Source organism: Chionomys nivalis, chromosome 1 (genome assembly GCF_950005125.1).
Source record: "Chionomys nivalis chromosome 1, mChiNiv1.1, whole genome shotgun sequence".
NCBI classification, from domain to species: domain Eukaryota; kingdom Metazoa; phylum Chordata; class Mammalia; order Rodentia; family Cricetidae; genus Chionomys; species Chionomys nivalis.
Genome location: NC_080086.1, coordinates 82555405 through 82627493, shown reverse-complemented (window position 1 = coordinate 82627493; position 72089 = coordinate 82555405). Strand labels below are relative to the sequence as shown.

Sequence of the window (72089 nt, the reverse complement as noted above, 5' to 3'; positions counted from 1 at the left end):
CAGAGAACATCAAATAGACCAGAGAATCATCATTCAGCTACTAATTAAAAAAATTAGAGTCCCAAAGCCAAACAATAGGCAGAGCTCTGGTAGTCCTGCAAAGGAAGAAGAGGGAAGCTTAGAGGTTACAGAGGGTTCCCTGACACTATGAAAACATGGCTTGTAGAATCATCTGACCAGGATTTATGTGGACTCAGAGATCAGAGAGCCTATGTGCGTCTGACAGATTCTCTACATGTATGCTATGGCCGAGTAGTTTGATGTTCCTGTGAGATTCCTAACAGTGGGAGAGAGGGCTCTCTCTGACTCTTTTGTTTGCCTGTGAAATTCTTTCATGTATAATTTTAAAACTTAAAAAAAATTCTCTGTAAGCATTAGTGGGGTTTGATCTTGAGCACACGGAGACGGTGGGATTGTGCTTAGTTATGTAAGCCTTGAAGCTGTGCCCAGCACTAACTGGTTCCCAATGATTTGCATGCAGTCACTGTACAGCCTTGAAGACTTCCTCATATAGAAGTCAGACACTGTGCAGTTGTCATTGAAGTTAGAACTCAACATGGACATGAGTGCTGCTGTTCAGCTCCTTGGGCTCTTGTTGCTCTGGCTTCCAGGTAAAATAGGACTAAAATGGGATTTTTATTGTTACACAGTGGTTATTGACTGGAATTTGGCAGAAGTCCTTTATTATGATGCTTAATTACATGAATATTTATTATGTTTTTATTTCTAGGTGTCAGATGTGCCATCCAGTTAATCCAGTCTCCATCTTCCCTGTCTGTATTTCTGGGAGACACAATCACTATCAGTTGTCAGGCCAGTCAGGGTGTTAATAACTATTTAAACTGGTACCAGCAGAAACCAGGGGAAGCTCCTAAGCTCCTGATCTACAGTGCATCCAGCTTGGCAAATGGGGTGTCATCTAGGTTCAGTGGCAGTGGGTATGGGACAGATTTCACTCTCACCATCAGCAGCTTAGAACCTGAAGACATTGGAACTTTCTACTGTGAGCAGTATAAAAATTATCTTTCCACAGTGATACAAGTCATAACATAAACCCCTATAGAAGCAGAAGTGAGAGGCTGAACTGTCTTAGCTGTTCCATGTCATCTCTCACTCACTGAAACTTTTCTCACAAGTCACAGGTTTTTTTTACTCACAGAGAGACATTTGTTTTGTTGAAGACTCTAAACAGTCCATTCTGTACCATATCTTCCTTCCTCTTCTTTTCCAGAAATACAGCTTACCAATGCCTTGTTTGGCTTAACAGAATTGTTTCCCATGAGTAGTCTGAGTTACATCACCCACTGGAATTCATACAGAAAAGTGGACACTATTGTGGACATTCCAAGCCAAAAAAAAATTTAAATGTAATAATTTTTTTCATCACAAATAAGACTTTATTTGTCACTATTAAAAATCTGTATTTCACACAGATTCTTGGACTGGTGGTTCATATCCATCAGCTCATTCAACCTTAGCACTTGTCTCATCACCAGTAGTTTTTCCAGAACTACCACCTTCACCATGGAGCTCCATGAGTTTTCCCAATTAAAACTTGGGTTTCTTCAGCATTTTTACTTTCCTAACGAAGACATCATGAAGAGGATAAATGGACTGGCAAGCCTTTTCTATGTCTTTCCCAATGCTGTCTGGAATCAGTTTATTAAATACTTCAGCTTTAAGCACCAGCATTTAAATAAAATATTTTAAAGAAATTGATAGTAGAACGAATTACTGCTTTTACAAAATTGAGTGCACAAGTGACAGAGAAAGGAGAGGTTGCCTAAACATGATATTCTGTTGTGCCTTGAAATTGTCACTATGGACACTGATGTTTTCAACTCTCTGTAGGACACATAGGACTTTTCTGCCTCCTATGTCCACTGGTCTGTTTATAAGTATCAAGGAAAATTAAACCACTCTTATATGACTTTCAACCCCACTGTGTGAAGTGAAATGTAGATTTGTTTATATGAAATTATGCACAGTAAATGGCTGTTTTAATCATGCTTCCATAAGTGGTGTTATTGAAGAACTGATATGCCATAGCACAGTTTTAGAAATGAAACAAAATACCAAAATAACAATAGTGACCTAACTTTAATTTTGTTCATTTTTAAAAAAATGCATATGTATAAGATCTAGTTCTTGTTCATATTTTTATGATGTCTCATTCATATATGTGTCTATCTGTCATCTATTATATACACAGACATAATCACTATAATTTTGCACTAAAGTAAACAAGTCACAATATGTAATATCACGTTTCTGTAGTACACATTTTCTTAGTTTTACTGTCTTTGGATTTTATTTGTAAATTCTGGATGTAGTTATTCAATTTTAGAAACTTCTTCAGAGATATTAGCTGCACTATATTGAGCTTATGTGAAAACTGGAGAATATATATATATATATATATATATATATATATATATATATATATATATATATATTGAGCTGAAGAGACTAACCAGTGGTTCATAATACTCAATGCTCTTAATGAGGACCTAGATTTGATTCTAAGCACCCAGAGCTGCTTTCTATAACTTCAGTTACACAAGATCCAGACCCAGTTTTTGCCCATGAAAGCAGACAATGATCATATAAGCATACAATTAAAAACCCTCACACATGTAAAAATACTTTTAAAACATGGCTCATATTATGACACATAATATCTCTAGTCACTTGAATGCCTGTTTACACATAGGTGCAATGCCACTACACATTTTTCTATGTGTAGATTTTATTGTAATTACTTCTAAATATTGATATTGAGATCGCTTTTTATGAATGTGTATACTAATCAGCAAATGTTTACTTCATGCCTTTCATTGCTCATTTTTAATATAATTGGTGTATCTTTTTATTGTTTTAAACATAAGTGGTAACAGTAGACATTTTTTTTGTGTACTCTGAGATTAAAATGCCTAATGTTCTTTCACTCATTATGACTATGATATTTTCCTGAACTTTATAAAAAATACATGTAAGTTATTTTTGCGACTATGCTTTGCTTCCTTAGAAGTTTATCATAAATAGCTGTTTATTCCCATATAAATTATTTCAAGACACTATAGAGATAATTATATAGTTTTTCTTCTTAACTTCATAAGGATAAATATATTGATATATTGTTAAGATTAACTTTGTATTCTGGAATACATTCAAATATGCTACCATGTATCATGAGAGATGAAGATGAGGAGGAACTGACAGAAACTCAGAGGAGGAAGAGATATTAAAATAAAATTTTCTTTGTTTCTTTTCTGTCTCATCTAGGACATCTTTCAAAACAACTTTGTTAGAAAATACATTTTCAATAAAATATCAATATTTTTCTATGGTGTCCGAGGTTTTAGTACTGGCATTAGCTCATCTCTAAGGGTACACATGTTGTTCTCTGTTTACTCTGTGCTTTCCATGTTGTGTCTAACCATAACAAGAGCATCATTGGATAAGTCGTTCCTTCTTTCAATGTTTCCACTCTAGTGAATATGCATTGTTTTAATTCCTTAGTTATTATCAAACACTTTTGGTAGTTGTCACATAACTATGTTGTTCATAACAGAAAAAAAAATATTTTGAGAAAACAGAACTTTTTTGATTATAGGATTTTCTTTTTTTAGTGAAAATATATTTTTCTCACATGATAATTCCTGATTATCATTTTTCCATTCTTTACTTCTTGCAACTCCTCCTTTCCTACTGTTTCATCAGTTTCCATTCCTATCCACCTCTCAGTAGAAAACTAACAGGCTCTGGGATGAAGCCTTCTTGATCATGCTTTATAATTTTTGATGTGTTCTTAAATTTTGTTTGTATGAAACCTCAAGTAAAAACGGAATTATCCAAAAGTCTTGGGCTACTAAATAGCATTGCCAACAGTGTGACAAATGAGTGATGGAGACGACAGTATGAACTGGCCTTTGACAAATGGAAAACATAAAAAAAAGTAGTGGACGTTTTGCTCCTTTCTATGATATAAGACTAAATACAGACTGGACCCAAATAAATCAGTTGTCCAAAGAAATTCCATTGTGATGAATGTTTCACAGAGAGTCATTATTCTATGTCACTGTGCAGTGGGAAGATGGTAAGTACAGATTTGAGCATGTGGCTTTCCCTATGAGCTTCTGCTCTTATATCAGTAGAGGTAATCACATCAGATGTAATTATGTCATTTTATCACATTTTCAAGTGACTAAATTATTCAAGATAATATTTGCAGAGATAAAAGTTAATACTATAAAACTGACAAGTTGGTTGGTATTTTAGCTTTCCTACTCACTCAAATTGTTGAATCCTAACAAACATATGAAGAACCAATACAAATACTCCTCATTTTATTATACAACCTCATAGACAATGACTATACCTAAGTACATTCTACACTGTTAACATAACCTTGATAGAAAAACCTAGACATAACAATAATCAAATAATACAAAATAAAATAGCAAAAAGAAATGCTATACATCAATATCCAATATCTTCAATAAAACTGAACCATAATAACAAATTTAAAATTGTTCAACAGAATTAAATATTTCTTGAAAATTACAATTGGCTAATAAGTATGTGATAAAAATGTTCAATTCTACTAGTCATAAAGGGTATATCAATACTAGCATAATGAGTATATTTCTAAGGAGAGGTAAACCATCCATTCTAATAAAAGTCAGTATTACCATTAGGCAAATCATCATAAGGATTCTATTATGTGTTCCAGTGATCTTATTATTGAATCTATATATTAGTTAATATTGATTGTCACCTTAATGTCAGAACATGGTCAAAATAATGAAGTATGGAGGATAATCCATTTGGAAACTGAGAGATGTGACATAAAATGCAGAAGTTCTTTTATCTCAGGTGAATTTTGTTCCCTGGATGTTCATTTATGCAATTTCATTCCTCGCTCAACAAACATTCACATTCAATTTACATTACATTTTTAGTCTTGTTGAAATTCAGAACATAGCAACAGAAGCCAATTTGGCTAGTATTATATCCTTAATCTGGATATGACCTTCTGCCTTGTTTTATGCTTTCCCAAATGAAATTTATAGTATGTATCAGGAAATTGTGTTAAAATTGGCCTGTCCTGAGAAAGTTCTTGGAAAGGATTGTTGTGTTAATACCTATTATGTGCTTAATGATATTTATTTGCAGGTTTTCCTGATCATGCTTTCTCATTAACTCAAACAACCTTCCATGGAACATTGCTTTCTTTGTTTTATTTTTGTATATGAGTACACTGACACTGAAGTAAGATTGTCTACAACATTGGACTATAGTCTGCCCCATTCTTTCTGGTCCTGGATACCAAATGAAGCAGACAAGATCTACACAGTTCAATGAAAGCCTACGTTCATGGGATTGAGAAATTTCCAGGAAATTATTATTGCACACTTCTATGTGGGGGTGGGCGATTAGCATTTGATTAATCTTGAGTAGTGGAGGCTCTAATATAACACATATATTGATAGATTTAAATTAAATAAATTTTTAAGAAAGCATTGGAGGAGTTAAAAAAGCATTGGAGGGTAAAATATAGCCCAATATGAGGAAGTAGTCTACTGGAAGCATGTTCATGAGGACTAAATATTGTCCTAACAACATTCCAACCTGTCCATATCACTGAAGTTCTTATTAGTCAGTTTGTATTTATATACAAAGCTTCTTTTCCAGAAAGTTTTGTTTATACCTTGTTTAAACATTTGGAATGCAGACATATCAATTTAATGTCATTTTGTTATTACCATTCTTCTAATATTCTGCTTTGAATATATATTCATGGATATTTGTATATATATTCAAATTAATATGTACATTCAAGTATAATACACACACGCATATATATATGCGTGTGTGTGTGTGTGTGTATGTATTTGTATTCAAAGTGAAAAGTTCTGGAAGCCCTCCTAGAGGAGTTTGAGCAGAGTTTCCAGTGGTGTGGCTGCTATGTCAACAACAGACATAGTTCATTCAATAGCTTGGTGTAGTACTGTGAGACAGAACACAGCCTCATATTTCATACCTTGTTTGGCATAGCAATAGTGGTAATGAACATCATTCTGTAAAAATGGTGTACTGTGGTATATACTAAGAGTATGGTATTAGAAAAAGAGGGATTAAATTAAATATTTATTTCACCAAACATACTATATGTATTTTTTAACAATTTGGGTATATGTGACTGCATCTCTACCTTTTCTTTTCCCAGAATTTTTCTAGTCTGGTTGCCCTGCATATACTTACTGCCTGGCTATTCACCAATCAGCATTTTACTAAACATTTTATTAAATATGAGTGACAAATATTTACAGTACCTACGAGCATCATCCCACAGCATTTCCCTTTTTCCTTTCAAAACAAGAACTCTGAATCTAATTACCTTTGTTTATATTTTTTCTTGATCATTCTCAATAGCAACTGAAAACCAAGACTCTAAACAAAGGCAAAAATCCACAATCCATTTTTGGGAAATGTGGGAGTTGTTTTCTTGGCTATTTCTTGTTGACAGGGGTGATTTTAATTGTTTGGGACTCAAAGAAAATTTACGATTATGGTCATGTCCTGACTGGAGTAGTCTATGAGGCTAAATAATCTTAGCAGTCTTGAGACTAATCTGAATATAGAAGTCAGAGGTAACTGCAACAGAGATCTTTAGGAACATTGACTCATCTGGGCCCTCTGTTCTGATTGGAGATTTTTCAGGGGTTTTACACTTTCAAATTTTATTTTTGTTAACCCAGAATAAATCTGCCTCTCATTTCCTGTGGAAACTAAAGAAAAACCTCTTCTTCGAAATAATAAATCTTTCGACTTAAATTTTGAAGTCATTTTTTAAAAATATCTTGGTTGGGTCAGTCAAGCAGCTTTTATAAGCAAAAGTCTTTTCACAGTTTTTGCTTCTTCCTCAGCAGTCAAACAACTCAAAGATAAAATAATAGCACCTAGTATCCAAATTCTATGTTCAGTTTTCTTCTTTACATGGCTTTTTAAAAATCTGCAATTCTTTTATTTTTAATTTCTGTTTATTTGAAACAGGGATTGTATTTTTGGCTGTTTTGGATCTCACTTTGTAACATGACTGGCCTTGAATTCACAGAGATTTGTCTGTCTCTGCCTTCCCAATGATGGAATTAAAGGATGTACCACCATGCCCTACTACTCTACCTCTTTTATTTTAAAAGATTTTATCCTTTTTCTTTTCATTCCCAAATCAAAGTATATTTTTAAACATACTTTAAACTGTTTAGTGGTGTAATATGTTTGTATTAATCTCTCTTTACTGTATATATTTATCTTTTTTTGACCACATCAGTCTTCAGTCTGCTATGCAACATGACTAATACTAAAGTTGTAGCTTTGGTGACTGACTCCACCCTATTCCTTAGGTTTTGGAAAATCTAGCTTCATAATGTAGAAACTGGTGGGAGCCATGTTTAATGCCACAGCTCTGTGGAGTTTCAAGGTCCATGCCACCACCAAGAAGTTTGCGGCTAGCTGCTCATAAACACCATTTAAGTGTTTGGGGCCAGACACTCTTAAAAGAGCTGCAAGGTTTTTGGTGCTAATGATGAATTACAAAATCTCTCTTGTAGGCTTCTCTTTGCTGCCAGCAAACAATCTGATGGAAAAAAGACAGTTGCCAAGAAGCTGTGCTTGGCTCTGTTCTTGTCTTTCTACTGTCTAGAATCCTCTTTTAAAGCTTTCTCTGGCTTTATGTGAAAATTCTTTTCAAAGGTTTGGGTGCTATTTGTAGACAGAAGTTTCTGTTCCATTTGGTCCCCAGCCACAGCCATTCAGTTCCAAAGAAACACACAGAGGCTTATATTAAATATAAACTGTATGGCCTACTACTTCAGGCTTATATTTAGTAAACTATTAATACTTAAATCAACCAATAATTTTTATCAATATTTGTCACATGGCATGGTACCTTTTCTCAGTGTATCATTCTCTTCTAGCTCCCTCTGAATCTGGCTGATGACTGCATCTCTGCCTTTCTTCTTCCCAGATTTACCCTAATCTGGTTGCCTCACCTATACTTCCTTCCTGGCTTCTGGCAATTTATCATTTTATTACACTAATATGAGTGAAAAATATTTACAGTGTACAAGAGCATTGTCTCATCTTAGATTAAATTTTAAATATTTCTCTTATTTGACTTCTCAGAATTCCTAGAAATATATCTTTTATTTTTGTTGTTTTAATTTATTAGATTTCTAAAAAATAACAATCCAAGTCCCCACTCCCTTCTCCCCTTCCATTCACTCCACACACCCTTCCACCCCAATGCCATCTATTTCTCATAGGTGATAAAGCACATTGATTTGTAGAAGATGGAAGGCCCTCACTACTATATCTAGGCTGAACAAGGTATCATCCAAAGAGAAAAGGTTCCCCAAAAGCCAGTACATACAGTAGGGATAAATCCTGGTGCCACTGCCAGTGGCCTTTCAGTCTGTCCCAGCCAGGAAACTAACTGTAAATAGCATTCAGAGGGAATATTTGGTCCTATGCTTGTTCCTTCCCAGTTCAGCTGGAATTGGTGAGCTACCAATAGCTCAGCTAGAATGTTTTAGTGAGTGAACCCATCATGGTTTTGACCTCTTTGATTATATTCTCATTCCTTCCACTCTTCAACCAGACTTTGGCTCAGTTCAGTGCTCCAATGTGGGTCCCTGCCTCTGTTTCCATCATTTGTTGGATGAAGGTTCTATGATGATATTTAAGATATCCATTAGTCTTACTATGGGGCAAATCAAGATCAGCCCCCCTCTTCTCTATTGCTTAGGGTCTTAGCTGAAGTCAGGCTTGTATATTCCTTGAAATTTCGGTAGAGCCAGGTTTCTGCTAACCCTATAATGGTTCTCTCAATTGTTGTAATAGGAGCAGCAGGGCTGCATCCCCGGCACCCAGCCGCCCGCATGGTTAGCTTATACCCCGAAATAATTACACGGAAACTGTATTCTTTTAATCACTGCCTGGCCCATTAGCTACAGCCTCTTATTGGCTAGCTCCTACATATTGATCTAACCCATTTCTAATATTCTGTGTAGTACCACAAGCTGGCTTACCAGGAAAGATCTTAACCTGCGTCTGTCTGGAGTGGGAGAATCATGGTGACTCCCTGACTCGGCTTCTTTCTCCCAGCATTCCATTCTGTTTACTCCACCCACCTAAAGGCTGGCCAATCAAATGGGCCAAGGCAGTTTCTTTATTAGCCAATGACCTTCCTCCATCATTCAATCAAGGTAATTCTTTCCTCACTCTCATCTCAGTCCTTCCTCCATCTCAACTATCACATTTCCTCAAGATGTCCTCAACACTTCACCTCTTTCCTCCTCTTCCACTTCAAACCTCTATTTCCCTCCACCCCCATGCTCCCAATTTTTTAGGTGATTTTATCTGTTTCCAATTTCCATGTGGATCTATATATGTCTTTATTTTGCTTCACATTATTACTTAACTTCTCTAGGATCATGAACTATAGGCTCAATGTCCTTTATAGCTAATTTCCACTTATGAGTGAGTGCTTACCATATTTATCTTTTTGGGTCTGGGTTATAGACTACAGACCCTCAGACCCTAAATTTTCCATGACCCCTTGCTTGTTGGAGTAAACAATTTGTTTTCCAATGCTTGCAGATGCTCTGAGCACGAGACCCTCCCTGATGATGGGGGAGTGGTTTCCGACGGGCTTGCAACTGAAGGATCCTGAGACCTACGGCATGGCCATTAGTCAAGTAGGATCCTATATAGGCTGTCCTGGAACACAATAATGTTTTCATTCTTGGCATTCTTGTTTCAAGGATGATCTCTCTCTCTCTCTCTCTCTCTCTCTCTCTCTCTCTCTCCCCCCATGTGTGTATGTGTGTGTGTGTGTGTGTGTGGTGTTTCAATCTTCAGCCCCTTGCCCGACTCATGAACCATCATGTGGTGGACAGGCTGTATGGAAAAGGGGACTGTATAGGTGGAGTCCCAAGTGAGATAGGGAACTAGAGATCTCAGAGAGATCAACCTCAGGAAAGGTGAGACATCACGCTTCACCAAAGTTGAAGGGTGGGAGGAATGAGAATATGAGAAAAGGGGTCAAGACCATGATTTGTGTACCACTGAAACAGTCTACCTGAGCTAATGGGAGCTTACCAACTTCAGCCAGATTGGGAAGGAAAAAACATAGAACCAAATTAGTCCCTCTGAATGTGGTTGAAAGTTTCATGAAGGGGCAGACTGGGGGCCTCTAGCAGTGGCAGGAGGATTTATCCCTACTGCACATACTGGCTTTTTGGGAACCTATTCTCTTTGGATGATACCTTGCACATCCTATATATAGTAGGGAGGGACTTAGCCCTTCCCCAGAGTAATGTGCCTTACCCTCTCTGAGGATTGGATGGGTATGGGGTGGAAAGGTATGTGGAAGGAATAGGAGGAAAGAAGAGAGTAGGGACTTAGATTGGTATACATAATGAATAGAGTTTGTTTTCTTTTTGAAAAAAATAAAAATAAGAGTAAATGATTAAAAAATTAGTTATTCTCAATTCTTTTCATTACCAGTTTTTCCAATACTGCTTGTTCTCATACTCTGTTTTCTATAATGTCTTCAATTCACCATCTTACTATGTTATGAGTCAAATGTCAGCATCCACATAAATTATCTTTTTCTGTTAGTTTATGAGCTGGAAAAATAATAGTGTTCTGGTTCAGTGAACACAGAATATTAAGACCCAATCCTTTGTTTCCCTGGACATGTCTGGAGAGAGGTTCGTGCGAATCAATATACTGTAAATGAGCACTAAGATTTTCCAATTCCTAATATTGACTTCCTTGAAATAATAGACTTCTAATATCAGTGACCCTTGCATTGGAATGATTAAAATATATAAAATAGCTTGGTGGTAGTAACCTAAGTATTCAATACCATCTTTCTGGAGGAAGGTCAATCTAAGAATTTTAAGTCAGTCTTGTCTACAGAGTGAGTTCCAAGCCAGACAGAGTTACACAAATAAGCTCTCTGTCTCAAAACAAAACAAAAAAGAACAAAGAAAAAAACACAACAAAACCAAAAATACAAGCCAAACCACATACACACCAGGAAAAATCTCCAAAAGCTACAGGAACAAATAGCTAAAGGAAGCCAGATTAATTGTTGCCCATCTTGTTTTAGATGTCAGTATGTAACAATAGGGGAGATATTTGGAGTCACTCCATTAACCCCGCAGTGGGTATGGAAACAAGTTCTGCATTTGAAAAGTCCAGAGACAATATAATAAGAGTGATGCAACTCTTTTGAAGTATCTCCTTTAGCTTGGGAACACACAAATCATATTTCTAGAGTCTATCATTATTATATTCAAAGCTTCCTACTAATTATTTAAAATCAAAACTCTAGGAGAAACTGTATCACCACACCATAACAAGTCTCAGGCTGCAAATATTATATGTAGATAGCAATTTCTTGAATTTTTAAAGTCTTCCTTGTGTTATCTTAGAGCTGTTAGTTTTCTGAATTTATTACAAGAATAGCATAACTAGGATTGCTCAAACAAAAAAGCAACTGCTCTTAAGCAAACTATGTAGCAATTTGTATTATCTGTGCTCTTGGCCCAAAGAGGAGGAGAGTTAAAAGTACATCTGCTATATTGGCGATCTTGTCCTATTCTTCCAATGACCTTCAAAGTACAGCAGAACTGGAAAAAAGATAGTAGCAGGTGCAGTATCTAGTGGGGAACAGCTAGTACATTTTAGGTGTACTCCCTGTTCCATTGGGATATTTGGATTATGACTTGTATCACTGTGTCAACATCTTTGATGCTGTAGTCAGTACTATGTGAAAATATCTTCAGACTGCAGGTGCTCATGGTAAAAGTGAATCTTGTCCCAAATCTGCTGATACTGAAATTTGATGGAACTTCTGTTTGCAGTTAAATGGCTTATAGATCAATATTTTAGGAACATTTCCTGATTTCTGACTGGCATGACAACTGGTGGTGACTCTATCTTTAAGAAGAGCAGAAAGATTGGAAGGATACTATGTCATCTGGATATCATATCTCCTACAAAAGTTGGAAATATATACCAAACAATGGTAATCACATTATAAGATATTCTCCATGACAGTCTGTCATCACTTAGAATACAGGTTATAAATTTCTTCACTTCTGTCTTCTTTATCTGAAAATCAGAGTAGTGCCAGCCTCAGAATTTCAGCAAGAACCCTTATATCCATGTTGTATTCTAACTTAAAATGACTTGCATTTTTCATGAATACCTTTTGAATATACTGCTCAGAACAGATAAGTACGTTCTGGAGGCATGCAAATAAGCAAGGGTATACAGGGCTCAAGCCAATTGAAGAATTGGCTGGGTTCATCTCTGGGACAAATCGTAAGAACCAGAGTCTACTGGTACCGAAGACATAGAGTAACATAACAAATTTTCCTTTAGATAATGTGTACCTTCCTATGGGTCAAAGAACAATATAAGTTTTGGAACATTTAAGTGGTGTGTGTGTGTGTGTGTGTGTGTGCATGTGCATGTGTGTGTGTTTTCACTCTATTTCTCTTCATGTCCTTCTGGAGTACATTCCCATTAACAATGGTGACTTTCCTTCTAAAATAAGCTTTATTCAATTATTTTACTTTGTAAACATACACTTTATCATAAGAACTTCAAATAAATGACAGATCACATAAAAATTAAACACAACAAAATTTGTACAACTTAATGCACTTCTTTTCAGTTAGATTAGAAGCTGTAGGTCTTCACATTAGATTTATACTTTCATATGTATTTGATGCACTTATCAATTACACAAAAAATCTATCACAGAATTAGAAAAAGAATCTTCATATTCAAATTGGTAACTTTTGTCAGTTTTCTTTCTTTTCAATTTTGACTAGTAATAGCACTGATCATAAAATATATACTCTTTACTTTGATTCCCTTAACCTCTCAAAATGAACAAGAAGTGCAGAACATTTAAAATCATTATTGGTTAATCCTCTTCTAAACAATCTTGTGTCCCTCCATTCATTAGAATTATGCCAAGTTATATTAGTCTAAACCATCCGATATCAGGGCTCCTTTAATGAGAATGCACTGCATATATTATATGACATTTTTAGATGTCTTACAATACTATAGTTATCTTTTTGTTCTCACTTTGAATAATCCAATATTTTCAAAACCTTAAACTCTAACTAATACTCATTTGATTCTTGACAGTTCTTTGTTCTCTACCATATGGTACAAACACAAAATCCTTTCTAGTTCCAAGGAGAGAATACTTCTCTATGGCTACACATAGGTCAGTAGAGATCATTATGTAGAAGGACTGAATAATAGGAATGACTTTGAAAATTTTACATTTGGAAGCTGAGCCATATTGAATTCACTGACGTGAACACAGTTTTGTGATACTGAATGTTCAAGGCAAACAAAAAAGTTTTCAGGAGGAAAGCAGGGATTACATTCATAGAGGAACAAGAAAAAAAGAATCTATAGTACAATAAGCAGCCAAAGCCCATCTTTTTCTATTTACATACTGCAATCTTCTTAGCTTAGTTTCCTTTCTCGTTGCTGTGATAAAATACCCTTGCAAAAACAATGTAAAGAATTATTCTGGCTCACACTTCAAAAACATATTTCAGGCCCTGGAAAGATTGTTCATGAGTAAAATGCTTCAGCTACTCTTATGGAGGATTTATGTTCAATTCTCAGCAGCAACTCAGTATAAGCCATCCAAGAAATGTTAAAAAAAAAACAAAAAAGAAAAAGAAAAAAAAAAACATAATGGGATCCCATCCCAGCTTGTGGCCAGGCACCCTTCCCCTTTTCAGGGCCATAAGACCCCCCCCCCAGCTCAGCCTGTTTTGGGGCTGAGACAGGGTGGTGAATACAACCAGGTGGGAGTTCCTTTGTTTCACTAAGCCTGCAGGCAGCAAGCTAGGCCTTTTGTCTGCTAGGTCCCTGGCCAGCAAGGGGCCCTGATCCTGTACCAGAGGATCCATCAGAGAGCATTTGAAGAAAGAGATGGGCAGGCGCCAATGCAAGAATTCCTCCAACAATCCGAAAAACAACATGATAACACCAGAAACCAGAAAACATACAAGAGGAAGACTTGAACACCCTAATCCAAAAGAAATAGAAGAAATTGACCTTATGAAAGCAATAGAGTCCCTTAAACAGGATGTGAAAAACTCCCTTAAAGAAATGGATGAGAAGAATAACAAAAGTTTGAAGAAATGAGTAAATCCATAAAAGATACCCTAGGAAACCAAGAAAAAAAAAAAAACAGATAATGGAAACAGTTCAACACTTGAAAACTGAAATGGAGATATGCAGGATATTCATCAGGGTGGCTATAGTATAGGGCCAGTTCAGGTGCCCTCTCCTCAGTTGCTCAAAGAACAAGCTGGGGACATCTCCATGATCACCTGGGAACCCCTCTAGAGTCCAGTCTCTTGCCAAACCTCAAATCACTCCCTCAATTAAGATATGTACTTCCCTGCTCCCATATCCACACCTCCTACATCCCAACTGTCCCATTCCCCCAAGCTCCCCCCTTCCTCCCTTTCTCACTTCTCTCTCCCCATCTCCCCTTACCCCCGTCCCACCCCCACCCCCAAGCTCTCAATTTTTGCCTGGAAATCTTGTATACTTTCAATATCCAGGAGGATAACTACATATTTTTTCCCTTGGGGTTCACCTTTTTAATTAGCTTCTCTAGGATCACCAACTATAGGCTCAATGTCTTTTGTTTATGGCTAGAATCCACTAATGAGTGTGTACATACCATATTCATCTTTTTGGGTCTGGGTTACTTCACTCAGGGTAGTGTTCTCTATTTCCATTTGCATGCAAAATTCAAGATGTCATTGTTTTTTATCACTGAGTAGTACTCACCACAGAGCCTTCATCTGGCGATGGACAGAGATAGAGACAGAGACCCACATTGGAGTACTGCACTGAGCTTACAAGGTCCAAATGAGGAGCAGAGCAGAGAACATGAGCAAGGAAGTCAGGACCATGAGGGGTGCGCCCACCCACTGTGACGGTGGAGCTGATCTAATGGGAACTCACCAAGGCCAGCTGGACTGGGACTGATGGAGCATGTTATCAAACCGGACTCTCTGAACATGGCTGACAATGAGTGCTGACTAAGAAGCCAAGGACAGTGGCACTGGGTTTTGATTCTACTCCATGTACTGGCTTTGTGGGAACCTAGTCTGTTTGGATCCGCATCGTCCTAGACTTGGATGGAGTGGAGGGATCCTTGGACTTCCCACAGGGCAGGGAACCCTGACTTTTCTTTGGACTGGAGAGGGAGGGGGAGGGGAGTGGGGGGAGGGGGAGGAAAATGAGAGGAGGGGAGGACGCAAAAATTTGTAATAATAATAATAAAATAAAATAAAAAAAAGAAAACTGAAATGGAGGCAATGAAGAAAATACAAACCAAGGGCCGGCTGGATATGGTAAACAAACAGAGATGACAAAGACAAGCATAATAAACAGAATATAAGAGATAGAAGAAAGAATCTCAGATGCTGACGACACCATAGAGAAAATAAACGCAGTGATCAAAGAAAACAAAAAAATCCAACAAAATCTCATCAAGAAATATTCAGGAAATCTGGCAGACAATATTAAGACTAAATCTAAGAATAATAGAGGTAGAAGAAGGAGAAGAATTATAGCTCAAAGGCCCAGAAAATATATTCAACAAAATTATAGAAGAAAACTTTTCCAACCTAAAGAAAGATATTCCTAGGAAGGTTTAAGAAGCATACAGAACACTGAATAGACTGGATCAAGAAAAAAAAAAAACTCTCCATACAATAATCAAAAAACAAAACATACAGAATAAAGAAAGAATATTAAGAGCTTCAAAGGAAAAAGGTTAAGCAACTTATAAAGGTAAACCTATCAGACTTACACCTGACTTCTCTATGGAAACAATGAAAGCCAGAAGGTCCTGGATAATTGTGCTGCAGAAACTAAGAGACCATGGATGCAAGCCCAGACTACTATACCCAGCCAAGCTTTCGTTCACTATCAATGGAAAAAACAAAATATTCAAGGATAAAAAGAAATTTAAACAATACATAGCCACAAATCCAACCTTACAGAAAGTAATAGAAGAAAAATCACAATCCAAGGAATCCAATAATGCTCACAATTACACAGACCCTTCACCAGCACAACTCAAAGAAGGGAAACACCCAAACTCTACTACCAAAAAAAAAATAACAGGAGTTAACAACCAATGGTCATTAATATCACTTAATATCAATGGAATCAATTCACCTATAAAAAGGCACAGGGTAAGAGTTTGGATGCAAAAACAGGATAAAACATTCTGCTGTTTTCAAGAAACACACCTCAACCACAAAGAAAAATATCTACTCAGAGTAAAGGGTTGGGAAAAGGTTTTTCAATCAAATGGACATAAGAAGCAAGTGGGTGTAGCCATACTAATTTCTAACAAAATTGACTTCACTAAAATCAATCAGAAGAGATGGAGATGGACATTGTATACTCATAAAAGGAACAATTCATCAGGATGAAGTATCAATCCTGAATAAAAGCACCCACTTATGTAAAAGAAACATTACTAGAACTCAAGACAGCCATCAAACCACACACACTAATAGTAGGAAACTTGAATATTCATCTCTCACCAATGAACAGGTCAATCAGATAGAAACCTAACAGAGAAATAAAAGAATTAATGGAGGTAATGAATCAAATGGACATAACAGACATCTATAGAACATTCCATCCAAATAGAAAAGAATATACCTTCTTCTCAGCATCTCATGTAACCTTCTCAAAAATTGACCACATACTCAGTAACAAAGCAAACTTCCACAGATACAAAAAAAAAAATATTAGTAGCCACCTGTGTCTTATTGGATAACCATGGAATACAGTTAGAATTTAACAATAATTCTATCCCCTGAAAGCCTACAAACTCATGGAAGCTGAACAGTTAACTACTGAACCACCCCACGGTCAGGGAAGAAATAAAGAAAGAAATTAAAGTCTTCCTTGAATTCAACAAAAATAAAGACACAACATACCCAAACCTATGGGACACTATGAAAGCAGTGCTAAGAGGAAAGTTCAGAGCTCTAAGTGCCCACATTAAAAAAAACAAAGAAAGCTCACATTAGAGACTTAACAGCACAGCTGAAAGCCGTAGAAAAAAAGAAGACTCCCCCAGGAGGAGTAGAAAACTGGACATAATCAAACTGAGGGCTTAAATCAATGAAATAGAAACACAGAAAACAATGCAAAGAATCAATGAAACAAAGAGTTGGTTCTTTGAGAAAGTCAACAAAATTGACAAAACTTTATCTAAACTAATCAAAGGCAGAGAGAGAACATGCAAATTAACAAGATCAGAAATGAAAAAGCAGACATAACAACAGACACTGAGGAAATTCAGAAAATCATTAGGTCTTACTACAAAAGCTTATATGCCACAAAGTTGGGAAATGTAAAAGAAATGGACTTGTTTTTAGATAAGTACCATTTAACAAAATTAAATCAAGACCAGGTGAACAATTTAAATAGACCTATATGTCGTGAGGAAATAGAAGCTGTCAAAAAAAAAAAAAAAAAAAAAAAAGCCCAGGACCTGATATTTTAATGCGGAATTTTATCAGGACATCCAAGAAGAGCTGATACATATACTCCTTATTGCCAAACTCCTTTTATGAAGTGACAATCACCCTGACTCCAAAACAACACAAAGGCCCAAGCAAGAAAGAGAATTACAGACCAATCTCACTCATGAACATTGATGCAAAACTTCTCAATAAAATTCTGGCAAACAGAATCTAGGAACACATTAGAAAAATTATCCATTAGATCAAGTAAGCTTCATCCTAGAGATGCAGGGCTGGTTGAACATATGAAAATCTATCAATGTAATCCATCATATAAATAAACTGAAAGAAAAAGCCATTTGATCATTTCATTAGGTGCTGAAAAAGCATTTGACAAAATTCAACACCCCTTTATGATAAAGGTTTTGGAGAGGTTAGGGATACAAGAATCATACCTAAATATAATAAAAACAATATATAGCAAGCCAACAGCTAATATCAAATTAAATGGAGAGAAACTCAAAGCCATTTCACTAAAATCAGGAACAAGACAAGGCTGTCCACTCTCACCATATTTCTTCAACATAGTGCTCAAAGTTCTAGCAATAGCAATAAGACAACATAAGGAGATCAAGGGGATTTGAATTGGAAAGGAAGAAGTCAAACTTTCGTTATCTGCAGATAATATGGTAGTGTGCATTAGTGATGCCAAAAACTCTACCAAAGAACTCCTACAGCAGATAAATAACTTCAGTGATGTGGCAGGTTACAAGATAACTCAAAAAATCAGTAGCCCTCCTATACACAAAGGATAAAGAAGCAGAGAGGGAATCCAGAGAAATGTCACCTTTTACCAACAGCCACAAATAGCATAAAGTATCTTGGGGTAACTCTAATCAAGGAAGTGAAAAATCTATTTGACAAGAACTTTAAGACATTGAAGAAAGAAATTGAAGAGGATACCAAAAATGGAAGGATCTCCCATGCTCTTGGATGGGTAGGATCAACATACTAAAAATGGCTATCCTACCAAAGGCAATCTTTAAGTTCCCATTAAAATCCCTACAAAACTCTCCACAGACCTTGAGAGAACAATAATCAACTTTATATGGAAACACAAAAAACCCAGGATAGTCAAAACAATCTTAAACAATAAAGGAATTTCTGGAGGCTTTACCATCCCTGACTTCAAACTCTACTACAGAGCTGCAGTAATGAAAACAGCATGGTACTGGCAGAAAAACAGAGAATTTGACCAATGAAATTGAATTGAAGACCCGGATATTAACCCACAAACCTATTAATACCTTATTTTTGACAATGAAGCTAAAAGTATACAATGGAAAAAAGAAAGCATCTTCAACAAATGGTGCTGGCATAACTGGATGTCAACCTGTAGAAGAATGAAAATAGATCCATATCTTTCACCTTGCACAAAACTCAAGTGCAAATGGATTAAAGACCCCAATATTAATCTGAACACGTTGAACCTGATAGAAGAGAAAGTGGAAAGTAGTCTACAACACATGGGTAAAGGAGACTACTTTCTACGTATAACCGCAGTAGCACAGACAATAAGGGCAACATTGAATAAATGGGACCTCCTAGAACTGAGACACTTCTGGAAAGCAAAGGACAATGTCATTAAGACAAAAAGGCAACCTACTGAATGGGAGAAGGTTTTCACCAAACCTGCAACAGACAAATGTCTGATGTCCAATTTTTTTAAAGAACTCAGGAAACTAGACTTTAAAATGCTAATTAACCCAATGAAAAAATGGGGCATTGAACTTAAAAGAGTATTCTCAACAGAAGAAGTTCAAATGGCTAAAAGACACGTAAGGTCATGCTCAACCTCCTTAGCCATCAGGGAAATGCAAATCAAAACAAATTTGAGATACCATCTTACACCCGTCGGAATGGCTAAAATCAAAAACACCAATGATAGCCTTTGCTGGAGAGGATATGTAGTAAGGGGCACACACTCATCCATTGCTGGTGAGAATGCAAACTTGTGCAACCACTTTGGAAATCAGTGTGGTGGCTTCTCAGGAAATTTGGGATCAACCTACCCCAGGATCCAGCAATACCACTCTTGGGAATATACCCAAGAGATGCCCTATCATACTATAAAAGCATTTGTTCAACTATGTTCATAGCAGCATTATTTGTAATAGCCAGAACCTGGAAACAACCTAGATGCCCCTCAATGGAAGAATGGATAAACAAACTGTGGAATATAAATGCATTAGAGTACTACTCAGCGGTAAAAAACAATAACATTTTGAATTTTGCATGCAAATGGATGGAAATAGAGAACACTATCCTGAGTAACGTAACCCAGACCCAAAAAGGTGAATATGGTATGTACACACTCATTAGTGGGTTCTAGCCATAAATAAAGGACATTGAGCCTATAATTCATGATCCTAGAGAAGCTAAATAGAAAGGTGTACCCCCCCAAAAAAACATGTAGTTATCCTCCTGGATATTGGAAGTATACAAGATTTCCAGGCAAAAATTGAGAGCTTGCGGGTGGGGGTGGGATGGTGGTAAGGGGAGATGGGGAGAGAAAAGTGAGAAAGGGAAGATGGGGAGAGCTTGGTGGAATGGGACAGTTGGGATGTAGGAGGTGTGGATATGGGAGCAGGGAAGTATACATCTTAATTAAGGGAGCCATTTGAGGTTTGGCAAGAGACTGGACTCTAGAGGGGTTCCCAGGTGATCATGGAGATGTCCCCAGCTTGTTCCTTGAGCACCTGAGGAGAGGGCACCTGAACTGGCCCTATACTATAGCCACTCTGATGAATATCTTGCATATCACCATAGAACTTTCATCTGGCTATGGATGGAGATAGAGACAGAGACCCACATTAGAACACTGGAATGAGCTCCCAAGGTCCAAATGAGGAGGAGAAAAGAGAACCTGAGCAAGGAAGTCAGGGCCCTGAGGGGTGTGCCCATTCATTGTGAGGGTGGGGCCAGGGCCGATCTAATGGGAACTCACCAAGGCCAGCTGAACTGGGACTGATGGAGCATGTGATCAAATCGGACTCTCTGAATGTGGCTGACATGGAGGGCTGACTGAGAAGCAAAGGACAATGACACTGGGTTCTGGGTTTTTTTTTTTTTTTTTTTTTTAGTTGTTGAAAAAATTTCCGCCACCTCCCCGTTTCCCATTTCCCTCCCACACACCGCCCCCTCCCCCCACTCCCCTCCCCATTTCCTCACTCCTCTCCCCCTCCCCCCACTCCATTCCCCCTCCCTCTTGCGACTGAAGAGCAGTCCAGATTCCCTGCCCTGCAGGAAGTCCAAGGTCCTCCCACTTCTATCTAGGTCCAGGAAGATGTGCATCCAAACAGCCTAGGCTCCCACAAAGCCAGTCCATGCATTAGGATCGAAACCTAGTGCCATTGTCTTTGGCTTCTCATCAGCCTTCATTGCTGCCATGTTCAGAGAATCTGGTGTCATCCCATGCTTATGGTCTCATCCCATGCTTATTCAGTCCCAGTGGCACTAGGTTTTGATTCTACTCCATGTACTGGCTTTGTGTGAACCTAGTCTGTTTGGATCCTCACCTTCCTATACCTGGATGGAGGGGGGAGGACCTTGGACTTCCCACAGGGCAGGGAACCCTGACTGCTCTTTGGACTGGAGCGGGAGTGGGAGTTGGAATGGAAGGGAGTGGGAGGGAAATGGGAGGAGGGGAAAAGGTGAAAATTTGTAATAATAATAAATAACAATAATAATAATTAAAAAATTAACTCACAAATACCAATCTATTATGCCATCATCCAATTATCCCTCTTTTTTTGAAAAAGATCCCTGACCCTATAAAATTTCTCCCCCATTCTTCAACCATATACCAGTTATAATCAACTCTTAAATGATGTCCCTAAGTCTGAGGGTAAACTTTGCTGGGAGAGGGCATGTCATCCTCTAAAACTGCTTTTAGCTGTCATGTGAGCGATGTTCTTTCTAGGAGATTCTGTGCAAGTAAATGATGGTTAAATTCCAAGATTAATGTCTGGTAAAGTTGCAAATAGTCTCTGAGTATTTTGTGGAGGTCTGGCCAGAATGTTGTAACAGATGTGCACCATTTTAGCTAGTCAAGTTGGAACCGTCTTGTGCAGCTGGTACCCAAAACAGATCTTGTAATGGTATTATTAGTATCATGACATCATATCAACCAGGTGGAGTGTTGTTATGGGGCCCCATCTTCTTTCTGGAAACTTTAAAGATTGCTACAGGGAAATTTATTGTTCATTATGGAAAACTTAAGCATTATCTATACACACACACACACACACATATATATATTCAATGAAAGGTACGTTGAAGACAAAAATAGATATGAAGAAAGGCAAGGAAGTTTTTTAAATTAATTTTTCCTTTCATCCCATATCATGGCTCTTGACATGAGACAGAAACTCTGGGTTTTCTCTTAACAACAGGCTTGGAATCAGAGAGGAACTCAGTCAGAGTCCAACTCCAAAACCAGCTCTATATATTTATAAATGTAACAACATTCATATATATATGTGTGTGTGTGTGTGTGTGTGTTCAATATTTTCACTTACAAAATCTATTCTATTTTCTTGCTGATCCTTATTGGGTTGTAAATTGTTTCCATCTCTCAGTATACAAACATCCAGTGTTCCTTGAATTTTTTTGAAGATGAGTGTTTTCCTGCAGAGATAAGAACAGAACCCTGCCCCCATCCTATATGTTTTTCTTACCACCTGTATGATTATAATCATTGTGGATAAGCTGTCTATATCCTTTCCAAGAGGTTCCTCCTCTCCAAACCGAATCTTTATTAATTTTAATGGTATCTACAATTTTTCTTCTGCTGTGGAAACAAGAGAAAACCCCTTCCCCAATGCTGCACATCTCCTGGCTTCTATTGCGAGGTCAGCACATCCTTGACATAAACCGGTTGATATACTTAAGCAGACTTTTCCATTATCCAATATCTTTCTGCTACCGTCTTCCCTTTCTCATTAGCGTTAAGAAAATTTAAGGTTAATAAAGCATTATGTAATCTATTTCTGGGGGCATTTTTACCCCTTTTTGTTTGTTTAACATATCCTTCATAGTTCGATTTGATCTTTCTATAACTGCTTGACCTGTAGGATTGTGTTGTATACCTGCAACATGCTTAATATTATAATATTATAATAAGCTAAAAGCCGTTTCATTTTCCTAGAGACATTATCTGTATTTACCTTACCTGTGGTTCAATCAGCTGGAGTAATAACCGTTGCCTGCCAGTAGGTGTCGGGTTGCACCTGAATCCATGTGCTTGGTTTCAGATGGCTGAATTTAAAGGAAATACTGAAAAATACTCAAAACTCAAATCAGTAAGGTTTTTTTTTGTTTTGTTTTGTTTTTGTTTGTTTTTTTTTTTTGCATATAATACAGACCGCGTGTTCTGTGAATGTCTTTGACTGTTCAGTAGTCTCCCGCTCTAATGGCGAGGTGGCTGTGGCTGGATCCAAAGCCTGCAGCAGTACTGGGTGAGGGGAGTGTGCAGCGGTGGGGCTAGGGACACGGAGCTGAGGGAAGCCAAGGGGGTGATCTATGTCCAAATGAACCACTATTGGGCTCAGAGCTGGGGTGCCAAGCTGGGACAGTCTATGCCCAAAACATCGTGTGGCCATGAAGCTAGCCAGAGCTACCAGAGACTCTAGTGGCCTCTCGTTCTGGCTCCAGGTGTTTCAAAATAGGTCAGTGAGATAAATAACCAGGCCAGCTCAAAAATAACAATTATATTGTAATGGTTATAAGGGAAAACTCACACTACAAGAGTGGGAGTTCCAACTTCTTATCTGTCTCGTGGGAGCCACATAGAAGGTGAGAGAGAGAGAGAGAGAGAGAGAGAGAGAGAGAGAGAGAGAGAGAGAGAGAGAGAGCATCTGGGTCCTCCCAGTTTTTCTTCCTGGTCTCAGGGTAGCCTTGCCTTAACTAGATGTAATTGGTTGACAGAGCTTCCCCATCAGAAGTCCACCTTTATGATTCCCCAACATATTGCTATCAGTCAATGACCAAAATAAAAAATTTAAAAATATCAGAGAAAAGTACAAAAAGAAGTGTGAATAAGTATACAAATTTATATTTACATTTTGGGGTGTGGTATCTCCCTTTTACCAGGAAACAAAAATAAATTTTAAAATAAGGATAAATGATCAAGTATCTCTTGCAAGTATAAGTTAATGTCACAATGAGAAGGATGTATATTACAGAATATTGACATTTATATGCAAAGCAATCTATATTTAATGTACTATAGTAGGTTTCATTTTTTTCTTCTGGCATGGAGGCAGCTAAAATACACTCCTATGTTTTTTTCTAAAATAAATGTAAATATATGTTCATTTATAATGTAGGTGAAAAAATTCTTAGTACTTTTATTAACTTCTGAATGTAAAAAGTAAAACTGTCCTGATGGAAGAATAAATGTCATTACTAGAAGATTCAGCAATAGAGATATACTATTTATTTATTCACAGAACATGAGTGAAACTTTAAAGAAACACCTGTACCCTGAAAATGAAGGTAGGTTACTGAAGGATATATACTGAATGCTTTAATTCAAATGAGATTGAAGAATGAAAAAATACATAAATTTAATTGACAACAAAAGCCTAAATGTGATCTGATATATAATATAAAGAAAATTTGATCCAAAAGAGCTTTTCAATGTTATGAAAACATGTGACATATATAATAATGTTATATTTGTGCTTTTGTGCATTTGTTGGTGAATATATAGTATTTATGATTATGTATAACAAAACTTCTTGTATCTATTTCTGTTTGAGATACAGTGGTAACTTAACTGAGACACCTGTAATCAGAAGTCTATGTTCTAATACTGAATAAGAGTACAGTCAATAATTTGAAGAACTTGAATGATTTTCTTCTATTTTACACAGACTATGAGCAAAAAGTTTTGAGCGATTATTCCATCAAGAGAATAATTAGCTCTGTGTTTTAATCACATTAACTTTTCTGCAATTAAGTTGTTTTTGATAAAATTAAAGTGTATTTCAAACTAGACAATTAGACTACTTTCCTAATCCATATTTTTAACTGATTTGCTCTACATTGTCAGTTTTTAGCAACCTGTTAGTCTCTCACTTGTCAATATGTTTTGTTTTATTACTTTAATCCTATTATAAAGAATTGTAAGTTATTCTTCAATATTTAATAAACTGAAATAAATGTCTCCTCTATGTTCCCTGTTAGACAGACCATGGTATTTGCATATTGCTCCCTAGGGAGGACCTTGCTTTGCTGAGCTGAAATAAAAGCTCAACTGTGTTCTCACCATCATTAATAACCCTCCTTTGTTCATCTCCTCAAAATGATGTGTCTTGTCCATTCCCTGTTTCTGCTCATATTCTGGATTTGGGGTAAGGAGGGAGGGAGATAAAAGCAGAGAATGGGGAGAAAGGCTGAATCCTGGTTGACAATGAGTGTTGTCTATGTGTGATCAGGCAGGTCCTGTTCTCCATGCAGAACATATAAAGTTTAGTTATGTAACTATTAGAAATTAAAGAGAAAAGAACTGTGCTAAGATGAAGATTCTGACTTATATGGAATGGGGTGGTGAAAACTATGACTGTTAGGACCTCCAAATTGTGTGTGTGTGTCTGTGTGTGTGTGTGTGTGCATGTGTGCATGCTCACACTCCCACATTAAAATATTTATATATTTTTTTAAAAAAATCACAAAAGATACCAGGATCTCATTTGAAATGAATAGCATAATGTATTTCAGAAAGATTTCTCAGGAAATTTTCACATATTTTTTTGCTACTCTAATTTCAGAAACCAGTGGTGATGTTGTGATGACCCAGACTCCACTTTCATTGTCTGTTGCCATTGGACAATCAGCCTCCATCTCTTGCCGGTCCAGTCAGAGCATCTTATACAGTGATGGAAAAACCTATTTGAATTGGTTCCTACAAAGGGCAGGCCAACCTCCGCAGGAACTAATTTATCAGGTGTCCAAACTTAGCTCTGGAGTCCCAGAGAGATTCAGTGGTACTGGGTCAAATACAGATTTCACTCTTAAAATCAGCAAAGTGGAGCCTGAGGATTTGGGAGTTTATTACTGCATGCAACGTCTACATTATCCTCCCACAGTGATGTAGACCCTAACAAAAACCTACTTGCTTGGAGGGGCACAGCTGCAATATACTGCTTGATTTTACAGTAGCATTTCACTTGGATTCATTTTGAGAGGAAGACACAAGGGAACTGGGCCAATTTTTTGTAGCTCAGAAGTCTGGCTAGACTCACCTTGCTGAATAAGGGATTTGGCTGGACCTGAAATGACATCAGTTTCTGCTCCTTCAATCTGCAATAGCCAGGGTATTGCCTCTGCACCAGAATAATTTCATCTCATTATTTATTTTATTGTTGAAACTTTTAAGCATTTAAAATTTTCATTAATTTCTTGAGCTTTATTTTTAAAGCTTCCCTTTAATGATTTGTGTGTGTTTGCTAAATTCTCTTTCATCTTTTTAAATGCTGAAATGTCTATGTCATATTCTCTTTCATCTTTCTAAGTAGACTTGAGAGCATTATTTTAAGTACCTTTTAGAGGCACCGTATATATTTTATTATCATAGGGACACAAAACCAGAAAGTTGGTATATTCATCCAGAAATTTCATTTTACTGCCTTTGAAATTCTTATTAATACTTTAACATTTGTAAATCTGGCATGATTGTTGAGTGTAGAAATTTTGTTCATTTATCTGAAATTAAAGAGTTTCTCCAGGAATTTGCCTAGGAGTTACCTCAGATACTGTGGTTTGTGCTCATTTCACAATTTGCAAAGTTTGCAATCGACATAATTTTTCTTTTATTGTAATCAAGATCATGAAAGCCTGCAAGTGTCCCAGTTTTCTAAGTTTTGGAATCTCAGGTTGTATCTACCTTCTGGTATGTGATATTTGCTGGTGTGTTACTTGCTTTCCTTTGCAAACCAGGACTGAGACAGGATATCAGAGTTCCTACAGTTATCAGGTTTCTTCATTGTTTCTCAATGGGTTGAGGTTCCATATTCCTCTGTATCTTAGGGTGGGCAGTGTATTACTCATGTAATTGTCATTTTGGTGAATGAGAGCACATTACAAAGTAGGTACCTTCTAAGAAGAAGTAAAGTATGAGAACTCTGCAGTAGCACCCTACAGTACCTGAGAAGGAAGATTTATCAGCAACAAAGAATACTGGAGTAGATGAAGGGATTGACCCAGTCCTCACTTATATATTCTAACAGTTACAGAAGAGGCATTTGCTTTCAAATTTATCTCATATGGTTACATGGGTTAGTAGACACAAGATACTTCATATTCTTACAAGGTTATTCGATATCCTTAAGTACCTTAGTATCTTTATAATTTCTAATTTGTCTTTAGTGGTCTTTTCAAATACTCTGGTTGAATAATATTTATTCTTTGCCCTGGATTGAGTAGTGTAAGTAATAGTGGAGAAGGGAGCAAACATTGTAATAATGGAGATCGCCAGGAGCCTTTGAAGATGGTCTCTATGCTAACTTGAATCAATTCAACTTCTCTCTCTCTCTCTCTCTCTCTCTCTCTCTCTCTCTCTCTCTCTCTCTCTCTCCTCTGCTATCTATCTATCTATCTATCTATCTATCTATCTATCTATCTATCATCTATCTATCTATCTATCATCTATCTATCTATCTATCTATCTATCTATCTATCTATCTATCTATCATCTGTCTATCTCTTCTATCATCAATCATCTCTTTGCCTATTTATCATGTATCTTTCAGTCTGTAACCTATCTAATGTCTATGATCTCTGGCTCCCTGTCTCTGTCTTTCTCTTGACAATACACATGTATGCTAGTTTAGATTTTCCACTTTAGTCTCTTTTCTATAATGCAACTTCTACTTCCCAACTTGTCTTCCTCCTACTTTCATGTCTTTTCTTTTAGGCAGTTATTATTCAGAGAGTTGTGAACCCTTATTATTATGACCTCAGTGCATCATCAGGAAGTAATCTCTTTCAAAAAACCTGGCCCTGTCATTTATTTAAAGATATTTTTCTCTCTCTACCTGTCTCTATCCCTCCCTTTATTCTTCCCTCCTAACAATCATGAATTTTGAATAATAATTCTCTTCCCCTGATGTATGAGGTTCTTCTGTGTAGTGTTGCTTTCGTTGGTTGAATAAAGAAACTGCTTTGGCCTTTTGATAGGGCAGTACTTAATTAGACAGGGAAGACAGAACTGAATGATGGGAAGAAGAGAGTCAGAGACAGCCACCATGGAGTTACCAGGTTAGAATCTTTCCTGGTAAGCCACGACCTTGTGGTGACATACAGATTATTAGAAATGGGTTGAATCAAGGTGTGAGAGTTAGCCAATAAGATGTTAGAAATAATGAATGAGCCAGGCAGTGTTTAAATGAATACAGTTTTTGTGATTATTTCAGGTGTAAGCTAGCAGGGGGCCTGGGATGCAGCCCACTCCTCCTACTACATTCTCCCTTAAATATTTCTGCTGATTAATGTTGAAATGTCAGTCTCTGTTCATTAATGATAGTTAATAATAGTCCAATATACAGATTTTTAATCAATGTTTTTAGTAAGCAACATATCTCACAAAATATAATAAACATAGAAGGCAAACACTCAGGAAGACAGGAGCATAAGTTAAAAATTTTTAAACAATAGTGAGTATTATAACCAACAACAGGTAATCAACATAGTATGAAAGTCAATGCTAGTATATAGAGAAAGGATTTAACAGAAAGCAATTAGATTTTTCTGCAGATTAGGGAGAAAATAGAACTGATACCTTTTTTTGGTTGTGAGCCTAGCCTTTAACGGCTAAGCCATCCCTCCAGGCCCTTATATCTTTTTTTTATTGTGCTAAAGCAAAGCAGTCAAAATAACAAGTTTTCATGACACTTCTAAACTATTTGTTTTCATATCTATACACTTTTATTAACAATAAAACAAACAATACAAAAATTTCAGGATCTATAATGAGATGATTAACATGATACACTTTTATTAACAATAAAACAAACAATACAAAAAAAACCTTTCAGGATCTACAATGATATGATTTACATGTATATGTACACTTTACAAACAGTAAGATAAACAATAAAGATAATATTTTAGAATCTAGAGGTACAGTGAGACAACGATTTGCATGCAGAAGAAAAGAGTCATAATATTCACTTTCATCAACAGATAACCAAGAAAGAAAATTGAAACAAGTGAACAATACTGACTAAAACTGTTGAGGGAGCTGCGGGCTGCGTTCCTGCCACCCAGCTCCCAGTTGCCTAGCTAGCTTATTCTCCGAAATAACAGCACACAAACTGTATTCTTTTAAACACTGTCTGGCCCATTATATCTAGCCTCTTCTAGGCTAATTCTCATATCCCAATCAACCCATCTCTAATAATCTGCATAGCACCACTAGTTGCGCTTACCGGGAAAGATTCAGCATGTCTGACCTGGTGGCTGGCTGCATCACGTCTGGGTCTGAGAGGAGCTGCCCTGCATCTGAGCTCACTTCCTCTTCCTCCCAGCATTCTGTTCTGTTTACTCCGCTTACCTAAATTCTGCCCTATCAGATGGGCCAAGGCAGTTTCTTTAATGACCAATGAAATCCCACATCACAAAACATTCGAGCAAATATTTGTGCAGTATTTTCAAATGTTAGTTTCAGAAAATACCTTATAATTTATCAAAAGAAACAGGGTCTAAATATAAATATGAGACATCACAGATAAACATTAAAAATTAAAGGTTATATTTTGTATCTTCAGTAAACACAAAACAACCAAAGCAGTTATTAGTTAAAGCAATGCATGAATTAATGAAATATCTAAGTAATGAATATCCTTTCTTTTGAACAACAAATAGAGTAAGGGATAGCTTTAAAGAGTACATTATAAATTTTTCTTTAAATACTTTTAATGAAAAGCAAAATTAACAAGCACACGATTCTCACATAGTTCATGGTCACCATAGCTTGCCTTCATGTTAACACACAGATACCCTGGGAACCTGATTTTTGCAGGTGTGAAAGTCAAGAACAGTATTTGAAAAATGTTATAATTAGTATAATATGCTTATTGGTTAATGGTTTGTGTCAATTATCTGGGCTTGATTTTATTTATTTATTTTGAGAGACTCACATTAATTTCTTAAAAAAAAGTTTTCAAAATGAAAACAGGGACTTAATTAGTTAGTATTTTTGTGAGAAAATCATTTGTCAATATAAAAATTTGGTGGGCTTGATACCATCACTACAGTCACTGCTCTGTGAATCCGTCTCTTAGCTCCAATATTTTTTATTTCATCTCATAAACTGATTAATTCTAATGCTCTCTCAAGATTCATTTCACACAGAGAGACAAAATTTCATTTCTTTATTTATAAAGAACAGCCATTTCCGAACATAAAGATGAATATATGTATTTATTCTACTTTGAAGGTCATAATGTTGGACAGTTGGGGCAAATGAATTCTAGACAGAAAAGTTATACAAGGAACAGATATTTTACCAACATGGGACATGAACTGGAGAAATCATTCAATCTTAAGAACTTTTACTTTTCTGATCAGGGAACCTGGGATAGGCTCTTGGCATTTGCATGGTAGCACAAAACCATATGTATTTTCAATTGCAGGACATTTAATGCCCTTCCCTTTCTTTTATTGGGGGATTGTTGAGACAAGATTTCTCTGTAGTTTTGGCCCCTGTAGTGGAACTAGGTCTAGTAGACTATGCTGGCTTCAAACTCACAGAGATCTACCTGCCTCTGTCCCAGAGTACTGGGATTTAAGGCATACACCACCACATCCTTTCCTTAATGCCAAATGCCATTTTCTGACCACTGAGGGCAGCATGGTGCACCTATGCGTAAGCAGACAAAATATTCATACACATAAAAATTTTAAAAGTTATATGTTAAAAATCTTGTCAGTATGAATTAGCCTTAGTATGACTTATGCCTAGGCAGTTATTATAATATTCATTTTACAATGCCAATTATGTTTTAAAATGACTATTACATTGTATTTTCTTTTTGACTCAGAGTTTGCTTTGCTGAGTAAGGAAACTATATCTATATTTATGAGCAACAGAAATGTCAGAGGAGATAAAATCCCATTGTTATTCTTTGGGCCCTCCAATGTACACAGCTTGACATCACTGACACAAAAACTGTTTTCTCCAGCACATTTTATTTTTTATGTCAAGATACTTGCAAGTCAGTCTCCGGGTGTACTATTTAAACCAGGAAATGCCACAGAGACACCTCTCTGTTCATTTGCAGCTACTGTGTACTACAGATATACAGTGGTTATATAATTTCCTTTGATACAGTCTAAATACCTGAAATCCTTAATTCACCTTATGAACACTTAGGCCATCATTGAAGGCCCAAGGAACTTCACATCCCTAAATCTTTTTACATAAGACTGATGATCATATGTTTATTTCAAATATCCAATAACTTACCATTTTTCTCTACATACAACCATCAGGGTAGATGTGGTATGAAATAAACAGCCTTTGCTAGTAAAAAAACAAATGCTATATCTAGATGGCACTGTAATTTGATGGAAAATTCCATTTCCTTAGTGCTCTGAATTTGGATTAGTCATTTATGATATGGCATGAAGATGAAGTGATTGCACACTTTTTTGTCATCTCAATTATACTATATTACACAACTCTTAATGAAAATAAGATGCAAATTGTATCTGTTAAGAAATAATTCTGAGGTTAACATATCCATCTTAAGAATGACCATGATTGAGTACAACCAAACTACGAATGTTGACAAGTTTAGCAATCCTAGTTTTTATATTCAAAACATCTACTTAAGTTAGGTTCTACATATCTAACAAGATCTCAGGATCTGGGACCAAAGGGCAGTTTATATTCTCTGATGATTACATAGTGTTGGACTAATTTTCAGTCTTTAGTAAAGAATTTCCCAAAACCCAGACATTATCAGTTTAGCCTCAAGGAGAGACATTGTGATGATACAATCTTCAGCACTCCTGCTCTTCCTTACCCTAAAGTCAGAGCATCAGCTATAGAGCTTGAAAAAAGCTCCCTTTGGTTCCAAAAATAAAAAAAGAATCAATCAAACAAAAATAAACCAGGCTCCAAGCCACCACATCAAGTGTGCATCCCAAACCATCCCTGTATCCCCTCTAGTTTCAGTAACAGCACGCAGACTGAATATGATGGAACTTACTAATTTCAACTAGGAACCATTTTACCTTCCAAAGTAATACAGATCAGAACATAAACCATCCACGGTATCATAAGTGTGAGGATAAGGTGCCCAACTTGTCCTTGTTGTGCCCCCACCTGATTGAGAATAATTTTTCAGACTCACTCAAGCTTTCCATTTATAAAGGTATTTAGAGTAAGGAAGCATAGGAGGTTAACCTGCAGTTAAAGTCTCTTTATTTCACATTATCACTAAAGTTATAGATCTAATAGTACCTCTCCTGGTTTGATGGCCACTTATTCTCTCTCTGTGGAACAACTCAGAACCAAAGAAACCCTGATCTGTATTCTAACAGTTCAGGGGAAAACATTTAAGAGACTATTTTCAGCACATCATTTGATAAAGCATTCTATAAGGAAAATGGGCATGGATGTCTGAATAATTACTCGAAAAGGCAAACATCTTGTAATCTCCATGGATCATTATATCTGAAATAAGGAACAATAAATAAATCCAGTTCTTTCAAGTGTAGAAACATGATAGAATTTCAGGCTGAAGAACAAATATCTTTTAGTAAGAGAAGCTGAATCAAAGATTATATATAAGAAGACAGTTAAACTTAGCTACAAATTAAAAATTCATTAAGAATTTGAAAAATGGTTAAATTTATTTCATAAACTGAGGGAGGGTCTAGGATCAGTATAGACTTGAGAGGCATTGTAGCAGTGGATGGATAGTATTAAAATACTATGTATGAAGTTCTCAAATATTTAAAAATATTTTAAATAAATATGAAAACAATTTCCTAAAAATGTAAATACATTTTTATTCAAGAGTCTAAGGTCTTATGATTAATGATTGCTAATCATACTTTTTCAAAAAAGATTTAGTTAGTCTGCTAATGTATGTAGGAGCATATGGTTGCATGTATATATTACAGATGTGATAAATTGAATGTAATTGCTCCCCTCCCCCATAAGTTCATAGGGAGTGACATTATTTGGAGGTGTAGCCTTGTTGGAGAACATTTATCATGGTGGGGTCAGGATATGAGGTCTTCTATGCTCAAGTTACTAATAGTTCACTCCACTTACTGCTGTCTGCAGAACAAGATATAAGATTCTCAGGTGCTTCTTCAGTACCATGTCTGCCTGCATGCCACCATATCCTGCTATGATGATATCAGTCTAAACCTCTGAACTGTAAATCATCCCAATTAAAAGTTTTTCTTTATAATAGTAGTCATGGACATGGTGTCTCTTTTAAGTAATAGAAACCCTTACTATGAGAGCAGGGTAGAATATGTATATTGGAGCAAACATAATTGGGGTCTGATTTAGAGTTACCTCATTTTATATTATATTCTCTAGATCTACCCATTTTCCTATAATTTCCCAGGTTTTCTTTTTTTTTCAGTTCTTTAAAATTACCTGGTTAATATGTACCATATTTTCATTATCCACATGTTTATGGACATTTATGCTGGTTCCTTTTCTTAGCTATTATGACAAAGCCAGCAATAAGCATAAGTGTGTACAAATCTCTATATTAGAATAAAGAGTTATTTTAGTACATGTCAGAAATGTTGTAATTGGATTATATGGTAGCTCTGCTTTTACTATTTTAAGTTAGTTCCCCATTGATTTCACAAAGTACTATAACTAATTTGCTCTCACTTTACCTTTGGTGAATAAGATATACTTTCCATAGTTTTTATTGAGCAATATATTTTTCTCTGTCTCCCTCCCTTCCTCTCACTTCCCCTTTTACCCTCTTCCATGGACCAAATGGTCTGAATTTACTCAGAAGATCTTGTTTTTTCTACTTTCCATGTACATTAGATCTATCTATGTCGCTTGTGTTCCTTTTTTGTCCAGTTTCTCTGGAATTGTAAACTGTAGGCTTTTTTTCCTCATGTCTCAAAGCCCTTATGTATGAGTACACATATTTGTCTTTCTGTGTCTGGGTTACCTTGGTCATTATGATGCTTTCTAGATCCATCCATTAGCCTGCAAATTTCAAGATATCAACATTTTTTTTCTGCTGTGTATCACTCTATTGTGAAAACGTACCACATTTTCCTCATTCATTCTTTAGTTTAGGCACATTTAGGTGGTTTCCAGGTCTGGCTATGACAAACAATACTACCATGAACATAATTAAGCTTGTGTCATTGTGGTATGATTGAGATTTCTTTGGATATATACCCAAAAGTTTTATTGCTCAATGTTGAGGGAGGTTGTTTCCTAGTTTTCTGAGAAATCACCATACAAAAATCCAAAGTGCCTGAACTAAATTGTACTCGCACCAGCACTGTATGAGTATTCCCTTACCATACAACCTCTCATGCATGTGTTGTCACCAGTGTTTTTATCTTGACCATTCTTACAGGTGTAAAATGAAATCTCAGAGTTGTCTTGATTTGCATTTCTCTGATGGTTCAGGATGCTGAAATTTTCCTAAGTTTATTTTTTTTTTCAGACATATTAGATTTCACTGTTGAGAATTCTTTTCTTTAGGTCTGCAACCCATTATTTTTTATTGGATTACTTGTTGTTTTGATGAACAATTTCTTGAGTTCTTTCTGTATTTTGGAGATCGGGCCTCTGTTCATTGAGGGGTTGGTGAAGATCTTTTCCCATTCTGTGGACAGCCAATTTGTTTTGGTTGCCATGTCTTGTTGACCATGTCTTTGCTTTACAGAAGCTTCGCAGTTTAAGGAAGTCCCATCTGTTAATTTTTTTCTCTCAGTGTCTGTGCTACTGGGGTTATATTTAGGAAGTGATCTCCTATGCCAATGTTTTCAAGTGTACTTCCCACTTTCTCTTTTATGAGGTTTAGTGTGGTTGGTTTTATGTTGAGGTCTTTGATCCATTTAGACTTGAGATTTATGCATGGTGATAAATAGGGATCTATTTTCTTTCTTCTACGTGTGGATATGAATTTATGCCAGCACCATATGTTAAATATGCTTTTCTTTTTCCAGTGTATATTTTTTGCTTATTTGTCAAAAATCATGTGTTCATTGGTGTGTGAATTGATATCTCTGTATTTGGTTTGCTTTTATTGATCCTCTTTTCTGTTTTCTTTTTCCTTATCATTCTAGTGGGTCTCTCTGCAATACTGTGTGTCTTTCAGGCCTGCTCCCATGAAGGTCACTTGATTGAGGCTGCTTCAGCAGAGGTCTCTGACTCTGGCCTGCTACCTCATTGATGACTCCTTTTTAGCTACTCCTGTGGATGTGGTCGCCTCAGACCTCCTCTAGCAGAGGTCACTGGCTCAAGCCTGCTCCTGTGGAGGTTTTGCTCTTGGACCTGCTCTGGCTGAGGTCCATGACTCAGTTCAGTTCCTCAGAGGTCTCTGACATGGGCTTGTTTCCTGAAAGGTTGCTCCATTGTACCTGCACCTATCAAGTTCACTGCCTCTGGTCTACTCTAGCAGAGGTCCCTGGCTCAGACCTTTTCCAAAAGATATTCCCTGGCTTGGGTCTATTTCCTCAGAGGTTCCTGAATTGTGTCCAGTCCTACAGATGGCTCTGCCTCTGGCCTATTCCTATAGCAGATGGTCCCTTGTACATGCTCCTGTGGATGTCCAAGATATACTTTGTTGGCTGAGGTTTCTGTCCTACCAGGTCCTTCAGTCATTCAGTCCCATAGAAACGCATAGAGGTCTACATTAATTATAAACTGGTTGGCCTAGTAGCTCAGGATTTTTCTATTATCTAATTTTTACATCTTACATTATTCTTGTCTGTGTACTCACATGGCTCACTTAATACCTTATTTGGTGATGCAGTCACATCTTGTTTCCTCTGTGTCATGGTGATGGCTGCAGACTGAGTCCTCTTCCCAGAATTCTCCTGTTTTCATTGCAGCACCTATTCTTTCTGCCTGGTTGCCCCACCTGTAATTCCTCCATGGCTACTGGTCAATCAACATTTTATTTAACCAGTACAAGAAACAAATTTTTACAGGGTAAAACAATTGTCCCACAGCAATACTTTTTCCCAACTCTATCAACATTTGTGGTCAGAGTTCTTGATGTTGGCTATTTATTTTGTGTTTCCATGGTGAAAATGTAGAATGAATGAAGTGGACTCTAAGAGGCAAGTTCATAACACTAAGTTGCTATGTTAAAGAAATCAGAAATATCTTATACTAGTAGCTTAAGATTAAACCTGAAAACTCTAGAAAAAATAAAGTTTCACATTAAAGAAAGAGAGTGCAATAATCAATATCAATATTGAAATCAATAAAATAGAATCAAATAAACAAAAATATAAAAAGTCAATGAAACAGCTTATTTTCTGAGAAAATAAATAAAATTGACAAACCTCTAGCCAAATTAACTAAAGGATTGAGAAATATTACTGAAGCTAACAAAGTTAGAAATGAAAAGAAGAACATAGAAAAGGCAGTGAGGAAATCCAGAGAATAATAAGGGTATACATTAAAAACAAGTACTCCACAAAATTTGAGAATATGATATAAATGCATAAATGTCTCAATACATATTAATTACCAATATTAAATCAAGGTGAAATAAACAATTTCAGTAAACCTACAGTCTCAAATGAAATAGTAGCAGGCATTAAAACAAAAAAAAGTAGTACTGGAAATAGAGTCAGCAGATTTTACTGGAAAATTCTACTAGATATACAGCAAACAGTTAATGACAATCTGCCTTCTCTTCCCAGATAAAAAAAAAATCAATTAATTAGTCAAATTTTCCTGTCACTCAGTTGCTGTAAAAGAGGATCCTAAGACTTTATACACTAATGTTATACAATACCTAATCAAAGCATCTTATAAAGAGAATCATAACTTAAACAGAAGTTAGGCACTAGATTTCCTTAGTGTAAAAGGTTCCATGTTGCTTGCTAGAATACACACTAAAAATAGGAATTCTTTGGGGGCACAGAACTGACTCATTTTTTTCTTTTGTATCAACTTACTATTGTTGTTCTAACTTATCCCCTAACCCATGTACCTTCAAACAATACAACTTGAACATCTAAGTTTTATACATGACTGGTTGAATATACATTGAATGACAGACAATTTTTCAGGTAGGTAGAGTGGTGGTTCAATGGTTAAACTGGGTGCTCTTCCAGATGACCTGCGTTTAATTTCCAGCACACAAACATCAGCACATGAATCTAGACATTGGCAATTTCACCCCATTTTTGGCATCTCTAGAATCCATTGGTGCCATACATACATACATAGAGACAGACAGACAGAGAAGTGTACAATTATATATAACCATAAAATAAAAATAAGTGATTAAAAGAATCAAGAATTCTAAATTGTTTTGTTCCTCCAGCGTCCAGGAACCAGGGCAGATAATCTGATTTCTGTCATCCCAATTCTAAGATCGATGCTTTCTCATCCCTGTTGCATGCCCTCAACTACCATGGGCTTAACATAACTTTCATTGTCATGATTCTTCATTGAATATCACTTCCAACCCTTTTGTTATGGGGAACCTTGTGAATACAGTGATTTTATAGCAATATTTTAATATAACCTTTTTATATTATAAATAATTTTTTATTTTTAATTTTGTGTAATTTATATTTAGTGATATGTATTATTTGGGAACAAAACTCAAACTTTTGTAAGAGCAGTACATGCTGTGTTTCAAGTATCTTTGTTTAAGTGTTTGTGTATGTGTGAACATGAGGATGTGTGCATGTGAGTGCAGTAACTCAAGAAGACTAGAAGAGAGATAGAATTACAGGCACAGATTTTTGACATCCAACCTAGATACTGATATAGAAATTCAAGGTATCTGTTATAACAAACCTGCTCTTAACTACTGAGCAGTCTTTCTATCCCAGGCATGAAAATTTAGATTTTGAGAATTATTCATTTACCAACATATTTCATCATTGTGACTTGTCTATTCTGTGAGAGAATAAAAATATCAGTAGATTAATAAGAGAAGAAATTTAAAGAAAATATATCCTAGACTTACACACAAGTACATAAGAATTAGGCACATTCACTCTGATGTGCATAATTGAAATCAAATTAGTGGAAACTGCTGCAATTTGTGTTTCAGGGAGAAAAAGAATTCATGCAAACAGGACATCTGAGACTCACACTTCTGTTGCCCTGAATAGTTTACATTATTACTTCTATTACTGTAGAAAAGAAATTGTCAACTGTTAAATATCAATAAGTTGCTACAATTTCAGGCTCCAGGCAGAAGGTGAAATAGTAATCTGTTCAGTCACATAATCACTGAACACTGATGGGATTCTGCATCTCAAACTGGATGGTTTATAGACCTGAAGATTACGAGCATTCCCTTATTTTTTGACACTAAGAATCAATGGTTCGGTATTTTGCTAGCTCAGAAAGGGATGGTGAAGATTGTTCCAGAGACATAAACAGTCAGGATGAAGACTGGGCTATCTGGATGTCACATTGTATTTCTGATAATGGAAAGCTGGGAACAGATATTATCACAATTACATTATTACATTTTACTGAATGATAAATATTCACTTACCACAATGTTTTCAGAAAAACATTAATGTTAAAAATCTACTGGCATTTGTAGGAGGAGGGGCACTTGTTAGTTCCCAGCTGCTCAGCCCCAAAATAATCACACAGAAACTGTATCAATTAAATCACTTCTTGACCCATTAGCTCTAGCATCTTATTGGCTAACTCTTACATTAATTTAAACAATTTCTATAAATCTGTATATCACCACAAGGGTGTGACCTACAAGGAAATGCATTATAAAGAACACGGATCATTCAGATTGTTCAAAACACCATGCAAGAACTGCTGATCTTCCAAAGACACCATCAACCCTAACTTTAAAATGGTTGACAGATAAACCTGTATAGGGAAAACAATCATCTTAAACAATAGAGAAAATTAAGGCTTTAGAACAACTGATACAGGAGCAACTAGATGCTCAGCATATTGAAGAATAAATGAGTCCTTCAAATCCTTCCTGTATTTGTTATTAAGAAGAAATCTGGAAAATGGAGAATGGTAATAGAGATAAGAGCAGTTAATAAGTTTATTCAGCCAATGGACTCTTAACAGTCTGGAGTTCCTTTGCTTAAAGAATGACCTTTTATATTTAGTGATTTAGAAGATTGTTTCTTCACTATACCATAACATGAAAAAGACGGGGAAAAATGCCTACACAGTACATACTTACAATAAGTCTCAGTCTGCTAAAAATATTAATGACAGATTCTCCCACAGAGAATATTAAATAGCCTCACACTGTAACAATAATTTGTAAGTCGACCATTGAAAATAATATGTAAATAATATCAGGAATCTACTGTTTACTGATACCTAGATAACATGTTGCTATCTGATTCAAGTGTCAATACCTTAGAAAGAATGTTTGAAGAAGTAAATTTTTTGTTGTTGTTTTTGGGATTACACTCTGACCTTGAAAATACAAAGAGTAGATTCTATTAACTATTTAGACTACAAAATAGGTTTATGAAAAATTAGACCCCAAGAAGTGCAAATTAAGATAGATCAACTGCAGATAGTCAATGACTTCCAAAGGACACTAGGAGGCATTTCCCATCAATGTTTCATTATTGGGATAGGTCTTGATGCCCTGACTAACTTGAACAAAACTTTTGATGGTGACAAGATCTTAAATAGTACCAGGGAATTATCAGTCAACGTTGATAGAAAATTAGCTTTTGTTAAAAAGAAATTACATGTGGCACATGTGGATCATGTGTATCCGCATTCTCCTCACATTATCCTCCAAATATTCTCCTACAGTAATTTTAATGCAGAGGAAAGATATTATGTTAGAATGGATCTTATTATCACAAATACTGAGTAAAAAATTAAAACTTTATGTGAATAAGGTCACTGAGTTAATTCTAAAAGGGAAACTATGACTTAAATAATTAATAGGAATAGACCCATTAGGAATCATAGTATCTTTTAATAATGATAAAAGGAAAAAATAATGGAAAGAAAGTGAACCCTGGCAAAGAGATTGTGGTAATTTGTGGAAGAGACTAGCAACAACTATCCCAAAAATAAACAAGAGAATTAAACTTATAAAGAGAAATAACTGGATTCTTTTTTACATTGTATATGACATATGAATTACTGGAGGCCTAACATTCATTACAGATGCAAATAAATTAAGAAAGGAAGGTTATGAATCAGAATAGTTAAGTAAGGTGGATCAAAGCTCCTTTGATTCTATATAAAAGTCAGAATTATAGCAAATTCTCATGGTACTAAAAATTTTTAAAGAGCCTTTTAACATAGTTCCTGATACACAATATGGAGAGTTGTTTTGTATATTCAAATCACTGAATTTATATGAGATGATATAGAATTGATTTAATTATTTAGTTACAAGAGAAAATCAGCATTAGGCATCTTTTCACATACCTAACACACATCTGATTCCACATAGGTCTTTCGGGTCTTCTAGTACAGAACAATGTATCAACCAATCAATTATTGATTAGAAACCTGCAAGAGGCCTGGGAATTACATTAAAAAATCATGTGAGTAGAAAAAGTTTAAAAAGTGACTTTTTCATCACATGGCAAAAAAACAAGGAAGTTATAAGGAAATGTCTTACTTGTTTCTTTCATAACCTAACAGTACTACCTGCATGAAGTAACTGAAAGTGAACTCAAAAGAATGAAATCTGGCAGATGGATATGATCCATGTTGTACAATTTGGAAAATTACAATATATATATATACTTCACCATTGTGAGACACTGATCTCTTATTCTCAAAGGAACAAGAAGCTGTTTCCCAGCAAAGTGTTTTAAAATTATAAACCCAGACTAGCTTACACTAGCTTAATTTTGCCAGGAAGATAATGACTTTCTATCCCCCTCCCCACCTGGGAAATTACTGAGCACATGGGTGCCAATTTGTTGTGTGAGTACTGTTTCTTTGTTCTTGACTGCTTAGCCCCAAAATAATCACAAAAAACAGTATTAATTAAAACATTGCTTGGCCCATTAGCTCAATCTTACTAGCTAACTCTTTTATTATTATTATTATTATTATTATTATTATTATTATTATTATTATTAAATATTTCCACCTCCTCCTCTCCTCTCATCTCCCTCCCCTCTCCCTCCACTTCTCCTCCCCATTCCTCTCCAGTCCAAAAAGCAGTCAGTGTTCCTTGCCCTGTGGGAAGTCCAAGGTCCTCCCCACTCCATCCAGGTCTAGGAAGGTGAGCATCCAAACAGACTAGGCTCCCACAAAGCCAGTACATGCAGTAGAATCAAAACCCAGTGCCATTGCCCTTGGCTTCTCAGTCAGCACTTATTGTCAACCATGTTCAGAGAGTCTGGTTTGTTCTAGCTAACTCTTACATATTAATTTAACCCATCACCACTAATCTGTGTATTGCTATGTGACAGTGGCTTCATTGCAAAGTTCCATCTGACATCTGCTTGTGGAGGGGCTATGTGGCATCTTTCTGACTCTGCCTCCTTTCTCCTATCATTCAGTTTAGTTTTTTTCACCTACCTCTATTTCCTGCAGAGGCCCAAGATAGTTTCTTCATTAACAAATGGTAATCACTGGATATGGAGGAGAATACCATGTCAATATTCTGGACATAGTTCCCCACAGTTCCTTCCAAATCTTCGCTCTTTCACACTCATGTAACTGCAGGACACTTTCTCTCTCTCTCTCTCTCTCTCTCTCTCTCTCTCTCTCTCCATATATATCTATCTCTCTACAGCTTTATCTCTCTCTTTCTCAAACAAATGAAGAGGCAAAGAAATTATATAATAATAATGAAAGAAAATTAAGCACATAAGCATGTACACCATAAAAACATAATAATAAAATCTATAACAAACAGGCAAAGGACCAGTAAGACAAAATTGCATAGATAAAGCCATCTGAGATAAAAAGTTAATGAAATTTTATTAAATTAGTTGTGTGCTGACCATATAATAATTTGTATGGGGCCTTCTTTATGTAATGTTAATGGTTGTTAACATACTCTGTGATACTTCATTTGAGAAAACTGCTCTTTTACTTAAGTGGGTTTCACCTGAAGATATATGCTAGCTTAGGTATGAGAACTGGTGTGCTCTCAGTTTTGTAATCTTTTATGATTTATATATGACTAAGCCTTTTGTGTATTGTCAGGTTATGTACAAGTAAATATGAGTATCTACTCTATTCTGTCTAAAAGACACTATTTCATTGAAGTCACCCATCCCCTCAGTCTCCTACAATTTTTCCAAATCCTATTTTACATAACTTCCTGAGACTTAAGGAGAAGTGGTCTCTGCAATATCTACATTTAGCTGAGTGATGAGCTATGGAAGGCAAGAAGTCAGGTAGAAAGTTATCTTCAAACATTTCAAAGAGCTATAGTATATTTCATTTAAAATATTACAATAACTGAAATCTTTCCATAACATAGAGACGTTTTTACTCCTGGGATTAACAATCTACTTCATAAAGGGATAATCAGCATGCAAATACCTCCATATGGAGTTTCCAATCTTTCTCTCTTTCTCTCTCTCTCTGACAAATGACAACAACAACAAAAAGACACACAAAAATTAAACACACATGCACAAACACACACACCATAAAATACAATAATAATACCATAATATACAGGGAAAGAACAGTAAAAATGCTTAGATAAAGTCATTTGAGAGAAAAAATATAAAACATGTTATTAAGTGTGTTTACCATCTACTGCTGTGCATGGCATCTTCCTTTATAGTGTTCCTAACAGTTGTTGTTAATATTCCCCTGTAATTCTTCATTGGAATAAACTTCTTTTTCCATTATAAGTGGGTTGCAGTTGAAGATAGATTATTGATCTGGTATGAGTGTGCATGTTCTCTCAATTTTGAAAGCATATCTAACTTACATATGGCAAAGCCCTGTGTGTGTTGCCAGGTTATCTATGAGATGAGAATCTATTTGAGTATGCTAAAAGACACTGTTTTGTTTGAATAATCCATGCCCATTGTCTCTTACAGTTTTTGCACATCTTATTCTACATAGCTCCCTGAGCTGTAAAGGTTAGGGGTCTCTGCAGTCTCAACATGCTGCTGAGAGATGAGACATGGGAGGCAAGAAACCAGTTACATAAGTGACCTGCAAACATCAAAGAACTACAGAATATCTCATTTAAAATGTTATCCTAACCAAATGCTTTTCATGACAGAGAGATACGTCTGCTCCTGGCATCAACAATCTTCTTCAGAAAGGATTATAAGCATACAAGAACCTCCATATGAAGTTTATTTTATTTGTGGCAAAAGCTACCATTTATTCAAGAAACTGTCCTTGCCTCTACAGATAACAGTATACTCTGCAAACTGGGCAAGTAACACAGAAAAGAAGGCAACTTCTAATCTTCTCCAAGATAAAGAGACAGTCCTTCAAAAACCTTACTTCCTAGAGGAGTCTGCTATATAATCTAACCAAGTAAGGTAAAGAAGGATGCTGCAAAATCATAGAGCTACCATGGATAACTAACTGGACAATTAGCTGTTACTGCCATTTCTATAGCTTTGGAAATTGCTTGCTCTGTATTTCCTGTTTTTTTTTTTTTTCATTTTTAAACACTGCCTGGCCCATTATTTCTAGTCTCTTCTTGGCTAACTCTCACATCTTGATTAACCCATTTCTATTAATGTGTGTAGCACCACGAGTTGGTGGTCTACCGGAAAAGATTCAGCATATCTGACCTGGCAGCTGGCTCCATTGCGTCTCTCCACTTCCCTTCTTGCCAGCATTCTGTTCTGTCTACTCTGCCTACCTATGTTCTGACCTATCAGGCCAAGCAGTTTTCTTTATAAATTAACCAATGAAACAACAGATAGATTGAAGACCAACCTATATCATTTCCCCTTTTTCTGTTTAAACAACAAGAAAGGCTTTCACTTTAACATAGTAAAATTACATATAACAAAACAGTTAAAAAGCAAGAATTACAGTTACTGTAGGGATAAGTCCCACCCCTTAGGGGGCATGTTTGCCTCGGGCTAATGTTTACCTATAAATCTGGCGAGCATGCTCACAGCGCTTGCTTCTGCTTTCCTGGTCTCCATGGGAACAGTGGTTCTGTAAGTCTATTTCCCCATTAAAGCTGTATATATTTTTACAATCTGTCTGCATTCGTTTATGCCGTTACATTTTGGCATCCAACGTCAGGCTATTTTGCCCTCCACTCAAGTGCGTAGCCCGCTAGCTAACACAGCACGCTTCCTGGTGCCGTTTTTTAGTTTGTGACTCGGGCCCCAGTGCCGAGTCCGAGATACACTTGGCCACACAGGCCCATTCTGCCTCGCCTGCTCACCGGTTATGGTGTCACATGCCTTTAATCCCAGCACTCGGGAGGCAGAGACAGTCAGATCTCTGTGTGTTCGAGACTAGCCTGGTCTACAAGAGCTAGTTCCAGGACATGCTCCAAAACGACAGAGACCACCACTGGCAGGAACCGGTCATTGCAGGTAAAAAATTTTCTTTTATAAATAAAATGTCTGAACACGTTACCATTCAAGAATTTAACAGTTTTTTTAATTGTACCATGTGGGATATTTTACAAGAGGTGTCTATCACCCCACATTTATGGATCCTTCTGGGATTCGTAGTTTTCATTGGCACTAAATGGTTTGATAACAGAAATATGATAAAGTCTTTACGAGACGAATAAAGGATTCTTAAGGCAGAGATTGAACGTTTAAAAACAATTGAGAATGACAACAATCTTCTCAAGAATCAGTTTGCAGTCCTCCAGGAAGAGAACAGATCTTTGTTTAACATGACTCGATCAACTGAGCAAAATTTAAAAAAGGTACAGGCTGATGTTAAGGAGAAATTCATTACTATGGAAGAGGGAATAGCTGATTTGGATCGTAAGCTTCAGTCCCTTTCTGGAGGAACTGAAACATTAGTGGCTGATATTAAGGAGAAATTTATTACTATGGAATAGGGAACACCTGATTTGGATTGTAAGCTTCAGTCCCTTTCTGTAGGAACTGAAACATTAGTGGCTGATATTAAGGAGAAATTTGTTACTATGGAAGTGGGAACAGCTGATTTGGATCGTAAGCTTCAGTCCCTTTCTGTAGGAACTGAAATATTAACTGAGAGAATCAAAACTGCTGAATGTGACAATCAGATTTTGTCTAAAGCTTATGACAGATTGGTGGAAAGATTGTCAATACAAAAAGGCATGGTTTATGCCATAAAGATTATGTCCAAAGATGAGATGTTATCTCTAATGAACAAACTTCATACTTTAGAGTCCTCAATGAAGGCTTTGGAACATAATTCTGGACAGGAGATTCAGACATTGCAGAAGGCAATGGTGAATAGAATTGAAAAGATTGAGGAATTTCTGAATTCTGAGGAAGAAGAGCAATGGGTAGAAAGGCAAATTTTAACTACATCTGTGGGTAAATCTCTCCAGGACAATTTCTACAAAGCTCTACCTACACCTCTACCTGCCTTTCTAGTAATAACAACAGAGAAGGTGATTGGTTCCAGAAACCCTAGGGTCATCAAGGAAGATACATGGGAGCTTGTCCTTATGAATGATCTCAAAGAAATTAAACAGGCTGTCATGACTTTTGGGATGCATGCCTCCTTTGTTAAAGAGATGCTAAAATCGTGGGTCACAACAAGCAGAGCAACCCCCTCAGACTGGCTCCAGCTGAGCTCTGCTGTACTTGAGAGTGGACCACAATTGAAATGGAAATGCTTATTCAGGCAAGGTGCTAGACTTTTAGAACAGCAGGTAAAAGTGAAGGGAATTGACGTTTCCCTAGTTAAATTCTAGGTGAAGGGCTCTTTTCCGACCCTCAGGAACAAGCTAATTTGGATGAAAACACACTCTCCATGTATACTACAGCAGCCTTAAGGGATTGGGACAGGGTACAAGACCCAGGACAGAGAATGGAATCATTTGTCAGAGTTAAACAGGGTCAGAGAGAACCCTTTAGTGACTTTTTACAAAGACTAACTAAGGCTGTACAAATAGGGATATCTGACCCAGAAGCAAGACATATAATGATTGAGTCTTTGGCTTATGAAAATGTAAATGTGGAAGGCAAAAAGATTTGGGGCCTTTAAAGCTCAGATCAGCGCCCTTGGAAGAATGGGTATTGCATACACTGAAGGTTGATACATTTGATTATGGCACTGAAGCATGGGTAGAAGAAGCAATTTCCAATGGTAAAAGGAGACACCAGAATACCAAATGTTTTAATTGTGGCAAAATGGATCATATGAAAAGGAATTGTAGACAATTAATTTTCAGAAATAATAATAATGCATCTTTTAGAAATAACAGAAATAGGAGAACTCAGCCTTCAGCTTTATGTAGAAGATGTGGAAAAGGCAGACATTGGACGAATGAATGCAGGTCTACAAGAGATAGACAAGGCAACCTGATACAGACAGAAAACGTGAGATGGGGGGCCTCTCAGGCCCCCATGGCAAACATGGTTCAGTCATTTCCAGTTTCTTCAGAGAATGTGTCTCCTCAGGACAATTAGGAAGCCCCATGCCTACTGTTACAAGCAATAATGATCAGAAGGATAAGTTACGTGTGTATTGGCAAACTTCTATAAATGATCAAAGACCTAAACTGAGTGTGTAAATGGCATTTTTATTACTGGCCTTCTGGACACAGGTGCTGATGTAAGTATCATTACCCCAGAATCTTGGCATCCATATTGGCTTCTTCAGAATGTAAATGTTCAGCTCCTGGGAATTGGAACCCTATCTTGAGTAAGGCAGAGCACGAGATGGGTTGAATGTATAGGGCCAGAGGGACAAATAGGAAAATTAAGGCCATATGTAGCCAATATTGCAATGAATTTATGGGGTCGTGACCTATTACAACAATGGGATACCCAAATTAAAATTCCTGCTACTTCTAGAGCCTATATTTCTGAGAATAATATTAAAAGATATTACGAACAGAGAAAACCAGCCATTCGGGCTGTACAAGAACAAGCAATTGATGTCTCTTCAGAGATACCAACAGCCTTGCCTCTAAAATGGTTGACTGAGAAACCAATATGGACACTGCAATGACCTTTAGCTGTGGAAAAGTTACAGGCTTTAGAACCGCTGTTACAAGAACAATTAGATGCTGGACATATAGAAGAATCTACCAGCCCTTGGAATTCTCCTGTATTTGTGGTTTAGAAAAAAAATCAGGTAAAAGGAGAATGATGACAGATCTCAGGGCCATCAACAAGGTTATTCAACCTATGGGTCCTCTGTAATCTGAAATTCCTTTGCCCTCTTTATTACCAAAAGGATGGCCTCTCATAGTTATTGATTTAAAGGATTGTTTTTTCACTATACCTTTACAAAAAGAAGATAGAGAAAAATTTGCCTTCACAGTGCCTACTTATAATAATTCTCAACCTTTGAGGAGGTACCACTGGGCCGTCCTCCCCCAGGGTATTTTAAATAGCCCCTCCCTGTGCCAATATTTTGTGAACCAACCATTGTAAATACTATGCAAGAAATTTCCCAAATCTATAGTATACCATTACATGGAAGACATTTTGTTATCCAATTCAAACATGGATACCTTGAACAGACTGTTTGAAGAAATAAAGATACTTTTACCTAAATGGGGATTGCAAATTGCTCCTGAAAAGATTCAGAAGGGAGATTCTGTTAATTATTTAGGTTATAAGATAGGTTTACAAAAAATTAAAACACAAAAAATTAAGGAGAGATCGCCTATTGACTCTCAATGACTTTCAAAGACTGTTAGGAGTCATTTCCAGTCTACGACCAGCTATTGGGATAACACCTGATCTAATAATTCATTTGAACAAAACCTTAGATGGTGATAAAGATTTAAACAGTCCCAGAGAATTAACAGAGACATGCTGATACTTGGCCAGTTACCCAAAGTTCTTCTGTAACGTGGAGGCTTCCATCTTCAGCCTACAGGCCCATAGTATCCAGCAGACTTTTTCTTTCTTCATGAAGTAGGAAATTTCAAAGACAGTTCCACCTATACTGGCAGTTTGTACCTCACATTTTTCTGTGTCATGCAGAATGTCTAGCAGTCTCTTTCACGAAGCAGAAAGCCAGAAGTATCATCTCATCTTTAGAAAAGTTTAGGAGTCATTTCTTTGTGGGTCCTGCATGTCCAGTTTATACAATAGTCCAGGCAAGAGCAGTTTCCTGCCCCAATGGCTAACCAACTCTATAAGAAGCCTCTTCGATGCACATCATCCTCTTGAAGTAATTGGTGCTACCACGAGCAGATTTATCTCACTGTTATGAAAAGTATTAAGTTCTTAAACATTTTAAATGCCATATTCTGAAGGTCTCTGAAAGATTTGAAGAATACCTATCTAACTTAAATATATCTCTATATATCTAGAAAACTTAACTAACATGACTACAAGCTTGATGATTATCTATTAATCTATATTTCTTAATTATACATTATATTTTAAAAAGAGCTACAAAATCACAATACCTTAAACAAGAAAATATAGATACATATAACAAAATTGACCTTAAACTTGTATCAATAAATCGACATCTATACCAGTGCAATGCAAAATATCCATCTCTGTAGATATCCCCCTTTAAATGTAAAGAAATAATTATAAACAGTATTTGGGAATATGGTCACAGTTATTTCTCTCCAAACCGCTTCCAGCTTTCTATTGGGTGAAGTATTTTATTTGTGGAAGTGGTCACAGCAACCTTTTAGGGAGTCTTGGTCCATCAAACCATATCGGTCTGGAATGAATCCACAGGTTCTCATTCTCTGTGGAGACAAAATAACCTCTTTTCAAAGCACCATATCCTGAAGTCAAGATACCTTTATAATATAAATGCTGATTTAGCTTAGCTGCCATAGAATGAAATGACACTCTGTACTTAGCTCCTTCACAGTAAAAACTTCAAAGAGAACACAATAATATACATAAACCAGACTCTCTGTGTTTTTTCCATCTTTATATGGCTTATTTTTCTTTACTCTTTTAATCTATGACTGTCTGTACTTTATCTCTTTAAAGAATTTTTTTAAAACAACATTTTTCTTTTTTAGCTATGTTTTTGTCTCTTATCCCCATTACAAACCTTTCCCCCAAATGTCACACCTTCTAATCCTTTCCAAACATTTTCACAAAGGGAGATAAATTATTTAAATATATGGGTCCATGGAAGCTCTCTAATTCAAACTATCACACATTGATACCAAGGAAATGAGAAAGGTAGGCATAAAAGATAAAGGATAGGCCCAAGGTTTGTCCTAAAGTTCACAAGGGAAAATTCAAAATTAATCTTTGAATATTGCATCCTATAGAACTTCACAGTTCATAAACCTATAATAGAGGAAACCACAATTTTCAGATGCTTAATTTAGGCGATGGGTTGAATCTGGGTGCTAATAAAGAACATGAGCAAGGTAATCTTTTCTTTGAGACAAAGGTGGCATAAACTGATAACAAAAATAGGGAAATTCATTTCGGATTAGTGGACTTTGTCTTCATTACCAAAGGTCCTCACAAAGCTCAAATAGGTGGATACACAATGAATAAGGATAGCCATTAGTGTTGTTAATATGAGAAAGTAAACATGGATACTTTTACACTGAGCTCAAGAGGATATTCTTCACAGGAGAGTTAAGAAAGTAGGTAATTCATCACAGAGTTTATAAATGGTATGGGAGGTAACTTGTTTTACTAAACCCATGCGGTAAATGTTTTATATGAGGTTGGAGGAACTCTGGAATATCTTTTTTAATTAATTTTTAATGAGCTCTACATATTTCTCTGCTCCCCTCCATGCATTTCCCCTCCTCCCTTCAATACTACCCCAAGGTCCTCATGCTCCCAATTTACTCTGATCATGTCTTTTTCTACTTCACATGTAGATTAGATCTATGTAAGTCTCTCTTGATGTCCTCATTGTTGTCTAAATTCTCTGGGATTGTGGTTTGTAGGCTGGTTTCTTTGCTTTATGTTTAAAAACCACCTATGAGTGAGAATATGTGATAATTGTCTTTCTGTGTCTGAGTTACCTCATTCAAAATAATGTTTTCTAGCACTGTCCATTTTCCTGCAAAATTCAAGGTGTCATTATTTTTTTCTGCTCTGTAGTACTCTGTTGTATAAATATACTACATTTTCCTTATCCTTTCTTCAGTTGAGGGACATTTAGGTTGTTTCTAAGCTCTGGCTATGATGAAAAATACTGCTATGAGCATAGCTGAGCACATGTCCTTGTGGCACGACTGAGCATTCTCTGGATATGTACCCAAATGTGGTATTACTGGGTCTTGAGGTAGGTTGTTTTCTAATTTTCTTAGAAATCACCACACTGACATCCAACTGCACGAGCATGCATTCCCACCAGCAATGCAGAAGTGTTCCCTTTACCCCACAAGCTCTCCAGCATAAATTGTCATTAGTCTTTTTGATCTTGGCCAAAAGATCTTACAGGAGTGAGATGAAATCTCAGAGATGTTGTGACCTCTATTTTTCTGATGGCTAAGGATGTTGAACATTTCCTTAAGTGTCTTTCAGCCATTTTGAATCCTGAATAGAAGACCTGGATATTAATCCACGCAACTTTGAACACCTGATTTTTGACAAAGAAGCAAAAAATATCAAATGGAAAAAAAAGCATCTTTAACAAGCAGTGCTGGCATAACTGGATTTTGACATGTAGAAGAATGAATTAGACATATATCTATCACCATGCACAAAACTCAAGTCCAAATGGATCAAAGACCTCAACATAAAGGCAACCACTCTGAACCTTATAGAAGAGAATGTGGGAAGTACAGTTGAATGCATTGGCACAAGAGACCACTTTCTAAACCCCAGCAGCACAGACAATGAGAGAAACAATTAATAAATGGAACCTCCTGAAACTGAAAAGCTTCTGTAAAGCAAAGGATGTGGTCAAGAAGCCAAAACAGCAACCTACAAAATGAGAAAAGATCATCACTTACCCCACATCAGAGAAAGGTCTGATCTCAAAAATATACAAAGAATACAAGAAATTGGTCACCAAAAGAACACATAATCCAATAAAAATTGGAGTACAGACCTAAGCAAAGAATCCTTAACAGAGGACTGTGGAATATCTAAGTAATAAAGATTGGTGCTAAAGCTGCAAAAAATATCAACTTGAGTCAGTCAATCCCAGGGATCTAGCTCTAGAGCAAGCTGAGGAAGCAGGAACTTTGGACCATTGCCATTTTCCCCAGTTCATGTCCAAGCAACAAAGTCAACCTGACCAAGATTTTCAAAAGAGGAAAAATGTGTACTATATCATTTTCTCTAGTCCCTTTCTTGCCATGAACACTATAGCCCCCACTCTGATGTTGATAACCTCTTCTTTATTATTATTGTTACATATGCATGTGTAATCTGTATTTATAAATATATATAATAAATATATAAATAAATCTTTCTAAGTGCACTTTTATTGATTGTGTATATATTGATTTGGAGTTCCTTCTATGCCCCATTGAATACATCTAAACAAAACCTTTATCAACTATGGCTCAGATAACTTTGCAAAATGGGGAATGAGAAGATTGTAAATGCCAGAATACCATGAATTTTGTTAAGAAACAGTCCCTACTAAAAATGGCTGCATAAACATGAAAGGAACAATTGTAATATGTATGAATGGATATGATAAAGAGGAAGGGGAGAAATTTTTATAGTGTTCTTCCCCTAGACAAATGAATTCAGTCAAGTAATGACTTCTGTTTTATGGAGAATCAGGCTTTCTCAGTGGATTTTGATTGTTTTATGCAGGATGGTCAACCACAATACTATTATATGTATTTGGTTTCCTTCAAATTGATATTTATATGCTTATATTTACATTCAAATGTATATACATATATCTATATATGTATTTATATATAAAAATAAAGTATTTATAGCTGCTTAATGAAAATCTCGTTTCAGTTGCTATAATGCTATCTTTAATTCTCAGGTATTTCAATTCATTTTACAATTAATCCTGAAAAAATGTTTATGTTATATTCAAACAGTGTATTCTTTATGTATTCTTCTGTAAAAGGACACAAAGATTGTTTACATGTTATAACTCTTCTCATAATATTTTAGCATTTAGTTTTAGATAAATAATTGAGACATTAATTACAATTTGAGTTCCATGTCAAGGTAGAAGCAGAGCAAAAATTGTAATTCCCATTACTACCAGCAGATAGACCTTAACACAACTTCATCTGCTAAGGTTGATGATAAAACTATAAATTCCACCTTAAGACTGAGGACTTTTCAGTTCCATCATAGTCTAAATCTTAGCACATCTTGATTCCTAGTTCAGGAAATTAGATACACAAGTTATCACACATATGTCTAACAGGACATCATGATATGATTTGGTGACTGAAGAGCTCTTTTTGTTTTTAGGTAATGACATATGGTTGCTCTACATTTTTATTCTTCTGGGCTTGTGCCAGGGTTAACTCCTACTTCATACAGTTATGATCAGACTATTTTACTCATGCCAGATCCAGGAAAGGAGTAAAGGAAGTAAGCATGGTTTGACAAAGCTGGATCTTGAGTGGCTTCAAGTATGATGGGACAAAAACCCAAAAGTATGCCAGTGAAGAGCTCATTTATTCAGAGAGGGCAAGGGAAAGTTATATACTTGGAATCGATGAGGTGGTATTCATTGTTTGGTGCAAGAATATTGAGAATGCTTCATTTGGATACTCATGGGCAATAGGGGCCAGGAAAAGAAACTTTATAATCAGACAAATAAGCAACAGAGGAGTTTACAGAGTGGTCATCAGCTTAAATTCCTAGTCATAGCGGATGTGTATCCTGAGCTGACCAGCCCCTGTGACCAGATTTGTGTCTGTCCTAATAGTCATCAGAGATGCCCCACCTGGCAACCGATGGAAGAGGGTGCAGATGCCCACAGCCACACATTAGGCCATGATGTGGAATCCAGGGGAGGAGGATGAGAAAGGACTGTAGGAGACAGAGGGGTCAGGGAAAGCACAGTGGGTTCATACTGTCAACTAACTTGAACTCACAGGGGCTGGCAGAGTTTGAACCACAAAACAGGGAGTCTGCATTGCACTGACCTAGGCACTCTGCATATATATAACACCTGTGTAGTTTGGTTCTCTTATGGGACTCATAAAAGAGGGATCAGGGTCTGTCTCCAATCCTTTTACAAAATTTTGGTATCCTTCTCCTTTTAATTGGGTTAATTTTTCCAGCATCAATATATTGAGAGTTGCTTAGTTTTATTGCAACATAATATGATATATTATATTATTACACATGGGAGACCAATTCTTTTTTGGAGATGAAAAGAGAAGATGAAAGAGGAGAGGATTGGAAGGTGAAAGCAGGGCACACTGGCAGGAGAAGCTGAGGGGGAAACTGGCCAGGATGTTAAATAAATGGATGAATTTTTAAAAAGAAAGAAAAGAAAAGAGAATCAGGAAGTCCAGCCGGGGATGTTTTGAAACTCAGAAAAGCAAGTCCTTGTAGTCTTGGTGTTGTGTGAGTTTATCAGTTGCTAGATTCATTGAGCACCTCTGCATTTTGGAAACCTTAAATTTCTCTTACTCTTTAGGGAAATACAAAATGTGATACAACTTTAAAGGACTGTTTTTTTTTTATTTGTTACAACATAAATCAAGTTCTTTACCTTGTCATCATGCATTTTTACAATTACCTAAAGGATTTCAAAATTCAGAAATTTCAATGATTTCCTTATATGATACTACAACATCTATAGTATGGAATGGAAACTTTATATCCACAATGGGGAAGATTTTTAAAGGACTATATATCAGAATACATCTTAATCACCATCATTACGCTTTGTCAGTATTCTCACAGACACATATCACTTCATAACTTGATTTATTTACCTGCTCCAGTACCATATAACATTTCTTGTATTTCCTCATACTAAAATAATGTGTGAGATATAATGAAGCTGTAATGTGAGCATATCATCTTTTATGATGTGCATTTTGAGGACATTAATACATGTTTACAACTGATTTAAATTACATTATCAGTTTTTCAGCATCCTTATAGTCTCCCATCTTTACCACATTTTGTTTTATTAACGTTACTCCCATTATAGAAGAAGACTTGTTTGAGTCATTTTTCAAATTTAAGAAGCCCACATAACCGTCTTCTCTATGTACACTCTATGTTATTTGCATATGCTCCCCAGGGAGGTCCCTGCCTTGTTGGATTAAATAAAAGCTCAACTGTCCTCTTTTCTTCACTGATAGATAACTACATAATTTATCTTCTCAAAATGATGTGTCCTGTCCAGTTCTTGTTTCTGCAAATTTTCTGCATTCTGGGTAAGGATAAAGGGAGACATAAGTGGGAAAGGGGATAGAAGGATACTTCTGGCTGACTCTGAATGCTTTCATGTGTCATGAAGCAGGTCCTATTGTCCAGAATGGGCTTTTGAAGTTTATTTATGTGATAATGAGAAATTAAAGAGGCATAATCTGTGCTGATATGGAGATTCTGGTTTACATGGAATGGTATGGTACAGACTATGAGCTCTAGACACTTCAACTAACTTTTTTCATGAAAAAAATCATTTGATTTACTTTTAAAAGAAACACAAAAGATAGCAGAAAGTTTCTTGACATGAATACCACAAGGGGATTCACAAAGGTTGCTCAGATAGGTTACACATAACTTTGAACTTTTCTATTATAATTTCAGGAACCTCTGGTGATGTTGTGATGACCCAGAATCCACTCTCTTTGTCAGTTACCATTGGACAATCAGCCTCCATCTCTTGCAGGTCAAGTCAGTGTCTCTTACATAGTAATGGAGATACCTATTTGAGTTGGCTCCTACAGAGACCAGGCCAGTCTCCACAGAACCTAATCTATTTGGTGTCGAAACGTAACTCTGGAGTCCCTGACAGGTTCAGTGGCAGTGGGTCAGGGACAGATTTCACTCTCAAAATCAGCAGAGTGGAGGCTGAGGATCTGGGAGTTTATTACTGCTTCCAAGATACACATGCTCCTTCCACAGTGATACAGACCCTAACAAAAACCTCCTTGCTTGGAGAAGCCCAGCTGCAATGTACTGCTTGACTGGAGAAAAATAGTTCACTTGTATTACTGTGAGGTGCAGTTGCAAGGGAACTAAGGAAATAGGCCGGGCGGTGGTGGCGCACGCCTTTAATCCCAGCACTCGGGAGGCAGAGGCAGGCGGATCTCTGTGAGTTCGAGACCAGCCTGGTCTACAAGAGCTAGTTCCAGGACAGGCTCCAAAACCACAGAGAAACCCTGTCTCGAAAAGCCAAAAAAAAAGGAAATTGTTTGTACATGAGAGCTCTGCCTAGTCTCATCTGTCTGAATGAGTGGTTTGGCTAGTCCACACGTGACACCAATTTCTGGTCATACTTTGTGTAACAGTCATGGTTCTGTACAAGAATAATTTCATATCATTATTTCAGTTTAGTGTGGACAATTTTAGCACTAAAAATTTTTCATTAATTTCTTGAGCTTCATGCTTAATGCTTACTTTTAATGATATACACATGTTTGTAAATTTTTCTTTCAACTTTTAAAATGCTTACATGTCTATTCATACTCTCTTTTATCTTTTTAAGTAGACTTGAGAGGATTATTTTGAATATCTTTAAAGAATTTTCTGTATGTTTTCTAAGGGTCATTCATCCAAACAGTTGATATACTTATTTGGGGATTTAATTTACTCCCTTTCATATGCTTCTTAAGTATGTATATTGTTATTTGTCAATATAGCAAACATATTTGTTGTGGAAATTTTATTTGTGGTTTCTGAACTGAGTTTCTCATGAAAATATGCGTATGAAGTAACCTTACTATTGTACCCTGTGCTTAGTTCATAGTAATATTTTTGCAAACTGTATGATTCTTTAATTGTGTTCAATATCATCAAAGGCTGAAAACCTTTGGTGTAAGCTAAATTACTGGGGTCTTGTCTACATACTGGGATGTGGGTCTTCTTATTCTAATATTTTCCTATAAAAAGCAGATTTGGGGCACTCAGGGCAGAACTCTTCGCACGTGCAGTCCCGGGAGTACTGCAGTTTGTCCACAATGTCATCACTAGTGAGGGGGATCAATCCAAGCCTGTGAGCAATGAATTCATCATGAAGGACTGAGGAATTGGCATCAATCTGAACCCAATCGATGGCTATTATGGGCACCTCGGCGATGAAGACCCTCCGAATGGAATTGGCCACCGCCAGGTCCGTGTTCTCGATAATGAACTTGACGTTCTCTTCGGTGAGTTCAGTGATCCGCACGGTGGGCTGGTTGGCGTATGGCATCGCGACCTGCTGCCAGCCTCCCGCGCCGGTCCTGGTGTCCCTAAGCTGAGATGTCACCCTTTGGGACTAGTATTAGATCCTGGCCATCCTCTCTGTCCACAGGTGAACTTGCTATTTTATTCTCTGACCTGACTTTGGGGCGGGGGGGACAGACCCCTCCCACATTTCCTTTCTCTTCAGTGAAGTTCAGGCCCTGCCCTTAGCAGGTCTCCAGATAGAAACAAACCTGCCCACCATGGTTTTCAGGCAGCCTGGGGAGAAGCCCACACCAGCACAGAAAGGAAAGGATATTTATTAACAGTAGTTTTCTTTTTACAAGTTTTTATTTTTGGCAATAAAGAGCACAACATAATCTCCAAAAAAAAAAAAAAAAAAAAGCAGATTTGGGGCAGGACATCAGAGTTTCCACTGTTTTATCTGTTTTTTTTTTTTTTTTTGATATTTTTCAATCTGTGGTAAATCCATATTCCTGTGTGGTCTCAGGGTGGACATGATATTATTACACATGGAAATAACTCTTTGAAAAGCAAGAGCATAATACTGATTCTGTGTCTTCTGTGAAGAAGTAAAGAGTGAGAACTTTGCTGAAGCTCTCTGCATTGCCTGAGAGGGAAGGTTTGCCAGCAACAAAGAATTTTGTGGAAGATGTAGCGACTGACGTAGGCCACACTTATACCCTCTTATACTTACATAAGATACATTTGCTTACATGTTAATCTCATATAGCAGCAGTTTATTAGACACAAGATAATTCATACCCTTACAAGACCTTTTGATTTGTTCAAGTACCCGAGTATCTTTATTCATGAGTTCACATTTGACTTTAGTGTTTCTCTCATGCCAATTAGCTGGACAATATTTATTCTTATTGGTTCTTGTATTCTTATGGTTATTGTAGTGTAAGCTAAATTAGAGAAGGCATCAACCATTGTCCTCTAGGAATCCTGGAAACTTTGTAGATGGTCTCTCTGCTAACTTCAATGAATATCTATCTATCTATCTATCTATCTATCTATCTATCTATCTATCTATCATCTTTCTATTATCTATTTATCTATCATCTATCATGACTGTTTCTAAGTCACTCCTTTCTCCAAACAGTTACACATATGTATAGCAGTTTATCATTTCCATCTTATTATCTTCCCAAAAAAGCTGACCCCCATCTTCTTCTCAACTTGTCTCACTCCCACTTTGATGTCTCCTTTTTTATGCAGTTATTTTATAGAGAAATTTTTAAACAAAAATTTAGGATCACAACATCAATGCAAAGTTGTCATTTTCCTTCAGGAAGTCATTTCTGTATAAAGCTGACCCTATCATTTATTTAAAGAAATCAACTCTCTCTCTCCCTCATTTTTATCCACCCTTCCTTCTATCATCCATTTTAAATAGTAATTTTATTCTGCCATAAATATTTCTGTTAATTGGTACCAAACTGTGGGTTTCTGTTCAGTAATGATATGAGTCAATTAGGCAGGTTTTCTAATAATGCTTTCTTGAACAAGTGATTCATATATTTTGAAAATAGGAGAAAATCACTGAAAAAGACTGGAATATAAGTCATGATTTTATGAATGGTTATAATTATAGCCAAAACCAGGTCACATGAATTATATAATGAAGCATAATTAACAAAATCTCAGAATCAGATATTTGGGTTCAACCTGAACACCAAAAAATCAAAGCAACCTGTGTCTGACTCTTACCTCAAACTGTGTCAGAAAATGGTGAACCTGCCTCCAGGAAACCTCATAATGATACTGAGACAGAGAGCTGTCTCCTCCCATCTTATAATCCTCTATCGTTCTAGGATTAAGTGTGTGTATCACTACTGTCTAGTTTCTATGACAACCTAGCATGGCTACTGGGACTAAAGTCTTGTGTCACCACTGTCTTTAATGTAAGACTGACCAGTGTGACTGTTTTACTTTTCCAATATTCAGGCAAACTTTATTCATTAAAAAAAATGAAACACCACATAAACACATAAAGTTCACTGACGCTATATAGCCATTTGGCTTAAGAGGAAGCACTTGGATTATTCTGTAGGGTATGGGGAAAAGAGAATTACTACACTGTGTTTAGCATGGGACATCTAAGCAGTCAATATAAAAAGTTTATAGGGCACTCCTAAATAATTTATTTGCATATACACACTTTTCCAAACATTAAAATTGACAATGAAGAAAATATTTCATGATCTATACTGAGACATGTTTTCTCATACAATAAAAAGGTATCTATAGTACTTTAATCAACTTATCACAAAGAAACAAAATCAGTATAAGTGAACATTACTGACCAAATATTTCCTACAAAAATATTTGTGCAGTGTTTTCACATGTTAGTTTCAGAGAATGACTTATTCTTTATAGTAAAGCAAACATGGTTCAAAATAAACAAAATGATACAGCACAAAATAAATTAAAAAACTAAAAATACAATTATATTTTGAATCTTCTGTAATAAGAAAACAATAAAATTAAACATTAATTAAAGTAATACATGGATCGATGATATATGGTAACAATAAACGTGCTTATTCTAGAATAAAGGGTAGAATAAGAGATAACTTTAAAAGTAGATTGAATTTTTTAAGTATATTGAAATAAAAGTAAAATAAAGGGAAACAATTCTCACATAGCTCTTTCTCAGGAAAGTATGGAATCCTTGTTAATTCACAGATCCCCTAAGAAACTGTCCACAATTGTAATAGGTGTGAAAGATTAGATTAATGTTTAAATGTCATAGGCTTCATGTGTGAAGATGTGTGTCAATTGTGTAGGTTTGGTTTTATTTATTTGTTTGTTTGGTTTTTGCCAGCCTCACTTTAAATTCTTAATCAAAGTATTCACAAATTAGTAGGCACTGTGTTACCATATGTGTCAGGAATAAACCACATGTACTCAATATATAAACTTGATGAACCTGACACCATCACTATAATAATTGCTTAGAATTCACTCCTTTATTTTAATGGTTTAATTTGATTCTATCAACTGATTAATTCTGCTGCACTTTCAATATTTATTTTGCAAAGTCAGACAAAATCTCATTTCTTTATTTTTAAATACCATTCATTTCAGAGGTGAAGATGAATTTGGGTGTTTATTCTACACTGAATGCAGTGGTGTTAGACAGGTGGAGTGAACAAATTCCACAAAATATGATTATAAAATTAGAAATCATTTTACCTAAAATGACATGGGCTGGATATACCATTTAGTGTTTAAGTGGATTACTTTTTATTGACAGGGAACGTGGGTTAGGATCTCAGTACCTACATGGCAGCTCAAAACCTTGTATGACTCAAATTTCAGGGAATGTAATGCCCTGTTCTGAGCTCCAAGGGCACCATTGCACAGCTAAAGGCAAGGAAACAAAATATTCAGACACATAACATTTTAAAAAGGGAAATTTTACAAACTTGTCAATGTGAATAAGACAAGGTGTGGCTTATGTCTAAGCTGTCAGTATAAACTTCAGATAGACAGACAATGCTGTTTGTGTTTGAAAATGACTCTAATGTTGTCTTTTTATATTACACAGTTTGCTTTGCTAAGTAAGGAAAATTTATTCATGTATATAGTCAACAAAAATGTTTCAGGAGATAAAATCCATGATTATTCTTTGTTCTCTGTGATGTACAGTTTGTTATCACCAACACACACCAAAACACTCTTCTTCAGCACCTCTCCTTTTCTATGTCCACGTACTCACAAATCAGTCTCTGGATAGACCACTTAAATGAGGAATTACCACAGAAGCAGATCTAAGTTAATTCTAAATTACTGTGGACTTCAGCTACACAGTAATTGCATAATTTTGTTTGATACAGTCTAAATACCTGAAATCTATAACTCACCTTATAAAAGCTTAGTTCAACAGAGAAGGCCCAACGAAGTTTACTTCTACTTCTTCTTTCCCTGAAATTGATGATTATTGTTCATTTTAAATATATACTAACTTATTTTTTTTCTTTATTGACTCCCATGAGGGTAGTTGTGGTATAAAATATTCAGCATTTGCTAATGCCAAAACATGACCTATATCTATAAGACACCCACAACTCTTCAGAACATGAATTTGATGAATAACTCCATTTTTTCCCACTCTGAATCTGTCTTTGTTATTTATTATTTGGCATGAGGATGTTTAAGTGATTACTCACTTTGTCTTCACATTCAGGTATACTTTATTACACACATGTTAGTGAAAATTGATGCAAATTGCATCGGTTAAGGTCCAGTACTAAAACTAACATATCCATCTTGAAAATGAAAATGACCACTATAGAGTCCATACAACATATGAACTTTGGCAAGTTTAGCAACCCTAGTTTTAGCATCAATAGTAGGTCGATCATCAGTCCTTCTACTTAAGTAAGTTTCTACATGTCTAGCAGGAACACTTGTCCTGGGAGCAAGTGTGAGTTTTTATTTTCTATTGAGTACAAAGTGTTAGATTAGAGACATAATGGTTGATATTTTAAGTCTCTAATAAGGAATTTCACAAACCCAGATATTGTCAGTTTAGTCTCAAGGACTGACATTGAGATGATCCCATCTCTAACACTCCAGCTCAGACTCCAGGTTAAAGACTGACCATCAAGTACAGAGTTTGACAGAAGGTCATAGTGTTACAAGAAATAAAAAAAATAAACAAACTAAATAAACCAGTCACTAATACAACACATCAATTATGTGGCCTCGATCACTCCAGATCATCTCTAGATCCCCTTTAGGTTCAGTGGCAATGGATAAGGGATAGACAAATTTTACCTACACCATCAGTAACATACAGTCGGAAGATACTGCTACTTATTACTTTCAAATGAACTGATATTATGAAACCTGTAAGGGACCAAACTATACCCATTGATTGTGGGTGACAGTTGTGTAGCTTAGGGCAGTTTGTAGGGCTAAGAGTAGGACCAGTATTTATCACAAGTGCTTGAACTATCATTTTGTAACCCATTTTTTTAAGGGATACCTACCTCAGCCTAGATATGGGGATTAGGGCCTTGGTCCTTTAATGTGGGATGACCTTCTGTTTATGTATTGTTCTTAATGGTAAATGAATAGAGCTGCTTTGGTCTATAACAGAGAATAATGTAGCCAGGCTAGAAGAGATATAAAGAGAGATTTGGCAGAATCAGAGGTACACTATGCTGCTGCTAAAAGAAGACAGATGCCTGATCCTTGCCTGTTAGGCTACAAAATCTTGGCAATACAGTAAATAATGGAAATGGGTTATTTTAAGAAATAAGAGCTAGCTAATAAGAAAGCTGAGCTAGTAGGCTAAACAATATGGTAACTAATATAGTTTCTGTGAGATTCTTCAGGTATGGGAGGCCAGGAAATGAATGAACACTTTCCAACTATAGTCCTGCTTTGAAGCAATGTGCTAGAGTAGGGTGACTTCCCATAGGAATACTTACCCTCTCTGAGGTGTGAGTGTGGGTTCTAGGATGGACTAAAAGAAGGGGAGCAGGGAGTTGGGAGGGCATGGGAATTGGGATAGTATGTAAAATGAGAAAAGATCATTTTAATAACTATATACAAAAAATCTACCCAAAATGAAAGAAATAGAAGCAAGCATCATTATTCTTCTAGAGAAACAGACAAAAAAGGACTAGAAGAAATGACAGTTGTTTTTAGTACAGAACTCTATGAGATATCTCAAAAAATTTTAATAGTCTAGTTTGCTTCTCAAATAAGAAAATAAATATGAAATTAATTAGTTCAACTTTCCTTATTGTAAAAGAAGACTCTATGACTTTATAAATAAATATTATATAAAAAAGTAATCAAAGCATCCTATCAAGAGAATTTTAATTGAAATAAAACTCAAGCACTAGGTTTCCTTATACTAAAATATTTCACATTAAAACATACAGTATTATTAATGTGGAGTGCTTTGGGGGAACAGAAGTTACCCAGGTTCTGCTTTTATATCAGCTCTCTACTATTGGTCTAAGTTATTTTCAAAACCCATGTACCTTCAAGGAAAATAACAGAATCATCTCAGTTTCTGCCAAACTGAATTAATACACATTGATCTATAACCAAGGTGCCCAAATAGCTAGAGTGATGGTTCAATTGTAGTGAGCAATGGATGTTCTTCCAGAGAACCAGGATTAAATTTTCAGCACTGACACAGCAGCTCATATTTCTGTTAGCCCTAATTTTGAACAATCTGACACCATTTTTGACATCTCCAGGATCCATGAGTGCCCATGTTACATATACATGCACAAATATATACATACAAACATGCACAAAACATGCATATAATCGCATATTCATATAAAATATAAATAATGCTTTAAAATAATCAAGAGTACAATATGCTGTGATCCTCAAGAGAACGAGGACAGACAATCTGATTACTGCTAACTCAGTTCCAAGATAGATGCTTTATTAAACCTAATGCATGGCCCTAATCATTATGATCTTAATGTGACCTTTCATTGGTATGATGCTTCTCTGAGTTTTATTGTTATTCCATTTATTATGTGGATCCTTGAGAATACAGTGGTTTCATCATGATTCTTAAACATAGTTTTCTTTTATTATAAAACACTAATTCCATTTTCAATTTTTTCTATTTTAAATTTAATCAGAGTTATCAGCTTTGATCAAAGCTCAGGCCTTTTATAAGTGCAGTACAGGTTCAGCATAGCACTTTATTTTAAAGTGTATTCATGTATATATACATCTGTGAGCACGGAAACACATTGCCCAAAGATGTTAGAAGACAGTGGGTGTTATATGAACAGTTTTGAGCCAAACAGCAGGAGTGTTGAGAAAAATATTCAGGTTCTGTATTACAAGAGTACCTACTCTTAACTGCTGAGTGAACTCTCCAGCACAGCAGTGAAAATACAGACTTTTAGACTTGTTAGCATACCAACAAATTTAATCATTATGACTTGCCTTTTCTGTTAGAGAATAGAATTGTTAATAGTCTTAAAAGAGAAGAAATTTGAAGGAAATGTATCCTAGTTTTTAATGCAAGACCAAATTGGCATACTCACTTGACTTTGTATATTAGAAATTGTTCCCTTTTTGTGCATGCACTCCTCTCTCCCACTCCCTTCTCTGTCTCTCTCCTTTCTCTTCTCCTTCTTCCCCCACTCTCTCTTTGATGGAGGAAGGTCATTGGTTAATTAATAAAGAAACTGCTTGGCCCTCATAGGTTAGAACATAGGTGGGTGGAGTAAACAGAACAGAATGCTAGGAGGAAGAGGAAGTGAGCTTAGATGCTATGCAGCTGCTCCCCAGAGCAGACGCAATGAAGCTCCAACCCAGGATGGACGTAGGCTAGAATCTTCCCGGTAAGCACACCTTGGGGTGCTACACACATTATTAGAAATGGGCTAAATTAATATGTGAGAATTAGCCAAGAAGAGGCTAGATATAATGGGCCAAGCAGTGTTTAAAAGAATACAATTTGTGTGTTGTTATTCCGGGGCATAAGCTAGCCAGGCGGTCGGGAGCTGGGTGGCAGGAACACAGCCCGCAGCTCCCCACAACATCTCTCTCTCTCTCTCTCTCTCTCTCTCTCTCTCTCTCTCTCCTCTAAGTAATAAATATCCAATTCTACTCTGTACAATATGTCTCTCCATGTGCCTCTACCTGCCGCCCGTTCACATGCCTGGACTCACTCAGACCAGCCAGCCTGGGACCAGCCACTGCTTGGGAATGGGCAGCCATCTCTTCCTGGGACTAGCTGCTCTGTGCGCCTGCTGCCTACTGCCGCCTGGGATCTACTAGCAGAGACCTAGAGCTATTAGTGAAGATCTACCTCTTAGGAAGGACATAGGTCTTTGCTTACTTGTTTTCTAAACTAATTTTGTGTGTGTGTGTATGTGTATGCGTGTGTGTGTAAAATTATTCTAGTAAGTCAATTCTTAAGGAAACATTGTAAATACAGAATCTGAAACTGGTTTTATCTTAAGATTTTCCATTGTCACAAAATGAAATTTGTTTTATGTTGTAGTGGTATAAAAATTGCTTCATTTTACTGGAAACGTAAATATAAAGCCCATTACAGGCATTGTTTTTTAATAAATGTGTAAATATTGAATCTGCCCTTTTAGAACATAAGGCACATGCCCATTGAAACCCAGAATAAGTGCCAATGTTATGATAAAAATATTTTAATTTTTCAGTATCTACTAAAGGAAATACATTCACTTGCCAGATTTCATTCATTTGCATACTGTTATGATTAATTCCTTCAGGTAAAAGCATTTCATTATAAAAAGAACAAGCAGAACAATGTTTTTAATAATTTCCTTACTTTGTTGCCAAGGAAGAATTTTTTTTCTTTAAGCCGCTCCTATTAACATGTTGTTCCTTATGAAATTCTGAAGCTCTCAACACACAACACATTTCTTATTAATAATTGATTGATTTCTGCATTTCCTTCTGCTAATGGCCCAGGCAACCCAGTATTGGATCAAATATGGGAAAGATAAAGTAGATAATTTTTTTCTTGAATTGTCTTTTGAAGTTGTACAAATAATAAAGTTAATTCTTATTTATCAGGAATAACTTTAACAGTTTCTACATGAAATACAACTCTTTATGCATATTGAGAATCAATAATGATTTTGAGAAATTCTTTTAAGTCTAATAAAACCACCACAAGGACAACTCTGATTTTGAACTGGCACAGAAACATTCCTGTGGATTTCATGATGGTTGTGGTGATAGTGATGGTGACCAATTGATGGTGACCAATGCCAGTTGCTGGCTATTGATAATCTGAACCATCTAGCAGACATCATTTTCATGAACTATCTTTTTTTATATCATTACCTTTGTCCTTGAGGGAACAGGATTGTGCTAATAACTATTATTTGTGACATATATGCCCATTTACTCATGGGGCACATTTTGAGCTGACCAATGTAGGCAAGAACAAAGCAGACAACATTGTCTTTGGTACCCTACAATGGACCCTGTTGTGAAACTTCAGTCAACATTTGATATTTCACCTATGTTTGTTTATGTTTTGAGTTTTAGGGTTCTGTTTTGTGAGATTTTTAAGGTTACTTTTTTAAGGTCTCTTTGAGGGCTGAGAAGGCTGTTCTTTACACTTAGGAGATTTTATTTATAACAGTATTATGAGTGTCAAGTAGAATGAAGGAGAATATATAACCTCTTGTTATCAATGCCTGAGATAAGATTGATATATTTGGCCATGGCTTCTCATAAGAAAACAACAAATAAGATGAAAATTTGGTTTGTTTCCTGAATAAAATCTGTTTGGTCCCAAGTGTCTTTCTAAAGGTAACATTATCTACTTCGGTCAGGAAGAATATAAACATAAAGTCCTGTTTGGGAGGATTATCTGATTTGGCTTGGTACATCTAATGATTACATAAAAGATAAAAGAGTGAGATTAGCTAGGAGTAAGCATTGAATAAGATGAGAATTGATACCTGGCAGTGAAGGGGGAGACCAGCAATATTAAAGCAAAAACCAGTAGGTAGATCAAACATTGTAGCCAGGCTTGAGAAACACAATATCCTTCTGACTGGATATGTAGGAAGAACAAGAGTAGAGAAAAAAAGTTATAATTTGGAGGAGATAATGGCAGGACTGAGATCTAAGTTACAAGAAGAAGGCAAATCCGGAGGGATACAATGTGGGAAACCTCAGTCTATTTTTCACTGAGATGTAGAAAAGTTCTCACCAATATGTAGCTCTTATTATTGTACCTCTAGTCCTTAACCAAGTATTTCAGGAAATGAAGCAAAGAAGACAATAAATCAACAATGAAAAGAGCCTGTCAGCTTACTTGCACTTCAGAGACTATGGAGCAGTGGATGACACTGTCCTAAGTGGAAAGCATGGAAACAAACAAACAAACAAACAAAAAAAAACATGAGAAAGAAATACAGAAATTGAGAAATAAATGCACTCAACTTGTAGGTTTTCAAAACACTATACTCTCAAGACTTAAGATTAAGCTTTTACATCTCTAGAAAATATATGCATCACAATTCTAGCCAGGGACAGCTGCAGATATTGAGACAGGGTGAGTTATCGAGGGGAGAAAGCTCTTTAGCTGTGTTCAGCCTCACAGGATGCTGCTCATTTGCATGTGCTGGAATCCAATCCTCAGACAATAGGACTCCTTCAGAGGCTGGTCATACCCTGAGAGGAGTCAGTTTAAGTAAATACACAACATGAAAATGAGGCCCTCACTGTATTTCCTGTTTTCCTAATGCTCTGCCTTCCTATTAAAGAAAAGAAAATAATGTAAATTTACTTATCCTTTACTGTTAGGACGGCCTGATTGCTCAAGGAATTTCTTGGATAAAAATGCTTAACCCTGTGGATATTTTATTCACCTCTTTAAGGACAGTATCCAGATGTGATTAACCGAGAATCGATCATTCCTCTTTGCACTGCTGTTTCAGTTTCCCATGTATAAGCAGAATCTAGGAAAATCTCTTGAATTGCTGACCTAAGAAGCTAGAAGATGAGTTTCTATTGAGGTTCAGTAGTGGTAGACTTATTTTACATTCACCATCAATAGCCAGTAGTCTGAAGATTTTATAAATTATTATTGTTGACACTATTGTTATATTTCTCCTACAGTCATCAAATCAAAACATAAGCCACTCAGAGAAACAGAAGTATGGGACAGTATTGTGCCAGTCCTCCTGGACTCTGTAGCCTACACCAGTTAAAACATTTTCAGATATAACCTGGCTTTATGGAACATTTAAGGTTTTAGTAGCAACAGCATTCCAACCCTATGGTTTTTCTTTCTATTTCAGTAGCACAAGTATTCTAATCATCATTTCATAAGTACATAGGACTCTGTATATTAGACATCTGGACTGTGTCATCATTTAGCCTTATATAACAAAATGAAGGCACTTTAGACATGAGAAATTGGAATCACTCTAACATGGGGTGGTAAATCTATATTCTGTCCATTAACTTGCTTAAACAAATTTGTAACAGATTGTCTGCAATGTTGTTGCTCAATGTAGGAAAGAGTCTGTTATTCCCTGCAGCTAGGATTCACCTGTCAACTCCTGAAACTTAAATCAATAAGGTGATAATGATGAACCTTAAGTCATTGTATCGATATATACACATGATTGTAGTTGCTGGCTGATACTGCATACTTCTATTTTGATTATCAAATTACCTTATAAGCCCATTAATTGAACAATTTGGAAATCATCCAAGAAATATCAAATTAGTACTAGAAAAATTCCATAAATCTACATTTTTTAATCTATATAGCCAGGAAGTCTTTTAGAAACAAAAAACTAACACTCTGCCTTCTTAATTATTTGAGTACCAAGTAACAGTTTTACTAAAGAAAATAAAATTTATAAAAGGCTGCCATATAATTAATATCAATGATCTGTTTCCACTTACCATGAGACTTAATAATGATCTTTGGTTTGTTAAAAAAAATCAAGAGACTGAGGCTGTCCACCAAGTGGGGGGAATGTGTGCCTGCCCGGCCTGAAGGTCCCTGGAAGGGTGTGCAGGACACCTCCAACTCCCACTGTAGGGCCTTCTTTGTTCCACATTTCCCTGCCCTCCACACAAGTTCACCCTTTTGTTTGCCAAGTCCTTGGACTACCAAGAGGCCCTGATCCTGTGCTGAGGAGATCCATCCAGATGGGTGGGTGTGTGCCATCCCAGGGCTGACGATCCGGGAACAATGAATAGGGCCCCTCCAGCTTCTTCTGCAGGGGCTTCTTTGTTTCACATGACTATGCCTCCTCCAAGCCTGCCTTATTGTCTGCGAGGTTCTTGGCCCAGGAACACTTCCTGCAACTACACTGAGGAGATTCAACCAGATTAGACCAGGACACCAAGACACTTCTGGCTGCATATGAAGGAAGAGATGGACAGGCGCCAATGCAAGAATTCTTCCAACATCCTGAAAGGCAACATGACAATACCAGAATCCAGGAATCAGGCAACAAGAAGACTTGAACACCCTATTCCAGAAGAAGTAGAAGAAATCGACTTTAAATGTAACATTATGAAAATAATAGAGGACCTTACACAGGAGGTGAAAAACTGCCATAAAGAAACTGAGAAGACAAATAAAAAGGTAGAAGAAATGAATAAATCTTTCAAAGATACCCAAGAAAAACAAGAAAAAGTTATCAAATAGGTAATGGAAACAGTTCAAGACATGAAAAATGAAATGGAGATAATGAAGAAAATACAAACTGAGGGAAGGCTAGATATGGAAAATCTGGGTAAACGAACAGAAACTACAGAGAGAAGTAAAACCAATAGAGTACAGGAGACAGAAGAAAGAATTTCAGACACTGAAGACACTATTAGAGGAAATAAACTCATTGATTAAAGAAAATAACAAATCCAACAAATTCTTAACACAAAACATCCAGGAAATGTCGGACACATTCTAGAGGTAGAAGAAAAAGAAGAATGGCTGCTCAAAGACCTAGAAAATATATTGAACAAAATTATAGAAGAAAACTTTCCCAACCTAAAGAAGGATATTTCTATGAAGGTACAAAAAGCATACAGATCACCAAATAGACTGAATCAAAAAAAAAAAAAAAATCCCCTCGCCATATAAAAAACGAAGCACAAAACATACAGAATAAAGAAAGAATATTAAGGGCTGCAAAGGAAAAACTTCAAGTAACATATAAAGGGAAACCTGTCAGAATTACATGTCATATCTCTATGGAAACCATAAATGCCAGAAGATCTTGGATAGACATGCTGCACACACTAAAATATCATGGATGTGATCCTAGGCTACTAAGCCCAGCAAAGCTTTCATTCACCTACAATGGAGAAAACAAGATATTCCAAAAAAAAAAAAAACAAACAAACAAAAAAAACAGGTTTAAGCAATACGTAGCCACAAAACAAGCCTTTCATAAAAGACTAGAAGGAAAATCACAACCAAGAAAGCCAACAACACTTATAATAACACAAGCATCTGACAACCCTCTACCAGCACAACTCAAAGAAGGAAAACATACAAACACTACCACCAGAAAAATACCCAGAGTTAACAACCACTGGTCTCATTAATATCACTTAATATGAATGGACTCAATCCACCTATAAAAAGCCACAGATTAAGGGAATGGATATGAAAACAGGATCCAACATTCTGCTGTTTACAATGAACACACCTCAAACTCAAAGAGAGACACTACTTCAGAGTAAAGGGTTGGGAAAAGGTTTCCAATCAAATGGTCCAAAGAAACAAGCATGTGGCTATACTAATATCTAAAAAAATGATTTTGAATTTAATTCAATCAGAAGAGATGGAGAAGGATGCTTTATACTCATAACAGGAACAATTCATCAGGAGGAAGTCTCTATCCTGAATAGCTACGCCCATAATATAAAAGCACCCACATATGTAAAAGAGACATTATTAAAACACAAATCATACATCAAACCCCACACTCTAATAGTAGAAGATTTCAACACTCCTCTCTCACCAATGGATATGTCAACCAGATAGAAATTTAACAGAGAAATAAGAGAACTAGCAAATGTAATGAACCAGATGGAGTTAACAGACATCTATAGAACATTCCACCCAAACAGAAAAGAATATACCTTCTTCTCAGCATCTCATGGAACCTTCTCAAAATATGATCACATAATCAGTAACAAAGTTGTCAGGAGCCATGTCACCCCAAAAAAAATTATTATAGGAAGCAATGTCCTGAGAAGTTTGCAGAGGGCTCCACTTCACAATTGTATTGAGAAGTGTTTTATAGTCAAAGCCTATCCCACACCCAAATTGTCTGTTAATAGAGAGCTATCTGTTAGAGGAATCCGCCTCACACTCTAACAATCTAGAGAACTAGGTGTGTCAACTTGTGACTTCCTGACCAAGGAATCGTGACCTGACCGATCGTAACCTCCTGGCCAATGACCTCGTGACCGGCTTGGACCACGCAGCAAGATCCCGTGCCCCAGTCCCCCAAGCTCCTCATCCAGGAGCTATATAAGCTGCAACCATGACTCTAATAAACGGAGGCTTCGACAAATATGCCTAGCCTCCTTCCGCTCATAAGCCCATGTCTTTCAGATGGTACCTCTCCGTGACCCTGGAATAACTGACCAGCCAGGCGGGTTACAGACCCTAGACAGAGTAACTCGCCAAGGCGGTCCACACAAAGTAAATATCCACAGATACAAAAAAATTTTAGTAACCACCTGTGTACTATCTGATCATCGTGGAATAAAATTAGAATTCAACAACAATTCTATACTCAGAAAGCCTACAAACTCATGGAAACTGAACAGTCAACTACTGAACCTGGGTGAAGGAAGAAGCAAAGAAAGAAATTAAATCTTCCTTGAATTAAATGGAAATAGAGACACAACATACCCAAACCTATGGGACACTATGAAAGCAGTGCCAAGAGGAAAATTCATAGCACTAAGTGCCCACATAAAGAAAACGGAGAAAGCTCACATTAGAGACTTAATAGCACAGCAGAAAGCTCTATTAAAAAAAAAGAAGCAGACTCACCCAGGATGAGTAGAAGACTGTAAATAATCAAAATGTGGACTGAAATCAACAAAATAAAAACACAGAAAATAATCCAAAGAGTCAATGAAACAAAAAGTTGATTATTTGAGAAAGTCAGCAAGATTGAAAAACCTCTATCCAAAGTAATCAAACAGCAGAGAGAGAACACACAAATTAACAAGATCAGAAATGAAAAGGAATCTGAAGATGTTGTGATTTATTATTGCTGACACTATTGTTATATTTCTTCTTCAAAGGTTAAATCATAATATAAAACAATGAGAAGCACAAAGTGTATAGAAGGATTGTCCCACCCCTCCTGGACTCTGTAACTTACATTAGTTAAAAATAATTTCAGATACAACCTGGTTTAATGAACATTGTGGCAGCAGCAGGTGAACTCTGCGTATCTCCTTTTTATTTCAGTAGAACAGAAACATGTATTCTGCTTATGATTTCATAAGTACATAGGCCTCTGTATATCAGGCATCTTTACAACTTTTTCTGCTGAATATGAGACATAATGATAATTGACTTGACCAAAAAATCATTTATTCTCAACTCTCCTCACTACCAGTAATTCCAATACTGTATTTAAGCATACCCTGTTTTCTATTCTCAATTCACTCTCCTGGTATATAACATGGAATTTTTTTTTTTTTTTTTTTTTTTTTTTTGGTTTTTTGAGACAGGGTTTCTCTGTGGTTTTGGAGCCTGTCCTGGAACTAGCTCTTGTAGACCAGGCTGGTCTCGAACTCACAGAGATCCACCTGCCTCTGCCTCCCGAGTGCTGGGATTAAAGGCGTGCGCCACCACCGCCCGGCAAACATGGAATTCTTAATCTTTGAAAAAAAGTTTCTATTCTTTTTTAGAGTATAAGCAGGAAAAACGCAGTGTTCTGTTTCAGCAAGCAAAGACCATCAAGATTCCATTGCTTGTTTCCTTGAACATATCTGGAGAGAGCATGGTGGGGATCAATGTACTGTGAATGAGCACTAAAAATTCCCTACTTCTAATATCTATTTCCCTAAAAGGATTGACTCATAATGATTGTTACCACTGCATTCCATGATGAAAATAACCAACAGAACTTGGTGATGATAAAAGGTGCCTTTAATCCCAGCACTCAGGAGGCAGAAGTAGGTGCATCTATGGGATTTTTAGTCAGCCTTATCTACAGAGTGAGTTGGAGGCAGGCCAGGCAGGGTTACACAGAAAACTCTGGGTAAAAACAAAACAAAACAAAACAAAAACATAGAACCTCCCCCACTCAAAGAAAAACAAACAAAACATCACATACACACACA

The 72089-nt window shown here is 36.4% G+C and overlaps 1 gene segment (V, D, J or C); it reads left to right on the top strand.

Moving 5' to 3' along the window:
* Positions 1-545: 545 nt before the first annotated feature.
* Positions 546-1053, top strand: LOC130878242 (immunoglobulin kappa variable 1D-13-like). The segment is given in 2 exon segments: positions 546-611; positions 731-1053. Coding segments are annotated over 2 exon segments (378 nt in total).
* Positions 1054-72089: the final 71036 nt, after the last annotated feature.